We start from the raw sequence: 72,089 nt of genomic DNA on the forward strand, positions 1-72,089 counted from the left end.
AAATTATGCAGAAAGATAACAGATGATGATTTGGAAATCCCAAGAAAATGTGTTGCTTAACACAGAATGCACAATCGTTTCCATTTGGGAGGATGTTTTTGACCAATTGCATGTCTGTGACATGATGTCATTTTGACTAACTTGAAAAGACACAGAGTCAGTGGAGTTAAACATCATCTTCAAACTTGGCAGAATCTTCCCAGCCCTCCCCATCTCCACAGCCCATCACTGTCAAGCGGGTGGCACTGGGACCTTAGTTAGGGTGGAAGGGCTGGTTTTTATAGTTGGAACATTACTGACTTGAGGTCCATCTTTGTCTCAAGCCCTCCCTCCCTGGCATTGGCCAACCTTCTACCAAGGAGGCAGATGGAGGCTGGCCCATGTTTCATAACCTACATCCACTTAACTGAGGCTATGAAGAGAGCACTGAGTTTGGGAATCAGAAGACTGGGATTCGAATCTTGGCCCCATCCATTACTCACTACCTATATGACCTTGGGTAATGTAGTGTAGTGGATAGAGTATAGTCCTTAGATCCAGGAGGGTCTGGGTTCAAATCCTACCTCTGACTAGCTGTGTGATCCTGAACAAGTCACTTCACTTCTGTATATTTTAGTCTCCTCATCTTGAAAATGAGGGGAATGGTCTAGGTGGCCTTTAAGGTCCTTTCTGATTTTAAAACCTATCATCCAGTGGGGGAAAAGTAGGTGTAGTATTCATGGGACCCCAAATGTAGAGCTAAAATGTACAATGCCCTCCATTTTACAGATTGGGAAATGGAAGGTCAAAGAAGCAAAATAATGACCGGGGAAATCCAACCTCCTGGTCTTGCTAATTCCTCCCATCCTCATTCCTCCAGTTGGTGCTGATTCCTACTCTCTCCTTCCCTCCCTCCCTCCCTTCAATTGACTTCTCCACAGGCGCTCTCCTTCCCAGAGAGGGCAGGAACCATATCTGCTTCATCTTTGTCTTCCCTCTACCTCACTCTGTCTTGCACATTAGGCCAGTACTCAATGCGATGCTCAGCGATGGTCACCAATGAAGATGAAATCAGGGTACCCTGGAAAGAAAAGCATTCACTTTCTCTGCTTACCCACCCTAGAAAATATAGTATTAAAGCCATTTAATAGCTGTGTGACCCTGAGTAAGTCCCTTAACTTTGTTAGGCCTCCGTTTCCTCTTCTGTAAAATGAAAGGTCTCTCCCAGCTTGAGGTCTTTCCCAGCTCAAAAGCTGTGCTGATTCAGAGAGAAAGAACCCAGAGCCCCTTGCAGAAAAGGACTTTCTGTGTGCCGATACCAGTCTCAATCCCCTTTTCCATGAAAGCTGATTAAGGCTCTTTGTATTAGAAGAAGTTCCAAGGAAATGGTCACTCTCCTTACCAATTTCCTTTATTTATATCATTACTTGAAATGACATTTAACATCTTGATCACTAAGAATAATTAGATTGAATTCAGAGTCTTTCTTTGGAAAGATAAGGGTCCTAGTGAAATAGGAAGGAACCATCAATCCCAGAGCACTTCGGCCAAATGCCTCAAACAGTGTACAAGTCTTGACCATACCAATATGCAAATGCAGCTGCAAGCTTCCACCCAACTTCTCCATTTTACAGAGGAGAAAATGGAAACTTGGTGAGGAGAAGGAACTTATTGAGGGTCATGCACAGAGCACCCAAACTTCTAGAGGTAGGATTCACACTCAGGTCTTCCTGACTTCAAGGTTTAGTTTACCCTCCTATAAAATGGGGATAATTTCACCTCTAGCATCTCCTTCATGATGTTGTTAGGACATTCAAACGAGATCATGTCATTAAAATCATTTGCCAACTTTTGTTTGTTTTTTTTTCTTAAGTGAGGCAGTTGGGGTTAAGTGACTTGCCCAGGGTCACACAGCTAGTAAGTGTTAAGTGTCTGAGGCCAGATTTGAACTCAGGTAGTCCTGATTCCAGGGCCGGTGCTCTATCCACTGTGCCACCTAGCTGCCCCCTAAATAATTTTTTTTTGCAAGGCAATGGGGGTTAAGTGACTTGCCCAGGGTCACACAGCTAGTAAGTGTCAAGTGTCTGAGGCCGGATCTGAACCCAGGTACTCCTGAATCCAGGGCTGGTGCTTTAACCACTGCGCCATCTAGCTGCCTCCATTTGCCAACTTTTAAGTGCTATTGTAATGTGGGGGTGTCATGCTCTGCCAGGGGAGATTGACATAGTTGGAGCTGACTTCCGGGGTGGAGCCAAGATGGCGTAGGAAAGACATTAAATGCACAGAGCCCCTGACAACAATTACCCCCCAAAACAGCCATAAAACAACCCCTGGAGCAGCAAAACCCACAAAAAGATGGGCTGAGATTATTTTCCAGTCAAAGACAGCTTATAGGGGGGCTGTACTCAGCTATAAGTAGAGTCTAAACCCACAATCGCGCCAACACAGTCCCCAGGCAGGCTGCACCAGAGAAACTTACCCCCAAGCCTCCAAATCGGCTGAAGCACCAGCGTCTTCTGGAACTAAGCTTATGGTTGGGTGAGAGGGCTAAACATTTGGCTGGGGGGTGGGGATACAGGGTTGTCTATGGGACCTATGGAGGAATTTGGCTATCCTACCCCAGCAGGAAGAAATCTTGCTCGGCAGGAAGCCCAGGTGAGGGAGGGGTGCAGGTTTGTGAGAAACACACAAAGTTCTGCTGGCTGGTTAATTAGCAAGTTGACTTGAGGTTATCTTTGGACCAGAGAACAGGCCAGGCCAAAGAAAAACCTAACCTCCCTCAAACCAAAACACCTGGGACCCTCTGAAGCTTGGGACAGTGTAGCTTGGAAGTAGGAGTCCACTGTAAGAGGGAGTTAAAAGTCAATAAAAGATGGCAAGATGAGCAAGCAAAGAAAGTTGAGAACTATAGAAAGTTTCTTCAGCAACAAGGAAGATCAAGGTGCACCCTCAGAAGAGGATAACAACCTCAAGGCCCCTACATCCAAATCTTCCAAGAAAAATATGAATTGGTCTCAGGCCATGGAAGCTCTCAAAAGGGACTTTGAAGAGAAAGGAGGAGAGATAGAAGGAAGATTTAGAGAGGTGGAGGAAAGAATGGAAAGAGAAATAAGAGCAGTGCAGGAGAGTCATGAGAAAAAAGTCAAAAGCTTGAAAAGCCAAATGGAAAAGGAGATACAAAAGCTCTTTGAAGAAAATAACTGCCTAAAAATTAGGATTGAACAAATGGACGCTAGTGACTTTATGAGAAACCAAGATACAGTTGGAGTTGTAAGGATCATAGGAGTTCACCAAGTCCAGAAATAGCAGAATTAGTGCCCAAGAGAATGAAGGAAATAAGAGGGCAGAGCACCAAAATTCCCTCAATGGGCCTAAAAGAACTGACACATGATTAGTGAGCCAGGAAAAATGATGGGAAAGCCTGAGGTTAGAGAAGGGCAGATGTCCCCTTTACAAAAGGAGAAAGAGACCAGGGTCTGCAAAACATGAGTCAGTCAGCTTGACTTCAAATGCTGGGATGATTTTTGGAGAGAGCATTAAGGAGGTAACTGAAAAACACGTAGAGATGGAGTCAGTGATTAGAAAGAGACAGGAGGACTTCCTAAAGAAAGGGTCATTTCCTTTTTGGACAGGATGACTAAACTAGTAAATGAGAGTAATGTGTGGAAATGGTATATGTTGATGTTCAGTTTTTGATAAAGTATCTACTAGTATTCTTGTGAAGAAGATGGAGAGAGTGAGATTAGACAATACAACCATCAAATGGATTCAGGACTTGTAGATGACTGGACTTAAAGAAGAGTTGTTAGTGGTTCAGTGTAACTGTGGCACACAGGAATCTAACATTTTAATCAACAATTGGATAAAGACATAGATGGGATACTCATATAATTTTCAGTTAACATCAAGCTTGGAAGAACAAGCACAATGGATGATAGAGTCAGGATCCAAAAAGATCTTAGCAGGCTGAAGTGCTAGGCTAAATCTAATAAGATGGAATTTAAGGGGAGGCAAAGGGAACAAGCCTTTATCAAGCATCTACAATGTATAGGGCACTGTGCTGAATGCTTTACAAATATTATTTTATTTGATCTTCACAACAACCTTGAGAGGTAGGTGCTACTATTATCTCATTTTGCAGTTAAGGAAACTGAGGCAGACAGCAGTTACATGACTTGTCCAGGGTCACATGGCTAGTAAGTATCTGGGGCTGGATTTGAACTCAGAGCTTCCTAACTCCAAGCCCAGCACTTCAAGTCACTGTGCCACCTAGGGAAAAGTATAAAGCCTTGCACTTATATACCAAAAAAACGTAAATATAACATGAAGGAGGGATGCTTAGATAGTAGCTGTTCTGAAAATGATCTGAGGGTTTTAGTGGAATCCAAGCTCAATATGAGTCGGCAGTTTGTGATGTGGCAGCCAAAAAAGCTAATGCCATCTTGGGCTGTATTAAAAGGAATAGGATGGGGGCAGCTAGGTGGCACAGTGGATAGAGCACCGGCCCTGGATTCAGGAGGACCTGAGTTCAAATTAGGCTTCGGACACTTGACACTTACTAGCTGTGTGACTTTGGGCAAGTCGCTTAACCCTCATTGCCCAACCAAAAAACAAAAGGAATAAGGAGGTTACAGTGTCCCTGCCCTCTAATCTGGTCAGACCTATGTTCAGTTCTGGGGATCACATTTTCAGAAGGACATTGGTAAGTAAGTAATAAGTAAGTAAGTAGGTAAGTAAGTAATATTTAAGAGGAGCAGTGAGGGGCCTTGGGTTTGTGGTAGAAGACGAAGGAAGTAGGCCTGTTTTGTTTGGAGAAAAGAATACTCAAGGTAAGACATGAGAGCTGTGCCTTCATGGTCAATGAATTCAACGTGTTCTCTTTGACCACTGAAGGCAGAACGAGGAAAGGTGGTACATGCAAAGAGACACTTCTGGGCTCCATGGAAGAAAGGATTTCCTAACAGCTAGAGATGTCCAAATGTCAAAGGGGTTAACTGGAGAGGTGGAAGTCTTCAAATTGGTTTTGGTCACTGACAAGTTCTTCTGGACCTTTCTCATTGTAGCTGCTTTCCCTGGGGTCCCAACCCTAGTCTTCTTGAGCTAGTTTATTTCCTTCTTAGTCCTGTAGCCCTTGGCCTGCTCCCTGGACCTCTCTTTAGGGCCCTTCTTGATTTCCTGGCCCCTGGTCAGATTTCTTTTGCCAGCTGGCCATTGCACAGCCTGATGCCTCTCTGGACAACACTTTCCAGTGCCAGAGAAATACCTGGAGGAAGTTGCAGGGAGATCCTAGGCACTGCAATAAGATCTGAGTTTGGAAGTCTTTGGTTATAAGAAAATCTTTCTCCTAAAAGCAAATAGAATTCTTTCTATCCTTATCTCCTTGAAAATAGATGGGTGAGGGGCAGCTAGGTGGCACAGTGGATAAAGCACCGGCCCTGGATTCAGGAGGAACTGAGTTCAAATCCAGTCTCAGACACTTGACACTTATTAGCTGTATGACCCTGGGCAAGTCACTTAACCCTTATTGCCCCACAAAAAAATAGATGGGTGATATCCAGGTCTAGCAGAATGTAATATCCCTGATGGCACGGCCTGTCTGCCTGTCTCGCCCTGGGTTTCCTATCTCCAGCACAATGCCTGGCATACCATTTCTGCTGATTAATCCTATTTTGCTGATTAAATGATGGAGTGATTGACAGCAATGCCATACAGAACTTTGAAGCAAACACTCAAAGTAGAATTTATACTTAATGCATATCTTTGAACCTTCATTTGGAAGCTGAATGCTCTTTGGGTTGGTGGCAGGGATGCATGAAATTAAATTTGGGAGAAGATCAGCCTTAAGAAATGTCATTTCTGCGTGCAGCAGGTAGTTAAAAGCAGGGTAGAAATTAGAGCTAGCAATTTCCCCACAGCAATGAGTAAGCCACTAGTGAACATGTTGTCTTGATGCTTCATCTGAAGTATATTAGGGGAAATTCAGAAAACAGCAAGTCAGAAGCCAGTGATGAGTCAGCCAGTCAACAAGTATCTATTAAGTGCCTACTATGTGCAAACTAGTGTGCTCAGTGCTGGGAATACAAAGAAAGACAAAACATAGTCCCTGCTCTTAAGGAACTCATTGTCCAAAGGGGGAGACAACATGCAAATAACTCCATGAAAAGGAGCTATAGACAGGGTAGATTGGAGATAGTTGGCAGACGATGTGCATTAAGATTAAGGAGGACCCGGAAATGTTTCTTACAGAAAATGGGACTTAAGCTGAGATTTGAAAGAAATCAGGCAAGTCAAAAGGCAGAAGTGAAGAGGGAGAGAGTTTCAGGAATGGAGTACAGAAAGTAAAATGCCCTGAGGCCCTAGGTTATAAGCCTGGGTGATCCAGTTCAAAGCCCCCAAAGCTATCCATCCATCCATCCATCCCCTTTGTGCATCCGCTTTGGCCCAGCATTACTGCTACTGGGGCTCTATCTCAAAGAGAATTAAGAAAAAGGAAAAGGACCTATGTGTACAAAAATACTCATAGAAGCACTTTTTGTGGGGGGCAAAGAATTGGAAATTGAGGGGATACTCATCAATTGAAGAATGACTGAATACATTGTGGTATATGATTGTGATGGAATACTTTTGTGCTGTAAGAAATGATGAGCAAGATGGGTTCAGCAAAACCTGGGAAGACTTTACAAAGTGAAGTAAGCAGAACCAGGAGAACATTGTTCACAGTAACACTGATGGGGCAGCTAGTTGGTACAGTGGATAAAGCACTGGCCCTGGATTCAGGAGGACCTGAGTTCAAATCTGGCCTCAGACACTTGACACTTACTAGCTGTGTGACCCTGGGCAAGTCACTTAACCCTCATTGCCCCCACCAATAAACCAAAACAAAACATCGTAACATCGACATTGTAATAATAATCAACCGTGAAAGACTTAGCTACTCTGATCAATACAGTGATCTACAATAATTCCAGAGGACTCATGATTTTTAAAAAGATGCAGCCAATTCTAGATAGAAAATTGATGAACTGTGAGCACAGATTGAAGCAATTTTTTCACTTTCTTTAATTTTGTTGCCTTTTTTGCAACAAAGGTAATGTGGAAATATATTTTGCATGACTTCACATGTATAATGATTATCATATTTCCTACCTTCTTAATGTATGGGGGAAGGGCTGAAGGAATGGAAAGGATTTGGAACTGAAAATAAACATTAAAGAAAAATATGGTCAATTAAAAAAAAATAAATCAGAAGTTGAGCGAGGTCGCCATTTTCTCCAGTGATGAAGTTCCCACCTCATCTGTTCCTGCTTATCTTTTGTGAGTCTTGCATGTATCCTTCCCCAAACTACCCTACAACATGTTCATGCCCTTCCTCATGTTATTTTCTTGATATCACAAGGGTATTGGCAGAGCACATGGGATGTCCATCAGTTCTCCCTCACTTGGTCTACATGACTGGCCATAGCAAGCTGGACAGGCTTCAAGGACAGGCCTGTGGATGGAAACATAATGGAAAGGCTGGGGGGAAATGAATTTTGCAGTCACAGCAACTCCCGATTTAATTTATTTTTTTATTTAGAATTTTCCCTATGTTACATGTAAAAAACCCCCCAATTTTTTCACATTGAATTTTAAGACTTTTTATTCCAAATTTTCTTCCTGCCTCCCTCCTCAACCCTCCCTAAGAAATCAAGGAATTCAATATGTCATACATGTGCAGTCATGCAAAACATCTTCACATCAGTCAGGTTGTGAAAGAAAATAGACAAAATAACTTTTGAAAGAGGAACTGACAAATAACATTATACTTCAATCTGTATTCAGATACCATCAGTTCTTTTTCTCTTGATGGTTTGCATGCCACAGCAACTCTTGAAGACCATTTCCTAAGTTATTTGAAAATGTGATTCCCTGGGGCAGCTGGGTGGCACAGTGGATAAAGCATCGGCCCTGGATTCAGGAGTACCTGAGTTCAAATCCGGCCTCAGACACTTGACACTTACTAGCTGTGTGACCCTGGGCAAGTCATTTAATCCCCATTGCCCCGCAAAAAAGAAAATGTGATTCCCATTGGGAGAGAGGATACTCATAATGAAAGTCTGCATCCTGGAAGTTGTTTTTTTGTTTTGTTTTTGTTGGTTTTGTGAGGCAGTTGGGGTTAAGTGACTTGCCCAGGGCCACACAGCTAGTACATGTCAAGTGTCTGAGGCTGGATTTGAACTCAGATCCTCCTGACTCCAGGGCCAGTGCTCTATCTATTGCACCACCTAGCTGCCCCTGCATCCTGGAAATTGAACTAGTTTTGACTCAAACAGAAGATGGGGGCAGTTGGGAGTAGCCCATAATATACTTTATGAGCAACTGGAAAATTCAATTGCTACAAATTTTAGATTAGGGAATATTTTTATTATCACCTGACTTTGAAGTATTGCAGAACAAAATTCTTTTGCCTTGTAAGAGTTTCATTCACTTGGAAGTTTGCTGCTAATTGGGATGCATAGAGGAAAGTGATTCGTGGAAGAGATTGCTCTGTCACTTTACAAATGAATTTCATTCTGTATAGGGCAGTTCAGCCCCAAGCACAAGCACCAGGGAGTGTGTAGGGAAGTGATATGACTCTGAATTAGAATTTTCAGAGCAAGCAAGGGCCCTTGGAGGCCGATTTTCATTTTACAGCTCACGAAGCTAAAGCTAGGTCCCCTGAAAGCCCAGCCCAATCATTCCCCTTTCCATCATGCCCTACAGCTGCCTCTGCACAAACCGCTTGCTGCAAGGGGAAAAAGTTCCATCAGAAAGTTTTCCCCCATCTCAGGGGAAATAGGGGCCTATCAGGTGCTGTCACTGGTTTGAGTACAAGCAGGCTGGGAGGCAAGAAAGTGGTGAGCAGATGCTGCATGCAAGTGAGCTCAAAGGGAGCAAAGGTAGTGTGCTAGGGATTGGCTCATATCACCCATTTTCACTGTGAGTCTGAGTTGGCATGTCTGCTACCATCTAGCACATAAGGATGAACCAAAATCAACCTAGAGTGCTATGTACAAAGAGCTAAAGTACTCTCAACCAATCTAATCTCCTCCAATCCAACAAGTATCCTCTAAATGCCCACAACACAGGGAATATAATATAATATAATATAATATAATATAATATAATATAATATAATATAATATAATATAATATAATATAATATAATATAAAGACAAGGAATATATAGCCCCTGCCCTCAAGGGTCTTATGTTCTTCTGGGAGAATATAATGCTACATAGATAACCTGAGATAGAAGGAAGCCTAAATAACCAGGGCCGGGGCAGGCAGGAGGAGTCAGTTCAAGATAATTATGATGTACTGGGCACTGCACAAAGACAAACATGGAACAGTCTCTGTCCTCAAGGGGCCTACATTCTACTGGAAGATGTGGTAGGTAGAGAAGTAAGCATGGAGTATATGGTGATTAAGACATGTAATCTCAGGAGGAAGGGAGCACTCATTAGAGAGGACATAAGGATAGGTCTCTGTAGGAGACTGCATCTGAGATATCCTCAGAATGAAAAGATAGATCCCAGGAAGTAAAGGTGAAACCAGAAGCCAAGGCAGGCCCGAGGGACACCTTGTACATAGGGGCAGGAAATAGAATGGCACAGACAGGTCAATTTGGAACAGAAAATGCACAAAGGAGCATCTCATGAACTAATCCAGGAAAGGCAGGTGGGAACCAGTTTATAGTGCATTGTCAATAGCAAGCCAAGGATTTTCTATTCTATCCTACAGGCAACTGGGAGTCATTGAAAGGGTTTGAGAGAGAGAGAGAGAGAGAGAGAGAGAGAGAGAGAGAGAGAGAGTGTGTGTGTGTGTGTGTGTGTGTGTATGGCAGATAGAGACAAACGTGTGTGGGGGTTATTGAATGGAGAGAAGAGGTTAGATGAGAGAACCTGACTGCAAGTGGGGAATGAGAGAAACCCAATTGTCATGGAGGGTTCTGAGGCTGGGAACCCGTGTGACTAAGGTAAGAGTGTGCACACAGGAGTGTATGTGTTTGTGTGTGTTGTGTGTATGTGTGTAGCGTAGACAGATATACAGACTTGACCTAAAACAATACATTTGATTGGTTGATTGGTGTTCCCTCACTATCAATCTCCTTTTTCATTTCTCATCCATCCCTCTTCAGCTGCAAACCATTTCAATATTCCCTCTTTAGCTGCTTCTCGTCCAGGTTTGTTCCTGCTTGACAATCGTTCACTTTGACAGAGAAAACCCCAAAGCAACATCAGAGTTGAGTAGTCCCTCCTTCTCTTCCATCTGTTACCATTACCTCAAGCAGTGGAACCATCATTTTTCTCTCTGTCGGCTTTATCTGCAGACAGCATAATATCCCCTTTGTCTTGTACCTCGCAGGTTTTGTAAGATTGAATTCATGCTGGGCTATAATAATAGGATTTAGGAGCTAACATTTATATAGTGCCTACTATGTGTCAAGCACTGTGCTAAGTACTTTATAATTATTCTCTCGTTTGATCCTCACAAGAACCCTAGGAGGGAGGTGCTGTTATTATCCCCATTTCACAGATGGAGCAATTGAGGCAGGGTCACAAAGCTGGGAAGTGTCTGAGGCCTGATTGGAACTCAGGTCTCCCCGACTCCAGGCCCAGTGCTCTGTGCACTGTGATGGCCCCCTCCCAGCTGCCTACAGGCTTTAACCCGCCTTACTCCATTTATTTATTTATTTTTTGTGGTGAGGCAATTGGGGTCAAGTGACTTGCCTAAGGTCACACGGCTAGTGTCAGGTGTTTGAAGTCGGATTTGAACTCAGGTCCTCCTGAATCCAGGGCCGGTGCTTTATCCACTGTGCCACCTAGCTGCACCTCTATTCATTGTTAGATGGAGAAATGTGCCATGATAGTATCTTTGACTTCAGCCATGTGCCCTTGCTCCCAGCCCTTGTGCTTTTTCTTTTCAAACCTGGGCTAATCATAGAGCAGCCTCTGTGGCGACATCACTTCCTCAGATGGTATCTCTTTCCTTTCCTCTGTGGGATTAGTGTATCATCAAAATGTCGTTATCCAAAGCCTTTCATATAATCCTTGTTGACCTGTATCCCTTTGCAGTAACTCAGGGGTCCTTTCCTGGACTTCTTGGAACACACTTCCCAAATGTCTCAGGAACCCATTTAACTCCATTCAGAATTTCCCTCTGTGGCCCTTGGGAATTCCAACATACCACAATTGATCACATTTTCCCCAGGTTTCCACCTTCATTCTTCCTTTTGGGGCAAATTGGAGTCCAGTAGTAGCAGTTCCTCTTCCTGCTTCCTTGACTTTTGGAGAGAGGAAATTGTCAGCACAATAAGGTGGAATGAACTTCTACAGAAGTCTTTTTTTTAAAATTTAGAGTATTTTATTATTTTCCAGTTACATGCAAAAATAGCCTTCAGCATTTGTTTACATAAGATTTCCAATTCCAAACCTCTCTCCCTCCCACAGACAGCAGGCAATCCGATATAGGTTTTATACACACACACACACACACACACACACACACACACACATACATACATATATATACATATACATAACAACATTAAACATATTTCTGCATCAGTCATGCCATAAGAGAAGAATCAGAACAATAAGGAAAAACCTCAAAAAAGAAAAACAACAGCACCAAAAACAAAAGAAATAGCATGGTTCAATCAGCATCCATGCTCCATAGTTCTTTTTTTTTCTCTGGAATTGGAGGGCCCCCTCCATCACAAGTCCCTCAGAACTCTCCTGCACCACTGTATTGGTGAGAAGAATCTAGTCCATCACAGTTATCAACACACAATGCTGATGATACTGTGTACAATGTTCCTCTGGTTCTGCTCATCTCACTCATCATCAGTTCATGCAAGTCCTTCCAGGTTTCTCTAAACTTCTCCTGCTCATCGTTTCTCATGGCACAATAGAATTCCATTACATTCATATACCACAACTTGTTCAGGCATTCCCCAACTGATGGGCAACCCCTCAATTTCCAATTCCTTGCCACCACAAAAAGAGCAGCTATAAATATTTTTGTACATGTGGGTCCCTTTCCCCTTTCCATGATTTCTTTGGGAAAAAGACCCAAAAGTGGTATTGCTGGGTCAAAGGATATGGACAGCTTTATCGCCCTTTGGGCATAATTCCAAATTGCTCTCCAGAATGGTTGGATCAGTTCACAGCTCCACCAACAATGAATTAGTGTTCCAATTTTCCCACAGCTTCTCCAACATTTATTATTTTCCTTTTTGGTCATTTTAGCCAATCTGATAGATGTCAGGTGGTACCTCAGAGTTGTTTTTATTTGTATCTCTCTAATCAATAGTGATTTAGAGCATTTTTCATATGGGAATAGATAGCTTTGATTTCTTCATCAGAAAACTGCCTGTTCATATCCTTTGACCATTTCTAAATTGGGGAATGACTTGGGTTCTTATAAATTTGATTTAGTTCCCTATATAGTTTAGAAATGAGGCCTTTATCAGAAGTACTGGTCATAAAAATTGTTTCTCAGCTTTCTCCCTCCCTTCTAATTTTGGATACATTGCTTCTGTTTGTACAAAACCTTTTTAATTTACTGTAATCAAAATCATCCATTTTGCATTTCATAATATTCTCTATCTCTTGTTTGATCATAAACTGTTCTCCTTTCCAAAGATCTGAAAGGTAGACTATTCCTTCCTCTCCTAATTTACCTATGGTATCACTTCTTATGTCTAAATCATGTACCTATTTTGACCTTATTTTAGTATAAGGTGTAAGATGTTGGTCTACACCTAATTTCTGCCATACTATCTTCCACTTTTCCCAGCAATTTTTGTCAAATACTGAGTTCCTATCCCAGAAGCTGGAGTCTTTGGGTTTATCAAACACTACATTACTAATGTCTTTTACTACTGTGTCTCCTGTGCCTAGCCTATTCCATGGATCCTCCACTCTATTTCTTAGCCAATACCAGATAGTTTTGATGACTGCCACTTTATAGTAAAGCTCCAGATTTGGTACAGCTAACCCACCTTCCTGTGCATTTTTTTTTCATTATTTCCATTGATATTCTTGACTTTTTGTTTTTCCAGATGTATTTTGTTATTATCTTTTCTAGCTCTATAACATAATTTTAGATAGTCTGATTGGTATGTCTCTGAATGAGTAAATTAATTTAGGTAGAATTGTCATTTTTACTATATTAGCTCTGTCTATCCATGAGTAATTGATATCTTTCCAATTATTTAGATCTGATTTGATTTATGTGAAAAGTGTTTGGTAATTGTGTTCATAGAGTTCCTGGGTTTGTCTTGGCAAGTAGACTCCCAAGTATTTTATATTATCTACCATTACTTTAAATGGAATTTCTCTTTCTATCTCTTGCTGCTGGACTTTGTTGGTCATGTATAGAAATGCTGATGATTTATGAGGATTTATTTTATATCCTGCAACTTTGCTAAAGTTGTTAATTGTTTCAAGTAATTTTTGAGTTGCTTCTCTAGGATTCTCTAAGTATACCATCATATCATCTGCAAAGAGTGATAGTTTTGTTTCCTCCTTGCCTATTCTAATTCTTTTAATTCCCTTTTCTTCTCTGATTGCTAACACTAACATTTTTAGTAAAATATTAAATAATAGAGGTGATAATGGACATCCCTGTTTCACCCCTGATCTTATTGGGAAGGCCTCTAACTTATCTCCATTACATATAATGCTTGCTGATGGTTTTAGGTAGATACTGCTTATTATTTTAAGGAAAGCTCCACCTATTCCTAAGCTCTCTAGTGTTTTTTATTAGGAATGGGTGCTGTATTTTGTCAAAAGTTTTCTCTGCAACTATTGAGATAATCATATGATTTGGGTTAGTTTTCTTATTGATGGGGTTGATTATGTGGATAGTTTTCCTAATGTTGAAGCAGCCCTGCATTCCTGGTATAAATCCCACCTGGTCATAGTGTATTATCCTGGTGATCACTTGCTGTAATCTCCTTGCTAATATCTTATTTAAGATTTTAACAGCAATATTCATTGGGGGGGCAGCTAGGTGACGCAGTGGATAGAGCACTGGCCCTGAATTCGGGAGGACCTGAGTTCAATTCCAACCTCAGACACTTAACACTTACTAGCTCTGTGACCTTAGGCAAGTCACTTCACCCCAACTGCCTCACCAAAAAAAAAATATTCATTAGGGAAATTGGTCTAAAATTTTCTTTTTCTGTTTTTGCTCTGTCTGGTTTTGGTATCACCACCATATTTGGGTCATAAAACAAATTTGGTAGAACTCCTTCACCTATTTTTCAAAATAATTTGTATAATATTAGAATTAATTGTTCTTTAAATGTTTGGTAAAATTCACTTGTAAACCCATATGGCCCTGGGGATTTTTTCTTAGGGAGTTCATTAATGGCTTGTTCAATTTCTTTTTCTAATATGGGCTTATTTAAGGATTTTATTTCCTCTTCAGTTAACCTGGGCAGTTTGGTTTTTTGTAAATATTTATCCATTTCATTTAGATTCTCAAATTTATTGGCATACAGTTGAGCAAAATAATTCCTAATTGTTGATTTAATTTCCACTTCATTGGTGGTAACATCACCCCTTTCATTTTTGATACTGGTAATTTGGTTTTCTTCTATCTTTTTTAAAATCAAATTAATCAGGGGCAGCTAGATGGAGCAGTGGATAGAGCACCAGCCCTGGAGTCAGGAGTACCTGAGTTCAAATCTGGCCTCAGACACTTAACACTTACTAGCTGTGTGACCCTGGGCAAGTCACTTAACCCCAATTTGCCTCACTAAAAAAAAAATCAAATTAATCAGTATTTTATCTATTTTATTGTTGGTTTTTTAAATAAAACCAGCTCTTAGTTTTATTGATTAATTCTATAGTTTTCTTGCTTTCAATTTTATTAATTTCTCCTTTAATTTTCAGGATCAGTAGTTTAGTATCTAATTGGGGATTTCCAATTTGTTCTTTTTCTAGCTTTTTAAGGTGCATGCCCAATTCATTAATCTCCTCTTTCTCTTTTTTATTCATGTAAGCAGTTAGAGCGATAAATTTTCCCCTAAGCAGTGCTTTGGCTGCATCCCATAGATTTTGGTATGTTGTCTCATTATTGTCATTCTCTTGGATAAAGTTATTGATTGTTTCTATGATTTGTTGTTTGACCCATTCATTCTTTAGAATGAAATTATTTAGTTTCCAATAGTTTTTCAGTCTACTTTTCCATCATGATCTGAGAAGGATGCATTTACTATTTCTGCCTTTCTACATTTGACTATGATGTTTTTGTGCCCTAATGCATGGTTAATTTTTGAAAATGTGCCATGTACTGCTGAGAAAAAGGTATATTCCTTTCTTTCCCCATTAAATTTTTTCCAGGCATCTATCATATCTAACTTTTCTAGTATTCTATTCACCTCTTTCACTTCTTTCTTATTTATTTTTCAGCTAGATTTATCTAATTCTGAGAGGGGAAGATTCAGATCCCCCACTAGTATAGTATTACTGTCTAATTCCTCTTTTAACTCATTTAACTTCTCCTCTAAGAACTTGGATGCTATACCACTCGGCGCATACATATTTAATATTGATATTACTTCATTATCTATAGTACCTTTTAGCAAGATGTAGTTTCCTTCCTTATTTCTTTTAATGATATCTATTTTTGCCTGTGCTTTGTCTGAGATAAGGATTGCTACCCCTGCTTTTTTTTTTACCTTAGCTGAAGCATAATATATTCTGCTCCAGCCTTTTAGCTTTACTCTGTGTATATCTCTCTGCTTCAAATGTGTTTCTTATACACAGCATACTGTAGGATTCTGGTTTTTAATCCACTCTGCAATTGGCTTCTGTTTTATAGCAGAGTTCATTCCATTCACATTCACAGTTATTATTACCAACTGTCTATTCCCCTCCATTCTATTTACCCCCTTTGTACTTTTTCTCCCTTCTTTCACCCTATTCCTCTTCACCAACATTTTGCTTCTTACCCCTGCCTCCCCCAATCTGCCCTCCCTTTTTATCACCCCCCCTCCCTTTTCTTTACCCTTTTCTCCCTTGCTTTTCCCCTCCCTTCTATCAGTCCCCCCTTCCCCTTCCCCTTTTACTTCCCTTAAGAATGAGCTAAGTTTCTTTATCCAAATGAATGTATATGTTATTCCCTCTTTGAATCAAATTTAATGGGAGTAGGGTTGAAACAATGTTCAGCCCTCCCTTCTTTCCCTCTATTGTAATGTTTTTTTCACCTCTTCATATGATGTAATTCACCCCATTCCACTTCCCCTTTCCTTGTCTCCCCATAAACTCCCTTTTTAACTCCTTAATTTTCTTTGTATCATCACATCAAAGACAATTTATATTTATATCCTCTGTGTCTGCCCAAATACATTTACAGTTCTCAAGAGTTATAAGTATTATCTTCCCATGTAGGAATGTAAACAGTTTAACCTAATCAAGTGACTTTTTTCCCCTTGTTTACCTTTTTACCCTTCTCTTGAGTCTTCTTTGTTAAGATCAAATTTTCTATTCAGTTCTGGTCTTTTCATCAGAAAACCTTGAAAGTCCCCAATGTCACTGAATGTCCATCTTTTCCCCTGAAAGAGAATACACATTTCTGCTGGGCAATAGATTCTTGGCTGCAATCCAAGCTCCTTTGCCTTCCAGAATATAATATTCCAAGTCTTGTGATCCTTTAATGTTGAAGCTGCCAGGTCCTGAGCAATCCTGACCATGGCTCCATGATATTTAAATTGCTTCTTTCTGGCTGCTTGGAGTATTTTCTCCTTCACCTGATAATTCTGGAATTTGGCTACAATATTTCTTGGAGTTTTCCTTTTGGGGTCTCTTTCAGGAGGTGATCGGTCAATGACTATTTTATCCTCTGATTCTATAATATCAGGGCAGTTTTCCTTAATAATTTCTGGGAATATGGTGTCTAGACTCTTTTTCTGATCATGGCTTTCAGGCAGTCCAGTGATTCTCATATTGTCTCTCCTAAATCTGTTTTCCAGATCAGTTGTCTTTCCAATGAGGTATTTCACATTTTCTTCTATTTTTTCATTCTTTTGATTCTGCTTGACTGATTCCTGGTATCTCATGGATTCCTTATCTTCCAACTGTCCAATTTTAATTTTTAAGGCATTGTTTTCTTCAATGAGATTGTGCACCTTTTTTCCATTTGGCCAAATGAATTTTTTTAAGGCTTTTTTTTCATCAGTGAGATTATGCACCTTTTTTCCATTTGGCTAAATGAATTTTTTAAGGAATTGTTTTCTTCAGTCAATCTTTGTGCTTCCTTTTCAAAGCTGCTGATTTTCTTTTTTCATAATTTTCTTGTTTTGCTTTCATTTCTCTCCCCATTTTTCTCCTACCTCTCTCAATTGACTTTGGAAATCCTTTTTGAGCTCTCTTCCTATTTTTTCTTCTACCTCTCTCAATTGATTTTTAAAATCCTTTTTGAGCTCTTCCAAGAAGACTTTTTTATTCTTGAGACCAATTCAACTTCCCTCTTGAGACTTCACATGTAGGCAATTTGAGAGCATTGTCCTCATCTGAGTTTGTGTTTTCCTCTTCCCTGTTGATATGGAAGCTCTCAATGGTGAGAACTCTTTTTTGTTTCTTACTCGTACTGCAGCTCATTTATTTATTTTTGTTGAGGTCTACTCTGGGGGCACCAGGGTCCCTGTTTTGAGCTTCTTGTGCTGGGGTATAGGGGCTGTGTCACTGGCTTTTTACACTGAGGCCTCTATGGCTTGTGGATTTCCCCCACCCTGGACTTCCTATCTGAGCGTGCTTGTCCTGTGCATGGCCCTACAGCTGGCAACCTGCCCTCTCATCTGATGCAAGTGGGTTTTGCCACTGTCCTGCTGCACCACCAGCTTGTTGAGCCAGGATCCACGGGCCTCAGTTGCTCAGCTTTGGCTCACAGCTTCCTGCTGACTTGCCCATCCCCCTCGGCACTGCACTGCCACCCTGCACTGTGCCTCCCTTTTGCCACGAGTCAGACCGACCTTTCCTGAAGTTTTCTAAATTATCTCTGGTTGGAAGACTGTCTCTCTGTCTCTTTGCAGGTTCTGTAGTTTTAGAATCCATCCAGAAGCTTGATTTAATGTTCTTTTTGAGGGAACAGAAGGAGAGCTCAGGCAGCTTGCTGATTCCTCTCCACCATCTTGGCTCCGCCTGTCCCTCATCAGTCTTGCTTAGAGGCTGTGCCACTTTTAAAAATCATTCATTGCTTCTGGTTGGCTGAACAGTCAGCAGTAGCCTCCCACAAGGATTTAGCCCTTCTCGTCATCCCTCTTTTTAGCCTCAAATGTTCTTTGTTTCTCTGCTCAAGACCATGAATTTACATGTTGGCCTCTGCCTTTGGACTTGCTTTTAAATAACCCTCCACTGCAGTCTTGTCACAAGGAACACTCAGCACTCACCTCCCTGGTGCTGTCATGATATACTTGTCTTCTTTTGTTACAATTTCAACCAAGCTTTTGCTTGTTAACCCTCCTTGGCATGCTGGTAGATCAACATTTGAGTCCATAAGCATTTTTTCCCAACATTTTCTCGTGGCCTCTCTGCTAGGTACCCCTTTCAATATTGTTTTGATTTCAGTCATAATTGTCCTTTCTCATAGTATCTGGTTTCCTAGTCTTATCGAGATGTTTTTCTTCTTCCCTCTCCATTTTTAGTTGAAAACCCTCAGCAAGGTTTCCAATCTTCATGGGATGCCAGGAGCCAAACCATGGCTACATCTATCAACACTGCTCTTTTTTAAAGGGTTACCTCAAAATGAGATCAATATGATTTAAAATAATTTTCAAAAATGTTATTTAATAAACAGATGCAATATTAATCTCTAAAATAAACCATTCCACACTACAAACCAAGTTCCTCCATGAGTTATAATTGAAACTTGAAATAAAATTTGTCCAGACAGTCATTTGGTATAATTACCCCTTCTGAAATCTTGTTCCAAAACAATCTATGTTATCAACATGCAAATATTTATATCTGTCTATAGATATGTTTTTAGATTGACATATGTTCCCTATTTATTAAAAGTAAAGCATTTTCAGTGAATAGGAAAGATTTGGACACAATCCCTAAGAAAGTAATCTGAAAAGAAATTAATGCATGGTTATTTACAGAGGGAAAGAGGGTTTTTTTAACCTTTTTTCCACTTATTTAGAATTTTATTTTTTCCCAGATTACATGTAAAAACAATTTTTCGTGTCAATTTTTAAAACTTTGTGTTCCAAATTCTCTTACTCCCTCCCTCCCCATCCCCTCATAAGAATGCAAGAAATTCAATATAAGTTATACATGTGTAGTCATGCAAAACATTTCCACATTAGTCAGATTGTAAAAGAAAACAGACAAAAAAACTTAAGAAAAAGGAACTTAAAAAATTATGCTTCACTCTGTATTCTAACACCATCAGTTCTTTGGAGATGAATTGCATTTTTCTGAAGTCATTCAGAGTTATCTTGGATCCATTGTCCTGCTGAAATCAGCCAAACTATTCACAGCTGATCATCTTACAATATTTCTGTTACTTTGTATATAGTACATTTCACTTTGCATCAGCTCATGTCTTTCTTTTTTTAATCATAAAAGTATTTTATTATTTTCCAGTTACATGTAAAGATAGTTTTCAACATTTGTTTTCATAAGATTTTTAGTTCCAAATTTTCCTCCCTCCCTCCTTTCCTTCCCCCCTCCCCAAGAGAGAAAGCAATCTGTTATTGGTTATATACGTACAATCACATTTAACATATTTCTGCATTAGTTATATTGTGAAAGAAGACTCAGAACACAAGGGGAAAACCTCAAAAAAGAAAAAAAAAGGCAAAAGTAGAAACTATCTGGTTCAATCTGCATTCAGAATCCATAGTTCTTTTTTCTGGATGTGGTGAACATTTTCCATCATGAGTTCTTTAGAATTGTCTTGGATCATTGCATTGTTGAGAAAAGCTAAGTCTATCACAGTTGGTCATCACACAATGTTGTTGTTACTGTTGTACAATCTTCTCCTGGTTCTGCTCACTTCACTCAGCATCAGTCCACTTAAGTCTTTCCAGGTTTTTCTGAAATCTACTTGCTCATCATTTCTTTCTTTTTTTTCTTTTTCTTTTTTTTTTTTTTTTTTGCAAATCAGACCAAGGCCATTTACTCATTTCTTGCATTTAAAATATTCTTCAGGGGCGGCTAGGTGGCACAGTGGATAAAGCCCCGGATTCAGGAGTACCTGAGTTCAAATCCGGCCTCAGACACTTGACACTTACTAGCTGTGTGACCCTGGGCAAGTCACTTAACCCCCGTTGCCCTTAAATAAATAAACAAACAAACAAACAAATAAATAAATAAATAAATAAAATATTCTTCAATAACATCTTTGGCCTGAGTTTCCTTGCCATAGTCTTTAACAACAATGCAACTGCAGCCAACCACTTTGTGGGGCTTTCCCTCTTTGTCAATTTTACAGAGGCCTACCCATTCACCCAGCTTCTTGTTGTCATTAACCTTGATCAAATTAATTTGGTGCTCAACACACGGGGCTTCAACCAGTTTTACATACATAGGTTCATCACAGTTGGAAGCAAGAACACAAAGATGGGTTTGGCGTTTGTCCAAGGCTTTGGCAGTTTCACGAATTCCATGAGCTAGGCCATTGTGGATGAGTGCAATCTTCAGCGCTTCTTGTAGAGTGGTATTAAGGTTCATTACACCTCTAGCAATAAAGCCTTCCTCGGCCATGGCAATGGTTCACAGGTGAAACTAAATCTTGAAAACACCCAGAATCCTCCACCTCCTACTCGATTCAGTGGTGATAGGGAAAGAGCCTGCTCATCATTTCTTATAGCACAATAGTATTCCATTACATTCATATACCATACCTTATTCAGCTATTCCCTAATTGATGGGAATTCCCTCAATTTCCAATTCTTTGCCACCACAAAGAGAGCTGCTGTAAATATTTTTGTACGTGTGGGTCCTTTTCCCTTTTTATGATCTCTTTGGGATACAGACTTAGCAGTGGCATTACTGGGTCAAAGGGTATGCACAGTCCCATAGCCTGGGTCATAGTTCCAAACTGCTCTCCAGAATGGTTGGCTCAGTTCACAACTCCACCAATAATGTATTAGTGTTCCAATTTTCCCACAGCTTCTCCAATGTTTATTATTTTCCTTTTTTTGTCATATTAGCCAATCTGATAGGTGTCAGGTGGCACTTCAGAGTTGTTTTGATTTGCATTTCTCTAATTAATAGTGATTTAGAGCATTTTTTCATATGGTAATAGAGAGCTTTGATTTCTTCATCTGAAAACTGCCTGTTCATATCATTTGACCATTTCTCAATTGGGGAATGACTTGCATTCTTATAAATTTGATTTAGTTCCCTATATATTTCAGAAATGAGGCCTTTATCAGAAACACTGTCTGTAAAAATTGTTTCCCAGCTTTCTGCTTCCTTTCTAATTTTGGCTGCGTTACTTCTATTTGTACAAAGCTCTTTAATTTAATGTAATCAAAGTCATCAATTTTGCATTTCATAATATTCTCCATCTCTTTTAGTCATAAATTGTTCTCCTCTCCATAGATCTGAGAGATAAACTATTCTTTCCTCTCCTAATTTACCTATGTTATCACCCTTCATGTCTAAAACATGTACCCATTTTGACTTTATTTTGGTATACAGTGTAAGATATTGTTCTACGCCTAGTTTCTGCCATTCATGTAATTCTTTCCAGGTTTTTCTGATAGCATCCTGCTCATCATTCCTTATAGCACAATGGTGTTCCATCATAATCTCATCCCACGATTTGTTCAGCCATCCCCCAGTTGATGGACATTTCCTCAATTTCAAATTCAACTTTTTGTTTTTTATCTCTTTTTGGATACCGACCTAGTAGTGGTATCATTATGTCAAAGAGTATGCAAGGTCCTATAGGCCTTTGGCCATAAAGTTGCTGTACAGAATGTTTGAATCAGTTTACAACTGTACCAAGAGTGCATTAATGTCTCATTTCCCCCATATCCCCTACAACATTTGTCATTTTCTTCTGCTGTCCTATTATCCAATCTAATATGTATGAGGTAGTACCCCAGGAGAAAGAGTTTTGGTAGATGAAGGAAGACCTTGTTCAAAACTTGAAAATTCCTCTAATAGTCAGCATTGCAATTTCTGGCAAACTTTATAACAAAGGATATTCTATGTGTATAATCTCTTATCCATAAAACTAACTAAGAGTCTTGCCTGCCTAATCTGAATTGTTCAGTAATATTTTTTTGCAACTAAACTCCAGATCAACATATTAGTGGTACATACATGCCATAAGAGAGATTCTCACTCATGTCTTCCAGGTACATGAACACTGATTAACCAAGTTTATCTGCACCTTATTTCTATTCACTTATATGAGTTGTTTTTTTAATTTGAATTCTTGCCTTTTAAATGAAACCTATGAAAATGTGCAGACAACAAAAGTAACAAATATTTAACAGGATGAAGAGAAATGTCATTTAAGCATAAACCACTCTGTCATTCAATTTATTTTCCTCACTACGTGGTCTTCTGTTGTGAGAAGTCTTCTATCCTATTAGATTGGAGGCTTATAGATCATGTGGAAATTTCACATTGGTATAGGAGAGGAATGTCTGGTCTATGCAGTCACTAATACAAGAAGAAAAATCTTTTTCTATGGGGCAGCTGCCATACTTTCAGATATGTTTCTGACTTTAACATAATTGCCAAATCCTCTGAAGAAAAGGAGGTCAAGAATGAGAAATATCCACCAAAGCCAGTATTGTCCGTTGATGTATCCAGTAAAAAAAAAAATCAGAAAAGTGAACAATGAGGATCCATTTGATTGATTAAAAGCCCAATCCACAGATGACATCATACCTTCCAGCAATGGTATTTATTTATTTGTTTGTTTGTTTGTTTATTTTGGTTGGGCAATGAGGGTTAAGTGACTTGCCAAAGGTCACACAGCTAGTAAGTGTCAAGTGTCTGAGGTGGGCTTTGAACTCAGGTCCTCCTGACTCCAAGGCCAGTGCTCTATCCACTGTGCCACCTAGCTGCCTCCCAGCAATGGTATTAATCATACAGGAGGATAACCAGAATCCAATCCAGCTGAAAATAAATGCCATGAAGAATGCCAGCATGAAGATACCATTACTGGCCACTCTAAGCTGACTTGTGTCACCTGGAAGAAACTCTTCTTCTCCCAGAGATGCTACTGCAGCCGCTCTGGCCTCCTCTGCTTCATCATCCACAGGAAAAGAATTGGCTACTCTGTAGAGTGGTGGCACAGGATAAAATCTGCTGTGAGGTTCTGGGTTGTTTTTTTGTTTTGTTTTTTTTAGTGAGGCAATTGGGGTTAAGTGACTTGCCCCAGGGTCACACAGCTAGTAATTGTTAAGTGTCTGAGGCCGAATTTGAACTCAGGTCCTCCTGACTCCAGGGCCGGTGCTCTATCCACTGCACCACCTAGCCGCCCGAGGTTCTGTTTTTGAAGTCGCTGCAATGCTACTGTTAGGTGGAGGAGAAGCCTCTGGTTCCAGTATAGGTCCAGAAGGAGAAGTTTGTGTCATCTGTGTTGAAGGTGATGGTGACTCAACAGCAGTGGGTTCTGAATGATCATTTTCCTTTTGAAGCACTTGGTAGCCTCGAGTAGTCATCAGTTTGTGAAGATCTGTCCCTGTTCTTGTGCTCGAACCTCCTGGACTAGGAAAGGGTTGGGAGGTGGGACGGGGCATCCGAGATCTGGGGGCTCTCACTGCTGCCTGCTGGAGCAGACTCACTTCTTCTTGCCCCAGCCAAGAACTGTGTGCTGTCTGTGGTGAGGATGGGTTACTGCAGTCCTCCTACTATTTGACTTTATTTTTCTTTTTGAAAAAAAAATCTTTTTTTTTGCAACATGGCTAATGTAAAAATACGTTTTGCATGACTTCACGTGTATAATTGACATCGAATTATTTGCCTTCTCAAGGAGGGGGAGGAGTGGGGACAGCTAGGTAGTGCAGTGGAAAAAGCACTGGCCCTGGATTCAGGAGGACTAGGGTTCAAATGTGGCCTCAGACACTTGAGACTTACTAGCTGTGTGACCCTGGGCAAGTCACTTAATCCTCATTGTCCTGCAACCCCTTCCCCCCCAAAAAAAGGAGGGGGAGGAGTAGGAGGGAAGGACAGAATTTAGAACTCAAGATTTTTTAAAAAGACTTAAAATTTTACATATAATTTGAAAATATTTAATGAAATAAAAATACATTAAAAAAGAAAGTCCTTTACAGTCTAGTTCTAACCCACCTGCTCAGACCTCTTATTATAAATCATTTCTCTTCATGTGCTCAGAATTCCTGCTAAACTGGCCTACTTGCTGGTCCTTGAAAGTCATATCTATTCTCCCACCTCTATCCTGAATTACTCTCCCTCTTCACCTTTACTGCTAAGAATAAATCCCTAGTTTCCTGCAAGACTCAGCTCCAGCAGGGGCAGAATTCTACACAAAGCCTTTCCTGATCCCCAGCCTGTGACAACTGGATATCCTGTAGACATCTCAAACTTAACATGGCAGCAGCCAATTCTTCTCTTCTTACCAGCACCACCATCTTCTAGATCACTGAGTCTTCCAACCTTGCTGTCATCCTTGACTCTTTTCTTTGCTCACTCCACAAAGCCAATCAGTTGCCGAATCTGGTCGTTTAATTATTTTTTTTGTGAGGCAATTGGGGTTAAATGACTTGCCCAGGGTCACACAGCTAGTAAGTGTCAAGTGTCTGAGGCCGCATTTAATTCTTTATAACATGTTTTACATGCATCCCCTACTCTCTACTTTCCCAGTCATCATCCTGGCATAAGATTTCACCACTTCTTGCCAAAACTATGTTAATAGCCTCCTAATTAACCTCCCTGTATTGAGTCTCTCCCCACTCCAGTCCATCTTCCACACAGCTGCCAAAGTGGTTTCCCCAAAGCATAGATCTGACCATGTCACCCCTCTACTCAATAACTCCAGTGGCTTCCTAATACCCCCGTGATCAAATATAAAATCCTTTGTCATCTAAATCTCTTCAGAACCTGGCCCCTTTCTACCTTTGCAATTTTTTCATATTCTACTCCCCTACACATACCCTCTCATCCAACTAGTCTGTTTGTCACCCACAACACTCCATTTTCTATTGCCAAGCATTCTTACTGGCTGTTCCCCATACCTGGAATGCTCTCCCTCCCAACCTCCAGCTCTTAGAATTCCTGGATTCTTCTCAGACTCAGCTCAGGCATTTCCTGTGCCATGCTCTTCCTTCTACTTTGGGTATATCTTCTATGTCCTGATTTATAGAAGACATCTCCATCCTGCCTACATTCCCATCCCTGCCCCAGAAAGGGGGGGGCTCCTTGAGAGCAGAGACTGTTTTAATCCCAATGCTTAAGACAGTGCCTGGAAAATACAAAGTTCTTAATATGTTTGTTGACTGATTGATTATTAGTACCCCATTCTCAAACATATTTCCATTGTATATATTTCTATGGGTGCCTGTTTCACCCAGCAGAATGTCAGCTCCTTGAGGGCAGGGACTGTTTTCTTTTTCACTTTGTATCCCCTGTGCCTGAATCAGGGCCAGCCATGGAGAAGGTGCTAAGTAAGTTGTTGTTGCCTGAGAAGCATGTTCTCCCATCCAGGACAATGCTGCACCTTTGGGTGCTGCTACCCCATAGATCTCCCAGTGCAGTGAAAGGATAGCTGGATTGGGAGTCTGAGATTGTGCTTTTCCCCTTATTGCTTGAGTGACCCTGGACAAGTCATTGCAACTCTCTAGGCCCCAGTTTCCTTCTCTTTAAAGTGAAGCTGTTGGACTGGGAGGGTGCACCCTAAAGCCCTTCCAAGTCTAAATCTATGGTACTAAAGTATTAGGATTAAATGTGAAAACAGATTTAGTTCTATTCCCAATTCTAACACCAGTTTGACATGTGACCTTGGAGAAGTCACTTCCCCTCACTTTGTCTCCATTTCCTCATATTTAATGTGGGGTTAATAACCCTTGTCCTATCTGTCTCCCGGGTTTTCAAAAGCAAAAGAAATAAGAGTTGTGGACATTCCTAGGGAGGAAAACAAATATATTGTGCTCTACAGATGCAAGGCATTTTTATTAGTGTCTGGTTTCAGACCATCAATTCAAAGATACAGATCTCAAGGCAGTGGCTGAGGTGCAACTCCACTTTTAATAACGAAAGATAACAAAGGCTGATTTCATAGCCGCTTTTGTGGAAATTGGTCCAGAACAAACATCTTTTAATGTTTTGTGTAACCTTGCTCTCACTTTCCAATGACTCTCCTGCTTCCTTTAGTCCCCCTCTCCCCCACCCCCCAAACAAGATCTGCCAAGGTAATGAAACAGCAAAGTCCAGCAAAATCAATCCACAGGCTGAGCATCCAGAGGAAGTCAAACAAGATAGCAAAGGGCCTTGAATGCCTACCCTCGGAGTATCTAGTGAAGGAAACAGGGGCGGGGGGGGGGGGGGATGAGACACACAGTCTTCAAGGATTTGAGGCGCTGTGCTGTGGAAGACAGATTAGATTTGTCCTGTCAGGCTCCAGACAGTGGAGCCTGGAACAGTTGTGGGGGGAGTTGCAAAGAGGTCAATTTAGAAGGCAAACCCTCCTAACTGTGAGAGCTGTCATCAAGTGCAAAGGGAGTGAGTGAATTCCACAGCAGTGGAGAGTTTGGATGACAATATGTTGCTCAGGCTATACTGAGGATTCCTTTTTGGTAATATTTTTGGCCTATATAGCTCTCTTCCAATCTCCAGTTCTGGGCTTCTGGGGACATGGTGGCCACATCCAGTGCCCTAACTTCATCCTGCACCTGTAGTGCTGTTTCTTAAGAGCTGGAGGCAGGGTTCCCTCTGCTCTGAAGTTGTCCCTGGTCCCTGGTCCCTGGTCCCTTGTGGTTTTCAGTGTGATTTTCTGTTCCATTGTGATCCTGTATATATTGTGCAGGTTCGGTTTCTTCTCCCCGAATCAGTTCATACAAGTTTTCCTACATTTCTCTGAATGTCTCCTAGTTGGGCTTCTCACATTCACATAACACACTTTGTTCAGTTTTTCCTGTCTAAGGGCACTCAATTTCTTTTCAGTTCTTAATACTAGCCGTGAAAAGCGCTGTTACAAATATGTTCAGACAGGACATCCATTTTTCATCCCCAGTAGAGTTATGGGGAATTTGACTGAGACTAGAATTGAGTTGGAAGCTTTTTAAGACCTGTAACTCAAACATGGTGAATTGAAGAGACTTGTAGAGGGGAGGAGCGTGAGGTTGATTGTCTATGCAAGAGAAAATGTGCCTGTCAGCTCAGAGAGTCAGATAGGAATGCTTCTAGTTCTAACTCAGTTGTGCAGGGTACCTACCCCCTGAGTGGATCAAGAAGTCCTTTATTTTGTGCCACTTACAGTTAAATAAATACAGCTTGGTAATAAGGCTCTGTCAACCCCAGTAGAGTAGGGTGGGCAGAGCGGGGTGGGGGGGGGGCGTATCTCAGAAGAAAGGAAATTCAGTCAAGGCTTTGCCTGAGCTCAGAGATTCAAACGACAGTGTGGTAGAGGCTGGAAAATGGGAAAAGAGTCCAGCCAGCTGGTCACCATTGTGGGTCCATGTCCACCACTTACTAGCTGTTTTACAGTGGATAGGTCACTTAACCTCTTTAAACCTCAGTCCTCTCCTCTGTAAAATGGAGATACTAACCTTTGCCCTCTAGATCTATCAGGCATGTGTGGGGAAAGTAGCTTGAAAGCTGGAAATGAGGCAAGAAAGGGAGCTCCCAGTATTGTTGGTTAGCAAATTGGACCATTCTCTGGAGTGAGACTTCCTGAATTGGGAAACCCAGTGTTTTTTTTTTTTAATTTTAAAAAATTTTTGTGAGGCAATTGGGGTTAAGTGACTTGCCCAGGGTCACACAACTAGTAAGTGTCAAGTGTCAGAGGCCAGATTTGAACTCAGGTCCTCCTGACTCCAGGGCCAGTGCTCTATCCACTGCACCGCCTAGCTGCCCCCTGCTTTAAAAAACAGATATTTTTATCTCCTAGATTTTCCTTGTGTCTTTCCTTCTCCCCTCTCCCAAGGAATCAGGCATCATCACAAAGATTTCTTAAAACTAGAAGGAAAAAGAGGAAGAAGATAAAAATTCAGCAAAACCAATCAAGATATCACTCCCAATCCAACACTATCTGCAATATTCCTCACTAGGGAGCTCACTTCTGCTATTGTAATTTTGAAACATTGAGTTTCATTGTTTTGTTCTTTCTATTTCCTTTGCTGTATTGTTTTCTTGACTCTGCTGACTTCCCTCTGCATCAGTTCATATGGATCTTTCCAGGTTTTTCTGTACACATCACACACATCATTTCTTACAGCACAGTGATATTCCACAACATTCCTGGACCACAATTTATTTAATTATTCCCCAAACAATGGGCCTCTTTTTTGTTTCCTATTCTCTGCTACCACAAGAAGGGCTACTATTAATATTTTGGTGGATGTAGGGTCCTTTTTTTTGTCAGTGACCTCTGGGATATCTGCCTACCAGAGGGTGCAATCTTTGGGTCAAAGGGTATGAACATTTTAGCCACTTTTAATTTGCATTCCTCCTAATTGCTTTCCAGTCATTCCCCTTTTACATAGCATCATAGATTTATAGCTAGAAGAGACCTTGAAGATCATTTAGTTGTACAAAGTAGGACACTAAGCCTGAATAAGATGAAACAATTTGTTCAGAGTCACACAGTTACAAAGAAACTAAGGCAAAATTTCAGCCCTGCACTGTATCCACTGGCCCTCCAGCTGCTTTTTGGATAGTTTTAGTGTTCACAATATTTTCCTGGCACTGAGCCCAAATTTGCCTCTTTGTAGATTCTCCTGCTCACCCCCCTCCTCCTGCCCCTTGCCCCCTCCTGCCCCTCCCCTTTCTCCTCTTCTCCCTCACCCCCCCCAGCAGTGCCCCCCTTCCCCCCCTCATTCTGCCTTCTGACTCTTAGCATAACAGGTGGAGGTAGAGAGGCTCTGATTACCCATTAGGCCCCCCCCCACTCCAAGCATGTGAAGCTCCTCTCAAGAGCTAAGCATTTTCAGCTGCTGAAGTTCTCGGGATTCTTGGCGAGACTGGGCTCTAGGCTCAGACTGGGAGTAAGGCAGGAAGAGAAAAGAGCCTGGGGCTCCTAAGGCCAGCAATCCAAGGGGAGAGAGATGTCACCAGGGTATGAGCAGTGAGGGGGGCCGCCAATCCTGGCATTAGGTGGAGTTCATGATGGAGCTGGCTCCCTATGGGGAGAGTGTGGCTGCTGCTGCTTCGGGAAGGGCCCTGCCCACTGTGGCTCTTCCGGGGTCCTAGCCTGGGCAGATCCCAGAGAACAAGACCAGGAGTGACAGAACCCCGGGCCACCGCACCCTTGGGGCACTTGTCTGGCACAGGTGGCCAGGCTTCCCTGGGACCTCTAGTCAGGCCCTTTGGAACATAGGGCCCCAACAAGAAAGTGCTGGGTGGCAAAAGGCTTGGAACTCCAGCCCAGGCGCAGTCCTGTGAGTACCTTTCTGGATCTCTGGGAAGAGAGGAGGGGAAGTGGTCAGGTGGGCCAGTGGTCAGAAGCAGTGTGTAGACTAGAGAGCTAGCCTTGGAGTGGGCCTGACCCTGGAGGGAGGGATCACTCTCTTTGGGGGTGCTGGGCCTGCTGTCCCCCAGCAAAGGCCTCACTGCATCCCCACAATGCAGGTTTTTCACACACAGGCTCAGTTCTGGAGATGGAAGGGAACATAGACCCCTTCTTATCCAACATCCCCATTTTACATTTGAAGAAACTGAGACTCAGGGAGGTGAAAAGGGGGCAGCTAGCAGCTAGGTGGCACTGCATTGGATAAAGCACTGGCCCTGAATTCAGGAGGACCTGAGTTCAAATTCAGCCTCAGACACTTGACACTAGCTGTGTGACCCTGGACAAGTAAATCACTTTGCTTTGCCTTGTAGGTACAATGTAAATGTTAGCTGCTGTTATTATCATTATCATTATCATTATCATAGTGGATTGCCTAGGGTTCCACAACTAATAAGGATCTGGGGTAGGATGTGGCCCCGGGCTCTTCCTAACACCAAACCCAGTGCTGTGTCCATCACTTCTCTCTCTCTCTCTCTCTCTCTCTCTCTCTCTCTCTCTCTCTCTCTCTCTCTCTCTCTCTCTCTCTCTCTCTCTCTCTCTCTCTCTCTCTCTCTCTCTCTCTCCAAAACCCTCCAGACCTTGGTGCTCCTGGGAGGCCATCTCTCAGTCAAGGTGGGCAGTAGGAGGCAGTGGGCTGAGCAGAGCTGTGCTCACCCAAGGGCGGTGCTAGAGCTCTCTCTCTTTGCTTTATCCAATCACCTCACAAAGCTCTGATGGTTATGAAAGTGTTTGGGATCAGCTTCCTGCCTTGCTGCTCCTGTAGTGAGACAGAGAAGAGGCAGGAAGATGTGGGTTCCATTAGCTATATATGACCCTGGGCAAGTCACTTTATTTCTCTGACCCTCAGTTTCTGCATCTGGAAAACTGGGCTAACAGTAGCACTTCTTTCCTGGAGCTGATAGGTGACTCAAGGGGATATGGAGTGCTTGACAAACATAAAGCACTATATCAATGTGAGCTGTTATGGTTTCTATCAGTTGAGAGCTAGTGTGGGTAGTGGATAGAGGGCCAGCCTGGGCACCAGGAAGTGTGGGTTCAAGGCCTGCTTCTGTGACACCCCCTCCTGGCTGGGTGACCCTGGGCCATTCTCTAGGACTCTGAATTGGAGAGCAGCTCTATGTGCTGTAGGGAGGGCAGTGTTACCCCCTCAGAGCAAAATCTTCTTGCTGCTTTTTTCTTTCTACTTAAAAAGGGACAGGGTAATTCTTTGTGCCCAAAGAATCCCACTGGAAGAAAGAACCACCCCCTCCCTGTGGTGGAGGCAGGAGTTGAGGCTGGGGCCTGGGGGGTAAGGGTGAGAACAGTACCTCCAGCCCTGGTTGGTGGAGAAGTATGCCCCTCACACTTGTCCCTTAACTGAGTGCTGATGGGCAGCATCTGGTGCTGTGTCTAATGGGAGTCCGTGACAAACACAGCTTCAGAACTGCCGCAGTCTACCCGCATTAGGGATGCAGGCTGGCTAGTGGAGCCTGGGAGGTGTCTGTCAGTGCCTGACATGAGCCCCGTGGTGTTTTCCACCTTCTTGTTTTGAACAAGTTGGACAGGCGCTTTAATGGATTTTTTAAAATGGAGACCTTCAGGGAAACTTGTTAATTTAGTGGTTCAACAGAGCGTGGCTTAGTGGCCATAGTGCTGGGCAGGGAGCCAAGAATCCTGGGTTCTAGGCCCGGATGAGCTATTTAATTGACCATGTGACCTGCTTTAAGAGAATGGAACAGGTTTGTGCCTCGGTTTCCCCATCTGTATAAAGGGGGTAAATAGTACCTGTGATCCCTGTCTCTCAGAGTTGTCAAACTGTTAGGCCATCATAGAGATAGATGTATGGACTTAAGGAAAAGTGAAGAGCCACACAAACAAATCCTTAAAATAAGAAAGCTCATATCCAGAAGAGCAGGAGACACACACTTGAGTTCTATTTGCCACCATGTGGGAGCATGGAGGATGCTTTTGTTCCCACGACTCTAACACTTACACCCACCTCTCTCTGATTTATCTTTTCCCTGTGTATGCACGTATGTGGGTTTAAATCAACAGACATCTATTTTCATTGTGTAAATCTTAAGAAATGTTGGTAATTTTTTTAATTCCACTTCCTAGAAATCAAAGACAAGCAATGCCAAGGCTTCCAATGCCTCTACTTTCCTCTTTTTTTCGTTGTTGGCTTGGCCCTTTAACTAGCTCATTCCTCCTGGCCCTGTCTGATCCGTTTCAATCCCCCTTCCCTTGTTCAAGGCTTCTCAAGCCAAGGCGGTCCTGACTTGTGATAGGGGTGGGAGACCGGCATGCTGGTTCTTTCCCTAGGTCAGAGACTTTGATGGCATCAAAGGACAGAGTCAACTTTGGGGGGGAGGTGTGAGTGGAATGTGGGTCTCTCTTGGCTCAGCCCCAACACAGGACATTGTGATTCTAATACACAGCCTTTCTCGCCTTCCTTCCCTCCCAGACATGCAGGCCAATTCTTTACTTTCAGTCTGGTACTTAATTCACAATGTAGAGCAGAAGTTACTTATCCAAAGGAAGAGATCCCTGAATAACCGTCCCAGAGATGTATAGGCAAGCGTAGTCAGGTATGGGTTCTTTCTGGCCAAGCCCTGTCTCACCCCACTATTCCCTCAGCCCTGTTGGTCGTAGAGGACAAGACTAGGAACCTTGTGGGGGGGGAGGGGCAGAACAGGGATGGAGGAAGGCAGGGAGACAAGAAGGTGCAAAGAAGATGAAGTGTTTTCCTCCCTTTGGCTTTAAATTCTTTCCATCTTGCATAGCCAATTAGTCCACCAGTTTCTCAAGCAAGGCAAGGATGAGTCTGGCTCTCCAGCTTTTTTGCCATCTCCCCTGTGCAAGATTAGGATGAGACATCCTGATTCTTCTCCTTTCCCCATTTTATTAACTTCTTCTCTCCAAAGGTCTGGGGGTTTTGTTTTGAGTAGACACCAGCCTCCAAATGAGTCCACAATGGGAAGGGATACTCTACAGGCAATGGGATTTTTAGGTTGAAGTAAGAGTACCATGGAGGGAAGAGGACAAGAAAAGCCAGAGGTTCACTGTCCTATGCCACACTGGAATGTAATGCCCAGGTTTGGACACCAGGTTTGACCAACCTCCAGAGGAATGATGGCAAGATGGTGAGCCTGGACAGCAGCCCACAGAAAATGTGAATACTTCCAGAGAACAGGAGAGAACTTGGGAAGGAAGGAGCTTGGGAGAGCTATTCTCAAGTGTCTGGAGGGTTGTCATGTGGCAGAGGGCTTAGCCTTGTTCCACAATGGCCCCAGAGGGTGGGATAAGGAACCACAGAGACAAGGTGGGAGTTGAAAAGAGGGATCAGGAAACAAAAATCCTCCCTAGCAATGAGAGCTATCCTAAAGGAGAGAGTCATGGCATAATGGACCTAGAAGTAAAAGGGGAATTGGAAAGCATCTAACTTGACCCCTTCATTTTACATTAAACTCAGACCTAGAGAAGAGAAGCAACTTGACTAAAGTCACACTGGCATTCTTGTTCACTCATTTTCAGGTGTGTCCAACTCTTGGTAACCCCATTTGGGGCTTTCTTGGCAGAGATACTGAAGTTGTTTGCTATTTCCTTATCCCGCTTGTTTGACAGATGAGGAAACTGAGGCAAACAGGATAAAGTGCCAGATTTGAAATCAGGCCTTCCTGACTCTCAGTGGATCTTATTCCACCTCACTGGAGGTCTTCAAGTGCAAGCCGGATGAGCACTTGTCAATCTTGTCCCAGGGCTTCTTATTTCAGACTCCAAAGATCATCCTAACTCGGAGACTCCTCTACTTCCATGCCCCAACCCATGTTCCCTTACCAGGTGGGGCTCCGGGCTATTCAGTTAGGAGATAATATGTATTCCCCCTCTCTGCTTCCCCTCTTGCCCTCTTTGTTTGGGTCTCTTGGGGTTTTCTGATTCGTTTCTTGGAAGCATTTTAACAAGACAAGCAGGGAGCAGAAGAAAGTGTGTATGGTGGGATCAAATCCCATCAGACCCAGCAGTGCACATGACCCAGTCACTTACCACTCACCTGGAATCATCTCTCTCCTCTGTAGCTAGCCTGCACGGTCCCGGCAGAGTGCACAGTCTGCTTTTCCACTTCTGTGGGGGATATTTCCAGAAAGAAGAAGAAGCTGACTGCCCACGTGGGCAAGAAAGAGAAATGAGAAAATGCCCAATTCATGCCCAGGACTTCCTCCTCCCCTCCCTCCCCCAGAAGATGAAATGGAAGACCTGAGGTTTTTCCCACCTACAAGTTCATTATTTAGTCACTGCGTTACATGTGGTACCAGTTCAGTTGTTTCTAGTTTTCCTTGCTATTTGTTCAGATGACAATCTATCTGTAATTGGGGAAAGCAGGTGGCTCCCATTTCCCTCCAGATAAATGAATCTCAGGATTGTTCCTGGTGCCTGCTTTGGTGCCCTACCCTGGCAGTACATTATGAGGGATATGTGGGGGTTGGGAGGTATGTGAGCACACGTGTGCATGTGGAGGGGGAGGTGACTTTCTGCTGGGACTCTGGGCCCTGCAGGAAGGCAGCAAACCTTGGGAGAGGGGGTTAGGAGGGTAAGGGGCAGCACTCAGAGGTGGGCATGGACAATGGCATGGAGCCAAGAGACAACCGGCCCAGTGCTGCTTTGCTGCAAAGGAGTATAATACTGAATTGGGAGAGTAGCTGCTTCTCAAGGCAGCCTAGAGAGCCTCTTCAGTGATCCCAGCTGCATCCCTGCAGAGGAGAAAGAGCAAAAGAGCCCGCGTGCACAAGCGTGGCCTAATGGGAGTGTTAGAGTCAGGAGAAACCTGGGTTTGGATCCCACCGTAGCTGCTTGCCAGCTATGTGGACCTAGACAAGTCACTTGACATATCTGGGCCTCAGTTTCATCATCTGTAAAATGAAGAAATCAGATTGGATAACCTCAAAGTCCCTTCCTGTTTGAACTCTATGATACTATGAGAAACATCTTGAACTAGTGGCTAGAGTGCTGGACCTGGCGTGGGGAAGGGTTGGCTTTGAAGTCTGCCTCTGATACTCCTAAACTCTGTGTCCCTGGGCAAGTTCTCTAACTTTTCTCAGCCTCGTTTTTCTCATCCGTTCAAGGTAGATAACACTTAATGGTACCTACCTCTTTGGGTCACTTTGAGGGTCTAATGGGAAACTGAGATATAGCATCAGTTGGGAGTAACTCAGGGACATGGGACTTGGATCCCATGAATCCCCACCCAAGTGGTGGGGAGAGGAGCCAACTTTTCAAGTTCCTTATCTGTAGGGTGGTCAGACCTTTCTGTTAAAGTGTTGTAGTGCCCAGAAAATGTTTGATGTGGACTAATGTCCCCTGGATCAGAGTTTAAACAAATGCAAGAAGCATTTATTAAGTGCCTATTAGGTACACACACTGGACCAGATGCCTTTGAGGATCTTACATTCAGCTAGAGACTGTAATATGTACCCATAAAAGCAACGTTCAGAGCAGAGAAAACACATTCATTGAGGATACAACCCAGATTCAGCTGGGCTCAGCTTCCTGTCGTTAATCATGCCGTTTCAGAGAGGAGCTGTGTTCATGACCTGGGCCGTTCATAACTATGGTACTAGGAAGGTACATGAATGGGCACATTTTCTTTGAGTGTTATTGCTTTTTTTTTTTAATTTTTTTTTTAGCGAGGCAATTGGGGTTAAGTGACTTGCCCAGGGTCACACAGCTAGTAAGTGTTAAGTGTCTGAGGCCAGATTTGAACTCAGGTACTCCTGACTCCAGGGCCGGTGCTCTATCCACTGCGCCACCTAGCCGCCCCTATTGCTTTTTGCTTCTCTTTTTGTAGATTGTTCTTCTCTTCTGTGTATCTGGCTTCCCAATCTATTGTTCTCTCTTTTATTTCTTTGGAGAGGCTCGCCATTGCAGATTGAAAATTTTCTATTCTCATTATTTTTGCTGGACAGAATGTAAATTCTTCTCTGATAATTCCCTTTTCAACCACTCGGGAATTCCATGTTGTGGTTCCATGCTCTCCTCAAATTTCACAGGATCCTCCATCTTATCAAGCATGAGATTGTTCCCCTTTTATTTGCAGGATTTATTCATAGATGCCTAAACTTGTTTACTAGCTCTGGAGGCCATGTTTCCTTCTCTAACTGTTTTTCCTGCTGATTTATCTGTTTATATTGAAGGGCTGAGATTTCTTCCTGAAATCTTTAGTACTCTCAGCCTTCCCCCCCACCTCCTTATTTTCCTTATCAATCACTTAATAACTTCCTCCCTTTTGACTGTGGTTTCTTTGGGGGCTGGATCTCAAAGCCTGCCAGCCTCTTCCCACACTGGGGAATTCACAGATTACCAGCCTAGGTCTCTGCCCCAACTGACTTCTGGGTGGTCAGAAATGTCCCCAGCTGGGTACTGAGCTCTCTGCCTCAGGTTTAGAGGACTTTACTATCCTGTTTCCAGCATTCAGATGTTCAGAGCTTTGCAGCATTGGTACCCGGGCATGCTTCTGCTTCCAAAGGGCTGTGGCCAAGCTGACTGTTGAGGCCCAGGCAAACTTGTACAGCCTGGATCAGAATCTCTATAGCACTGGAAAGAGGAAGTGCAATATTGGGTTTGTTTGTTTCTCTTTGGTTTTGTTTTGGTTTTGGGGGGTTTGGGGTTTTTTTTGGTACTGGGTTTTGATGAAAACTTGTGCTGGGTCCTTGGGTCTGCTAGTGCAGCCTCACTGTCCATAATCTGGGAGGGCTCAGGGGCCTGGGGCATTGGGCCTCTTACCTTCTTTGAGATTCTGGATGTCCACAAAAACAGTTGAAGTTGCTTTATCTTTGCTGCATAATATCACTTTTGGAAAAGTCTAAGGAGAGAAAATGTCTAGTCTTCCATCTTTTTATGCACATGACCCAGAAGTCCTCAGTTACATTTAAATCCGGTTCAGGTTGTACTCAGGAGTGTTGCCTGACTCCAGTTGTGTGTCTGCCACTTCTGGTCAGCAGTTTCCAGAGGAGGGGCTGGGTGGTGGTGGTGTGTGGTGCATTGTTTTATGCCAAGGAAGCCACAATCCAACCTCGAAGGATATGTGGGTAGGAAGGTGGCGAGCATTTGATCAAATTGTGGGTCTATAATTCCCCCTCTTACCCATCCTCCCCCAACCAGCCCTTGGCCTCATCTGTGCAAGCTTCCACCCTTCCAGCCTCTGGACTTGGCCATTGGCTCTCAGGGCAGTTATAACCGGTTATAACCCAGTCATAACCATGCACCATTGCTGAACAGCCCCAAAGTTTGGAGGCAGCTGCTCAGAGATTAGCTGGGCAGAGGGAGGCTTTCAGTCTGCCCTGAGCTCACTCTAGCTTCAGTCTCATTTCTTTCCCCTGCAGTGATCACTGTTCAGTCAACATGAATCCTGAGAGAAGAGGATTTTGGAGAGGATGTGGGGAGAGGATGGTGTGGTACCTCTGGAGGCAGGCAAGGACTGGACGGGGCTGCTAAAATGGGACAGCATTAAGGTGTGGAGGAAGTAACAACAATAATAATTCCTTAGTTTCTTTTTCTTTTTTATTTTTTTGTAGGGCAATGAGGGTTAAGTGACTTGCCCAGGGTCACACAGCTAGTGTCGAATGTTTGAGGTCAGATTTGAAGTCAGGTCCTCCTGAATCCAGAGCCAGTGCTTTATCCACTGTGCCACCTAGCTGGCCTGTAATTCCTTAGTTTTCAAAGCACTGCCACATTCATTCTCTCATTTAATCCCCAAAATAGACCTATGATGCCTTGAGGCAAGACTTCCCAAGATTGTGATCCCATTTCACAGATGAAAAATTGAGACCCAGGGAGGCAAATTGACTTGCTCAAAGCTTCACAGTAGCCAGTAGTAAGTGGCAGGGTCACAATTTGAACCCACATCTACTGATCATAAGCCAATGTTCTCTACACTACCTCAGCATTAGAGACATCAAATACTCGCCCATTTTCCACATTTTTTCCAGTTTGAATGAGCTCAGTTCTGAAGTGTTATAATAGTGACTCTGACCACCTGACTGAGAACTATGTGACTGGTCCCCTTTGAGAACAAGTGGTAAGACTGAAAGGTTTGATAATGATGTGCTGTGTGTGCATCCAAGCACACAGAGGAGACTCAAAGCTAGGAAGTGGGGTCCTTAGAGGAAAAACAAAGAAAAGCAAATAAAAGTTGGTCATCACTCAGCAGTAGACTGAATTTTAATGAAATACATATTCATTAAGTTCTCTGCTCATTTGCAGACAGTGGGGCGCAGGTGGAGGGAACAGAGACACCCCTAATAAATGAGATGTAGGGGGAGCTTGGAGTTCTGCTTAAGCTGGAGCCAAATTAGTGGTGGTTCCAAAGAACCCTTGGAGGCTGGATTGGGGGGCCTGAGATCAGTTTGGTAAAAGCAGTGTCCTGATAATAGTCATTTACACAGACAAATCCCCCGAAGACACAAAATTATTCTGGCTGCTTTGGGAAGAGACAGAGTTATTGCTGCATAATAATAAATTAAGAAATAATTTCTAAATTCACTTTCATTTCTCTATCTACTACACATTCACCCACCATACTCTCTTCTCTTTTGTTTTCCTCCCCCACTCTCTCTCTCTCTCTCTCTCTCTCTCTCTCTCTCTCTCTCTCTCTCTCTCTCGCTCGCTCTCGCTCTCGCTCCCTTGCTCTCTCGTCTAAGTAAAACACCAGACATGGACCAGACCTAAGGATCAGTATTTAGATGTTCTCCATCTTTTCTCTATTTTTTAATTGTTAATTTTTTTCTCGTATGTTTGGTCAGTTTGGCAGCTTCTCATAGGCTTTATGTTGGCCTTAGAATTGGGAAAACCCAGGTTTAATTTTCATAGTGACATAATTTTGACCAGTTGGCTCAAAGATGATGATATACCTCACTTTGGATGTTCCCAGTGATCATCCTGTTTTTCCCTTTGAAGCTGGGAAACATGGGATTATCCCATGCATCTGCTATAGTATAGCTTTGAAACTGACTTGGAATTTATGGCTGTGGGCTCAAGAATTCTCAGCAGGGTGGCCATGGGAGGCTGGACTGAGGACATTTGCCCAGTGGAAATCATTCCAATGGATTTAGAAGTAAGAATCATTAGTAGCACTTTGGACCAACTCACCTTTCAGGGCCCTACTTGTCTTAGCAAGTCAGCTACGGCTTTGATTCCCCCAAACCCACAGATACTCCCATTTAGCTTTTGCATGGAGTAGGGAACAGGTCTGACTGAAAGAGGGGCAGCAGTACAAGTTCTTTCTTATTTCCTTCCTCTTCAATCCTAAAGCTATGATCCCTTACCCATTGGATCTATGAGAGTGCGTTTAGTGTGGATGTTGTGGAAGGTATGTCTTGTGTGGCTTGTGCTTTGGCATTTTTACCTGCTCATTCTTTCATGCAGCATACTATGGACATCCATTTCTTTTTTTTTTTTTAGTGAGGCAATTGGGCTTAAGTGACTTGCCCAGGGTCACACAGCTAGTAAGTGTCAAGTGTCTGAGGCCGGATTTGAACTCAGGTCCTCCTGACTCCAGGGCCGGTGCTCTATCCACTGTGCCACCTGGCTGCCCCGACATCCATTTCTTATCTAGGTCAGAAGTGTCAAACAAGCGGCCCATCTCCAGAGTCAGAGTCCCAAATCAAACACAAATGGAATTGGGAAACATTTAACAAAATAAATAAAACTCTAGTAAAACAGAGATAACATTCATTGCATTTGGAAATGAAATCAAGAGCCTGCTTGCCAATTTGGGGGGGGGAGCAGGGCAATGAGGGTTAAGTGACTTGCCCAGGGTCACACAGCTAGTAAGTGTCAAGTGTTTGAGGCCGGACTTGAACTCAGGTACTCCTGAATCAAGGGCAGGTGTTCTATCCACTGCGCCACCTAGCTGCCCCTGCAGAGATTCTTATGTCTAATTTCATGACCTTTGTTTGTGTTTGACTTTGGTACCACTGCTGCCTGGTGGACACACTTGGCCCAGGAGAGTTCTAATTGTAGTGTGCATTTCTGTGACATCCTCTGAAGTTGGAGGAGGAAAGACAACCTTTAATGCACTCACTCAAAGACATGAGACTTGGTGACTCATAAATTGGACAGGTGACAATAATTAACCTCTCAAGCTGCTGTGTTCAGTATTGTGATGGAATATTTAGTGCATGGCATTGATCTAATATAACATGTTAGGTGCAAATTAAATTTTCATAAAGCCCCTTAACAAATTATTTTGTGCTAATTTTTGTGGACAAGATGGAATGACGGACTTGAAGAGAATATGTAGGTCTGGAAGTTTACAAATGTACATGGTTGACTCATTGGGCCAAAGGATGATCATGAGGATTAATCATGATTGATGTCTGTTAACCTAGAAGCTGGTCTCTACTAGAGTGTTTGGGGTCCCCGAGCATCTTGGACTTGGCCACTAAGAATCAAAGAAATGCACACCCAGTGACTTTATTAGAATACAGGTAGCTATTATGTAGAAACCAAACTAGAAAGGATAGCAACACGGATGACCCAAGAGTCCACTTCCAAAATTACAAACAGGCTTTTAGAATGTGGAACCAAAATTAAACAGATGAGATAATAGGGACACATCCAAAGGCTTATTAATTACACTCCACACAAGTACAAGATGGGGTAAGTACAGTTAGCCAGCATTGACAAAAGATTCCCATTGCTTTTTCAGTGGTCTTCAATGCTGTGACATATATAGCTGCCCCAATAGCTAATAGTGTCTTTGCAGTCTTAAATACTGTGTAGGACTAGGGATATAATGTCTCACAGTGCTCTGGAGAGACACCCCCCCTCCAAAAGCATGGAATTATTCGAAGAACTCCTGAATTTGACCCCTACAATCACATCTAGCTTAGTGTATAAATCACAAGTGTGCAAAGCAAAATGTTCTCTTGGCCTTATTTTCCTCCTCTGTAAAATTTAGGGTTTTGAAGACTGGATGCAAGAAGATCATCCACTTTTAAGAGTCTCTTTTGTATTTCAGTGAACATTTAATGTCTGCTGGTTTGTGATGAGAGTTTGCAATTGCATTAGGTCATATCTATATACCTTATGGAAACCCATCAATAGTCAATTACCTCCTCTGTCAGGCATAGAATACAAGGCCAAAAATGAAAGAAACCCCTGCCTCCAAGAAGCTTAGTGTGTTTTGGGGGTGGGGGGGGAAGGAAAGGATTTGGCCCTTATTAATCAAATTCATGCCACAGTGAGGCATTTGATAGCATGATTTTTTTTCTTCAGTTAGTTCTGGATAATTTCAGCCTCCCTCTGAAGTATGACATGAATTTAAATTGCTCATCAAATTTTCAGATGATGCCAAGCTAGGGAGAGAGAGCGCAATTGGGCAACCGAATCTGGATCTCCACAGCTGGTAGGCCTTCTGAAGTTAAGGTGAAATCGAAAACGATTAAATGGTATTAAGTTCTGCAGTGTAGTTACCTGCAAAAATAACTTTTTTATGGAAAAGAGATCTAGTGTTTTTGTGAATTGTCACTGGGAATATGGTTATCACACCATTTTGGGCTGTATCAAAAGCTCCAAAGGGGAGGGGGCAGCCAGGTGGAGCAATGGATAAAGCACCAGCCCCGGATTCAGGAGGACCTGAGTTCAAATCTGACCTCAGACACTTGACACTTACTAGCTGTGTGACCCTGGACAAGTCACTTAGCTCTCATTGCCCTGCAAATGAATGAATGAATGAATGAATGATTTTTTAAAAGCTCCAAAGGGCTTCCAGGAATAAAGAAGTGATCTCTTCTTCTCCAATCTTCAAATCACTTTCTGGAGTATGGCTTTGAGTTCAGTGTTGAGGTTAGGAAAACCCCCAGGAAGTCTAGTGAGAGATCAGGGTTTGATCAATCTAATCCACATGATGGGACCCTGGGAATGATATGGAGAAGAGGAGATTCAGACTTTGGGGGAGGCATGATTTTTGTCCTTTAAAAAAAAAAGTATTGTAAGTCTGTGTTAATATACCACATGGATCGGATCCAACCTTTTCTATTTCTGATAAGAACTAGAAGACATCAGAAGTTACAGAGGACTAGATTTTTATCCAAAGAGCTAGAGTTTGTCCTTCTGCCTTGGAGTAGAGTGGGAGAATAAGGTTAAGTTTGAGCACATTTGGGAGGAATTGTAGAGAGACCAGTTGGACATGACTTTGGAAACGTATCTTTGTTTGGGACTCTGATTCTATCTTAGGAAGGGTTTTGATTTCTTTTCCACTGAGTGAAGAGTGATTAAGGCTAGGTTGGTTGGCTAAAAGTACCATGGAGTCGACTGTTGTAGGAGAAGCCTATAAAAGAGGCCTTTAATTCTAGATCTCCCCTCACTCTTTTTTGTAGACCAGAACAGAGAATGGGGCAGACTTGGATCCTGGGGTGAGGGGTGGGGCTCCCTAGGAGCTGCTATAAAAACTGCCTACCAATAGAACAGATACTCCCAACCACTGGGCCCCAGGAGAGAGTGTGACCATAAGCCTAGTTAATGAGAATTCCATAATCCTAGCTTCCCTGATAGAAAGGAGAGATTCATGAGAAGGGCTATCTCAGAGTTCAGCCATCTATCAGAAGAAGGGGGCTCCTTTGAGCAGTCCCCTTGTCCACAAACTCAGTGTTCGAAATTTCTAGGACCTGCCCTTCTAAGAGAGAGAAGGGAAGTTTCTGGGCCATGCCAACCTCTTGGAGAGAGAATAGGATTGCACACAGGGCTCTCCAAGATGGAGAACCAACAGGGGAGTCTAAGTCAGGAGAAAAAAGACTTGAACTTTGCTCTCCGTATGTCATTTGGGCGGTGCCAGTCCAATGGAAAGAGGCTTGCTTCTCTAGCATCCAAAAGTTTGTTTTCCTCGTGACAGTGGGATATTTACAGGGGTCTCTAGGGAAAAGTGGGACTCACAAGAGAGAAGAAAACAGAATCAAAGGATTTTGAGCTTCTGTAAGTCCTTTCTGTTTTCTGCATTTTCCACTGAGGCAGAATAGAGATTGTCCCATCATATACACGTTACTTTGGTTGTCTGTACGGAACTGTTGGACTCTCTTGCCAACACATGTGGAGATCTAACCTTGAGCTATATTTGCACAAAGTTCTAGGATTTCCCAGAGGCAGTTCTGAGTATTGTCAGTGCAAGCCAGAGTCATAATTATAGGTAGATGATTCTAAGTTTAAGCCCAATCTGTGGAAATCTGGAGCTTAGGGGCATAGGCTATAATAGGGCACATATCAGACTGGGTTTAGCTTTCCTCTACTTTAGCATAAATTTTATGATATAAAATCTATGAAGTGATGACTTTTTGCCAAGGTCTCTGTGATTTCCTTCCCAGAAGCCAGGTCTTGCCAGTTGGTGAGTTGCATATTGTGAATTGGAGTTCTCATTGTTCCCAACCATGGTCCATCCAAGCACATCTGGTTGGGTTGACTTCCTAGATATTTACAATTTTAGGCGAGAGCCCTCCTCCCAAGATTCATTGTTATATGACAGTGGCATGACACTGGGTTCCTGATTTCTGCCCTAGTGAAAAGCAGACTCTGCCAGCTCCTGCCAAGCGCAGAGATGGACTGTATGTCTTTTAGCCCAGGACCACTTTGCTATGTTGGGAAAAAGTCATCACTGAGTTAGTCATAGGGTGATGCATTTTTGGCTACTACAGCTCCTGAGTTGTGGTGACAGAAGGGATATCCACAGCAAATAAAATACAGATTGTTGACATATTGAAGTAGAATTCAAAAGAATAAATTTGTCAGATCATAGCTAGCCTGAGCTTGTAACCTAATAAGATTCCAATCCATGGCTCACTTTCCTGCTTTGGCTTTTATTCTCTGCATAGCTGATTATTTATTTCTCTGGATCTCAAGGGATATTGATGACTACATTATCTACCCATAATGCATCTCACTTGGATTATCCCAAGGAAAATTGGTGCTTTACTTTTTATGCATTTATATATAACTGGGACAGTAGTTTTTGTTGAGACTTCTAGTTCTCATGCTTAGGTGAAATGAGAAAGGAGCTTGCCAGGGAGTGGAGGAACTGGGGTTTCAACAGCCAGTTGAAAGAGGCAGCTGGTGTCAAAGAGGATAGAGCACAGGGTCTGGAATCAAGAAGCCCTAAATTCAAATCTGGCCTCAGACTCTTAGTAGCTGTGTGACCCTGGGTGAGTCATTTAACCTGTCTTTGCCTCAGTTTCCTCAACTATAAAATGGGAGTCATAATAGCACGTACTTCCCAGGGTGGTTGTGAGAGTCCAATGGAGTAATATTCATAAAGCACTTAGCACAGCGTTTGGCACATAGATGCTTAATAAATGCTTATTCTCTTCCTTGTAATTGTGTGTCTGTTTTTTCCTTCCCATTGGAGTTTGGGGTTAGGGGAAACAGTTGTATTCTGACTCATATCTAAGGCTCTCCCCAAAATAGAATCTGGATGCAGAGGAACTCAATTAGCAGCTACCCATTTGCATTTCTGTCTTCGACAACAGTGGTCTCCAGATGTTTTTGATCATGTGCCCCGTCCAGAAAATATTTTGAAAATCCCCCTCAATATGTCCATATTTACTTATTTATAAATTCTATACATTCAGTCAATAAACATTTATTGGACACCTGCTATATGCCAGGCACTCACTGGGAATACAAAAGGAAGACAAGAGACAGTCCCTGCTTTCAAGGAGCTCACAATCAAATGGGGAAGACAAAATGCAAACAGTGATGTCAAACAAGCTGTATGTTTGTAGAGGGATTGCATGGGGGTGGGAAGAGATCCAGTCACAATTCATCCACTTGGACAGCACTAGTCACTCCCCCGACTGTGTTGTCCTGGGTTTTTTATGTAAAACATTACCACAGTAGTCATTTTATTAAAGAAAACTTTAATAAAAGAAACAATATTTTAAAAAAAGAAAAAAGGATGAAAAATAGCATGCTTCGATCTGTTCAATATCAGTTCTTTCTTTGGAGGTGGATAGTATGCTTCATCATTAGTCCTTTGGGATTGTCTTGGATCGTTGTATTGCTAAGAATAGTTAAGTCATTCACAGTTCTTCATCAAACAATGTTGCTGTCACTGTGCACAATGTTCTACTGGTTCTGCTCACTTCATTATACATCAGTTCATATAAGTCTTTCTGAAATCATCCTGCTTGTCATTTCTTATAGCACAATAATATCCCATTACTATCATATGCCGTGGTTTGTTCAGCCATTCCCCAATTGATGGGCATTCCTTAGATTTCCAATTCTTAGCTGCCACACAAAGAGCTGTTAAAGGGGGGCAGCTAGGTAGTGCAGTGGATAAAGCACTGGCCCTGGATTCGGGAGGATCTGAGTTCAAATCCAGCCTTAGACACTTCACACTTACTAGCTGTGTGACCCTGGGCAAGTCACTTAACCCTCATTGCCCCCCACATAAAAAAGTATATATAAAAGGGGCAGCTAGGTGGCGCAGTGGATAGAGTACCAGCCCTGAATTCAGGAGGACCTGAGTTCAAATTCAGCCTCAGACACTTGTCACTAGCTGTATGACCCTGGGCAAGTCACTTAACTCCAATTGCCTCACCAAAAAACAAAAAACAAAACAAAAAAGAGTATTTATATATGTAAAAACCAAAGAGCTGTTAAATATTTTTGTATAAATAGGTCTTTTTCTCTTTGGGTGATGTCTTTTGGATATAAACCTAGAAGTTGTATTGCTGGATCAAAGGATATACATAGTTTTATAGCCCTTTGGGCATTTGTGTTGCCCTGTTGAGGAACATTTGCTTTAGCGACCAGGGGAGCTGAGGGACAAAGGGGAGACAATGGGTTGGGGTGAGGATTTTTCCAGTGGTAATTGGACACCTGCTATTGGTTCAAGATTAAAACCGCCTTGAGGGGCCAACACCCAGCTCAAAAGGGAGGAAGGTTTTGTTGTTGTTGTTTGTCCTTTGTTATTGAAGAGAACCATGACACCAGCAGGTGATGTCATGACTTGTACTGAATTGGATTTAAGTGAGGAAAAGCTGTGCAAAGTCACCAGCCTCACTTTCTTCTCCAGAGCCATCTGAGTCCAGTGGCAAGATATACATCAGGAAGACTGGAGAGGGCCCCAGATGTTTAAGGCAATTGGGGTTAAGTGACTTGCTCAGGGTCACACAGCTAGTGAGATGAAATCCACTACACCACCTAGCTGCCCAGAAGGGAGGAAGCAGGAGCTTATTCATTGGAGGGAAAGTTGGGGGATTGAGGTAGTGGTGGAGATAAGCCCCATGATTTGCTATTGCTCAGAGGCTGGGTTATAACCCATCTTTCAAGCTTCTGAATTGTTGATCACACATTCCTTCAGGTTAGGCCATGGTCCTGTTGGAGATTATTAGTCTAGAGGAAGAGAACCACAATGACAAAAAGACCTCAAGAACATGATATGAGAGAATAAGTTGAATGAACTGGGGATGCTTAGCCTAAAAAAAGGAAGACTTGTGAGGCAGGGGGACAGGACATGAGAGCTGTTTTCTAGTATTTGAAAGGTTATCCTATGGAAGAGGGCTTAAAGACTTTTTCAACTTGGCTGAGGTAAACAACTAGAAGCCAAGTTGTAGTTGATGGGGCAGTAGTGTACAGAGTAAACTTAGGTTTGATGTCAGCCAAGATTTCCTAATAGAACTATCCCAAAGTGAAATGGACTTCCTTGTGAGGTAGGCCATTTCCTGCCCCATGGAGCCCCTTAAGCAAAGACTGGATGGTCCACTAATAGATAGCATCTGCTGCAGAGAGCACTCTTGTTCAAGTGTAAATTGGGGGGGAGGGGTTGGGAGGATTGGATGGCCTCTGAAAATCATCTCCACACCGAGATACAGTGACTCTGTGAACCTTTGCCTTTTGTTCTTAAATCCATTAGAAAGTTGTATATTTCAGTGCACATTGCTGAGCACTTTGATTTCCAACTTAAACCCTCCATTTCTACTGTTCTAAATGACAGATGGAGTCACGACTCAGCTGTTTGCTTGCCCAGTTATCTAATCACAGCTGTTTGATGACAGATTTTGGACAATGCTGTTGGTGATAGGGGTCCTATGCTCACCTTGCAAGGACAACTCAGAGAGGGGACAAAGAGATTTCTGGTGATTGTAGATCCTTAGTTGAAATGCCAGGATTTGGGATGGACTAATGATGAGGATTATGCCTTCTTCAGGCTAGAAGTATCCTGCGGTCCCCGCAATGCATGTTTTTTCTTTTTAAAATGTTTTATTGGGGCATTTTGGTTTTAGACCACAGTGATTTCCAAATGTTGTCCTTGTGCTTGGTCACAAAATGAGCCTGCCCTTGTAATGAAGAAAAAAGAGTAAAGCAGAACTAAAGGACATGGCAAATACATCAGGAACATCCCTGTCTCTACTCCTCCCCACCCCCCAAGGAAAGGAGGAAAATGCTGCTTTTCCTCATTTCTCCTCCAGGGCCAAGGTCATTCATTACAATTAGAGTCTTTGGCCTTGGGCTTTTCATGCTGTTGGATGAACTGTTTTCCTGATCCTCTTTGCCTCGCTCTGCAGCCTTCCACCTTCCTCTGATTTCCTTATATTTGTTGTTTTTTAAAGTATAATAATAACCAATATGGTAGCATGAAATGAAATCATTTTGGTGCATAACAGGCACTAAATGCTTCCCTTCTTCCTTCCTTCCATGCATTCACATGCCTTAGTTAGCCCAGCAATTGCCCAACTGAAGGGCACACAGTTGATTACTCACTCTTTGCTACCATAAAGAGTGCTACTCTGCATATCGTCTGCCTTTGGCATCTTTGGGATATAGGCATGAGCTACCTTGATTTGGGCTCCTGGTACATGCCATAGACAGATGCTTGGGGATGCTCAGCACCCCTTTGAGCCACACTTGGTTCTTTCTGCCAATGTCTTGTCCTAGTTGTTCATTCTTTTGGGGCTCCACAGTCTTTGGCTGCATGGGGAGCTTTCATCTTTTTCTGGAAGGTGTCAGGCCTTCTACAAGTCTGGATTCTAATCTCATTTTGATGATAATTTCCCCTTCCAGCACTCTCCATTACATTTCAGCCCTGCTACTGGAATTCCAATCATTTACACTAGCAACATGAAGCCCTTGTCACTAGCAGCATCCATCAGGACTTTTAAACTTCTAACAGTTTGGGATTGTTTGCAATAATGTGGCCTTGCCATTGAAATGGATGAGCTTCTTCCCACACAAACCAATCAGTAATGAGTCCTTTTGATGAGGCAAGGCTTTGAGAAATGAGCTGAAAGTGGTCACCTGGAGATGCTCTCAAAGATGATGTTCTTTCTTTCTTTCTTTCTTTCTTTCTTTCTTTCTTTCTTTCTTTCTTTCTTCCTTCCTTCCTTCCTTCCTTCCTTCCTTCCTTCCTTCCTTCCTTCCTTCCTTCCTTCCTTCCTTCCTTCCTTCCTTCCTTCCTTCCTTCCTTCCTTCCTTCCTTCCTTCCTTCCTTCCTTCCTTCCTTCCTTCCTTCCTTCCTTCCTTCCTTCCTTCCTTTCTTTTTTGCAGGGCAGTGAGGGTTAAGTGACTTGCTCAGGGTCATACAGCTACTACATGTCAAGTGTCTGAGGCTGGATTTGAACTCAGGTCCTTCTGAATCCAAGGTCAGTGCTCTATCCACTATGCCACCTAGCTGCCCCCAGATGATGCTATTTCTTGTGATGATGGCTCATAATCTCAGGGAGGCCAAGGGCAGCCTTCTAGCACCCACAGTACAGAGATCTCATGACAGTGCTGCCAAATGAGTTGCTCCTCTAAGATCTGGGAACCTTGGATCTTGGGGAATAGTTTTGGCCATGGGCTTATGCTAGAAAGGTATAGGGAGGATCAGAGGCAGAACTCAGCTTGTCCTGGAGGACTGAATGTGGCCACAGCCTTTGTACAACTCACTTTGGGTTTTTTTGTTTGTTTTTGTTTTTGTTTGTTTTGGGGGGGTTTGTGAGGCAATTGGGGTTAAGTGACTTGCCCAGGGTCACACAGCTAGTGTCAAATGTCTGAGGCTGGATTTGAACTCAGGTCCTCCTGACTCCAGGGCCGGTGCTTTATCCACTGGGCCACCTAGCTGCGCCATGCACAAGTCACTTTGGCAGCGAGGATCCCAGTGTTTGGAAGGGAATGTGGAGGCCATCTGGTCCTAACCACACCAAACACAATCCCCCTCCATGATACTCCCAGTTACTTGTCAAGGGAGCCTGTCCCACATGGGGACAGGTCTAGTTGGTAGAACGAGTTGTGTCATGTTCTTTACACTTGTGTCTCTACAGGCAGCTACGTGGGCCAGTAGATAGGATGCTGGGCCTGGAGTTAGGAAGATCTGAGTTCAAATCCATTCTTATCACTTACTAGAACGCTAGCTGTGTGACACTGGACGAGCCCCTTAATCTCTCTTTGCCTCAGTTAGAAAATGAGCATAATAATAAGAGCACCCCATTCCCAGGCTGGTTGTGAGGATCAGATGAAGTATTTGTAAATAAGTGCTTAGTGCAGTGCCTGGCCCCGGTGGGACTTTATATTGCTTATTTCATACTTCCTTCCTCTTTGTGACTTCTGATCAGGGAACCCTGTTCCTATCCTCAGAAGCCCAGCAAGAAGGACAGACATAATCCTTTTGCTTTGTGAAAGCCTTCAGAATACTTCAGATCATTGGCTCCTAGACTGAGAATTCCTGGGGCCCTCCAAAGTCATCTAGTCCATCCCTTTATTGTACCCAAGATGTCTGCCTGCAGAGCCAGCCCCAGCATGGACGATGTCTGCTGCTCATGTCTCTGGGCTCATTAATGCCCTACTCCTAGTTTGCTCTGGGAATTTTCTGTGTAGAGCTCATACATTATTTGAGACTGTTTCTACAAGTATGAGTAATAAGATCCTCAGCTCCCAAACACTCAAGGTAAAAAAATTGTTTCCATATAATTAAGCTTCTATTCTGCTTTCTGACCTAGTTTTTCTTCCTTGACAAGATTCTAGAAGGGCCTGAGCAAAGCCCGTTGGGGCAGCTAGGTGGTACAGTATATAAAGTCCTGTGCCTAGAGGCAGGAAGACCTGAGTTCAAGTCTGGTCTTAGATACTTACCAGCTCTGTGACCCTGGCAGGTCAACATGCTGTCTGCCTCCATTTTCTGACTAGAGGAAGAGGAAAACTAATGATAGCAGCTACCCCCGGGGTTGTCATGGGGATCAAGTGAACTAATATTTGTAAACTGGCACGTTTTGTCACTGTTACTGGCACATAGTAGGAGCTTCCTCCCTTCCTTCAGGTGCCTGCAGATGGTAAGTGGATGAGGTAGGATTCCAGCCCTGGTCCTCTGATTCCAAACCCAGTCCTCTTTCCACTTGAAGACCAGCTTCACACGAATGGTCACGAGGAGATAAAAGAACAAAAGAGCAGGCTGAGAGGTCCAGAAATGTGACACCACTGGAATGCAACATTGAGAATGGCAGCCCAGAAGCACTAGGGCATGTCAGTGGGGTCCAGTGCTCCCTGTGGAGTCAGGAGATCTGGGTTCAAATTCTACCTCAGTTACTTAGCAGCTGGGTGACCCTCAACAAGGCCTTTCAGCTTTCTGAGCCTTGCTTTCTCCCTCTAAAATGAAGGGATTGGATGAGATAAGCTTGAAGGTGCTGTCCAGCTCTAACTTGTAATCCACTGATTCTCTCTGAGCCTGAATCTCCTCATACAAAACTGAGGTGCTTTTAATATTCTTTCACCCTATAGTTCTGTGGGCTGCTGTTGCCTCATGAATAGAGCATATTTTTGTGTCCAGCTGTCAGCTTTGAAGTGTGTGTAGTGGTAGGCCCATCAAATAATATGGAGAACCCTCCTCAAAACAAACTTGGGGCATGTGACATCTGCCTTCACACAGGGAGATAGGCTGCAAAGCCTTGTTTCAGAGGGCATGCAATATGTACATCCTCTGGCTAGATGGAGAAAATCACCTCTTCAGACTAGTGACTGAAATACCCAGAAAAAGCAAGCTGTGTGGATGCACCAGTTGCAGGTGGCTCTGATATTGGATTGTTCTCACTTCCCAAGAGCTCCCTGCAAGCACCAATCAACAGCTCTGGCCTTACTCAGAATGCCACAGGGAACCTGGCCTCTGCATGTAGGGTCATGGAGAGAACCCACCACTGGGCTGCGAATCAAGGCAAAGCTGAGAGTTGGTCCAAATTGTACAAAGCCATTGGATGAGCTAGCAGGAGTCCTCAGGTGTTGCCTTCCAAGGTGTTATTTGTGGAAAACAAGTTTCTTTTTGGAGTTGCTTAGGCCCAAAAGGTAGAGTGACTGGTAAGGGAGACATATGTAGTCAGTCTCATTTCCATTCTAAATAGTTGGAACCAGGGGGCAGCTAGGTAGTGCAGTAGATCAAGCACCAGCCCTGGATTCAGGAGGACCTGAGTTCAAATCTGGCCTCAGACACTTGACTCTGTTGAGGCTAAAATTCTAGCTAAACTATCTAAAATATCTAATGAGTGGTCGCCAATAAATTATAAGCTTTAGCAAGAGTTAGGCTTTTAAGCATTTATTAAGGAGAATAAGAATTTGGTAAAGAGAGAGAGAAAGGCCTACATTCATCTATCTGTTAAAAGGAGAGCACATTTCTAGCTCCCTTTTCCACCAGAGTCCACAGGAAAGAGCCCAAGTCAGAGCACCAGGCTCCCCCTTCCTCCTCCCACAAGCAAATGTCACTTCCTGGTGCCAAAGAAAAGACGCATGGTCTTGCCCTCAAAGACCTTCACCTCATGGGCGGAGCTCTTCTACAGTAAGTCTCCAGCAGGTGGCGTCATTCCAATTGTTACAACACTTATTAGCTATGTGACCCTTGACAAGTTACTTAACCTTCATTGCCACACACACACAAAAAAAGCAACAATGCAATGTTATTTGTTTTTGGACTTCTGGGGGGCAGAGCCAAGATGGCGGAGGAAAGACATTAAATGCACAGAGTTCCTGACACAATTACCCCCAAAACAGCAATAAATAGTTGGAACTAACGGTCAAAGCAGAATTATTCACTGGGCACTATTAAATATCTACCCATCTTTGACTGATGTATTGGGGGTGAAATGTTATAATTTCTGAGTGTTCTCCAGCTCATTTTTTTTCTGTTAATTCTGCAGGGGGTTTTCTCCCCTGCCTAGGAATTCAAGATTATCATCATTTTGCTCTACCGGCTTTATTTAAAGTCATCTCCAAAACTTTATTTTTAATTCATCCTTTATCCAGTCAGTGTGACGCATAAGAAAATAAGCAAGAAACATTTCATTGGCACTGTTTTTTGTTGGGTTCATTAATAATGCATGTGCCATGATGTTTGGCCACAGAAATCCTGTCTTGGTAATTAACGGTGCAGTATTTCAAGTTCATCCAATGACGATTCTGGGAGCAAAACTAACAGTGCAGGTAGAACTGGCTAATATCTAGGTAAAATATGTGCAAAGAACAAATGGTGTAGTGACTGAGAACTATCCCAGGAGCCTTACCCAAAGGGTGGTCATTGGAGCTTTGCCCCAGGTGTACCAATATTCCGAAAGCAATGATGGCACTGTCCTGAGCTGTGTTTGCTAGGCCCCCAGGCAGCTGCCTGCCTGATACCTACCCAGCTGCCACCAATCCGTTAGCAACATAGAAACCTTACAATGTCCTGGGGACATGTTTCTGTTCATGTCTCTGCTCCCGCTACAGAACCCCACGCCCCAGGCATGAGCAATCTTAATAATGTCTCTGGCTCTCCTGATTTTTTCATGTGTCCTGATCAATAAGTTAAATGCATTTCATTTCAGCAAACATTTATTAAATACCGACTATGTCCCAAACCCACAACACCCAGTATTCCTTGGACATCTCCCATCCAGGTTCTAATAACGTGCAGTTGATTTCACGGTGGTCTGGCCCTGGAAAGTTCAGTGCAGTGGGTAGAGGCTAGCTTGGAAGCAAGGCCGACCTCTGACCAAAGCTAGTTGTGTGACCCTGGGAACCATAATGCTCTCTGAAGAAGAGCTTCTGATGGGCCTTGGTAGACAGGCCAGGCCAGTCCCATCCCATCCTGAGGGCTGTACGGTCCTCACCCTAGAGAAGCTCAGGCTGTGTTGTGGAATGCATGTGTGCCAGGATAGGAAAATTATAAAGAGGAGACTCACCCTGTGGAATGTGCCCTGTCCAGTCAATAGTCAACAAACCCAGAGGAAGCATCTTCTCCAGATTAAGAAAACCCTATTCTTTCCATCTGTCCTCATAAGCCATGGACTGAAGTCCCATCATCTTCTTGATTGCTCTTCTCTGGGCGCTCTCCAGTTGACAGATGTCTTTCTTAAATTGTGGCATTCGGAACTATCAGTACTTGTGGTGTCCCTGCCACAAGTCTCTCCCTACTCCAGTCCCAACTGTTAAAGTGTTCTTCCATGGTTCCCAGCTGGATAATGCTGCTTGCCGCCATATCTGACAATAGTTGTATGGCTTTGGGCAAGTCCCTTCTCTCAACCTTAGATTCTTCATGTATGAAATGGGGGTGATACAAGAGCCTCACAGGGTTGTTACCAGACTTCAATGAGATCATGTCTGTAAAGTGTTTCATGCACTATGGACATAACAGTTGCTGATGCATCCCAAAGGGATCTGAAGGAGTTGGAAGATCATTGGAATGCAGGGGGCTTCTGGGAAGTGGCAGGTCCTTAACGACCTGCTAAGAAACAGTATGGGGAGGGCAGCTAGATGGCACAGTGGATAAAGCACTGGCCCCAGATTCAGGAGGACCTGAGTTCAAATTCGGCCTCAGACACTTGATATTTACTAGCTTACATTTTACAAACCCTTATTGCCCAGCCCCCCCCCACCAAAAAAAACAAAAAAAACAGTATCCAGGGAGAACCCACATCAGATTGGGAACTTTTCTGGACTGCCACCCCTTCCCCTGTACCCTAATGGCCAGAGCAGGAAAAGACAGACTCCAAGTAGAGTTTTGGCACTGTGGTGGCAGAGAGATTTGGGCAAATGGGGGAGATTTCCTGGCACTGTTATCTGACCCTCACTTAGGCTGCTGCCTATTCTAACTCTGGTGGAGGTCAGTCTGGCCTAGCCACCTTCCTCCGGCTCCCTCACTGCCTTTCTCCCTGCCAAATAAGAGCATTGCAGAGAACAGGACAAAAGCCACTGCTCTTGGAAGCAGGTGGGCACCAGCTGGAGTCTGGCAGGGTAAGAAAACAAGCACCCAGTTTGGGGACCATCACACCGAGTAAGCCTTTATAGTCATGCTAATTTCATTCTTTTTCCCCAAAGTCGCAAAGATTCCATTTCAACTTGCCCCACAAAGAGAATTTCCCGTCCCTGTGGAAGTGGGAGAGCTGGCCAGCACCTGCCAGGCCTTCAGCCAGAGTCATAACACCAACTGCCTCTGTTAGGAGTTGGGCATAAAAGCAGTAATGTACTCATTAAATGTAGCTGAAAATCATATCATTAGCACATATATTTCATGCATGAATTACTCTCTCCAGAAGAAAAGAAGGCTTTTTTTCTGAGCATCTGATCTTTCTGCAGAATTCTTTTGGTGCTCATTAGCAAGATCCATACCCATTTCTGTTCAGCATCTGGCTTCAGGTCCCTCTGATATAGTTAAGGTTTCTGCTTTTCATCAGGATTCTGCCCTATTATGCAAGCTAAATAATTTGCATCTGTTGAACCTTGAAATTATCCCATATTTGGAAAGTTTTCCAGGGAAAGTTGAGCACACATTAACAAAGTCCAACCAACTTTGGCAGTCACATGACAGCCATGGAGGAACATGGGACATATGTCTTCTTGAGTCAAGAGAGTGTTGGGGAAGGCAAACTTCTGTGCCCACCCTCCTCCAGAGCCCAAGAGAAGAAAGGGGGGGCTGGCGTAGAACCAATACTTAACTACCAGTAATTCAATTCCACAAGGATTTCCTGAGGGCCTATTTTATGCCAAACATTCTGCTAAAATGCTATAAGATGAGCAGCCCATGTGTGAAGGGAGCTTACCGTTTCAATAGGGAGATGAGACAGAGCCACTGGGAGATATGAGACACAGTCCAAACACTGGGTGAATGGACTGACTCCCAAATGAATGGTTAGGAACAGGAAGTATCTTTGGTGGGTGGGGGCTCATGCACAGTATCTAATAAGATTCCCTTCCGCTGTGCCCCAGATGGGCGACCACTTAACCCCACCAACATGATAAGTGTGAGAGGCATTTGGTAAACATCTACACATGATCCACTTGGGTAGATGAGAGATTAGGCTTTGAGAGTTTGGGGAGGCAGAGAATGGCACTGAGGGGACAGACAAAAATGCAGCAGTCCTTATGGTCAAAGAGCTCCCATTCTATTGGGGGTGAAGGTAGAGGGGGGAAGCATATGAGTGGATAAGAAATCTGGCCAGGGCTGATGGACTAATGGTCAATTTCCAGACAGGAATCATGGATTTCTTGTGCTCAAGAGAATGTGAAGGGGCATAGGATTGTGACTTTAGAGCTGGGAGCAATCTCAGATCATCAAGCCCCATGATTTCATTTTATAGAAGAAGAAATTTACATCTAGGGGAAGTGACTTGCCCAAGGTCACACAAAAAGTGGCAGCCAAAGGCATGGAAAGGCACATCTACAACTGAGCCTCCATTTGTCTTTGGTGGACCTAGGCTTGGTGCAGGCAGCTAGGTGGCATAGTGGACAGAGTGCTGGGCCTGGAGTTAGGAAGACCCGAGTTCAAATCCAGCCTCTGACTTACTTAGCTATGTAACCCTGGGCAAGTCACTTAACCTTGTTGGCCTCAGTTCCTCATCTGTAAAATGAGCTGGAGAAGGACATGGCCAACCACTCCAGTATCTTTGCCAAGAAAAATCCAAATGGGGTCACAGAGAGTCAGACATGACTGAAAAAAACAACTTGAAAAGAACCAATTTTTCCTTCCTCCCTCTCTCCCTTTCTCCCTTCCTTCGTTCCTCCCTTCTTCCCTTCTTTTCCTCCCTCCCTCCCTCCCTCCCTCCCTTTCTTCCTCCCTTTTTCCCTCCTTCCTTCCCCTTTCTTCTTCAAGGAAGTTATGTTCCAGTGGAGAGTGGGGACAACACAGCTAAGTACAAAATACATGCAAAATATATGCAAATTAGTGGAATGGGGGACACGAATGACCTCATATAGGAGGGGCCACATGAACTGAACCTTAAAGGAAAATAGGGACACTCTGGGGCAAAGGGGAGGAGAGCTTCCATCAGAAGCAAGTGAGCTGGTGATGAGTAGATGACTCTCGTGTATGGGAATAGCCAAGAGACCAGTTTGGTTGAAATGCAGAAAGGATTTATGGGTAATAAGCTTGGAAAGGTTGTCAGCAGCCAGATTGTGAAGGGCTGTCAATGCACCAGCACTCAATGACTGCATGTGCCCGTAGGAAGCCTGTAGCCATATTTAACAGTCTTCAGCCAGAAACAGCCTTGAAAAAAAAAAAGCCATTAGAAAGGATAATTCAGAAGCTAATCAAATGTTGGGAAGCAGTGACTCATTCTTATTGGCCTATGAAAAATAAAGAGTAGTACTTTTTTTGACTCTCCCACACTGATTTATTGTTAGAGATGGAAGCCAATCTACCCCAAAATGAGTCAGTAGAGCTTTTTCATAATGACTTGTGGCCTACAGGAGGCAGGGGTGCTATTCAACTTTCTTAATTGACTTTCCAAGCTGGTTTCAGGATTCACTGAATCCAAATCTTCCTGGCCTAGGAAGGTGGGAGGCAGCACATCCATATCCCACCCCCAAGACTGCTGGTGTACCCGAGGGCCATTGTATTGCTCTGCCTGAGATACCATCAGTGAAAGGAGGGGACCAAGGCAGCTGCCCCAAATGGTCAAAGAGCTTTGTCCCTGACCCCATCCACTCAGCACCATTGCTGTGATCCTCCCCAGACTTCATCATTTTCTTCTCTTTCCTTGGTCTTTCCTTTAGTATTCGGTTCATTCTCTGGTGTCTGGCACAAAGGTATCTGTTTCTCATTGATAACTTCTGTTTTTTCTTTGAGAGAAAGTTGTCGTCCCCATTGCATCTGGAGTTACCTGAAAACTCCTTAGCTGAGTGGTTATCAGAGAGGGGGCCAGTATCCAGCCTAGTACCATGGGCACCCACAGTCTGGGCATGGCTGCTCCTTCTGTAGCTATTTAGCAAGGAGAGTATGGGACAGGAGGGGAGGAAATGGGAAGGAAAGTGGCAAAGAAGCAGTTATTTATGGAGGAAGGGATGACAACCTTATGAGAAAATGGGAGATAATTTTGCTTGGATTGTAGCCTGCCTTTCCTGTTTGGGTATTGAAATAAAACATGCACCAAAGAGTTTCTTCCAGCCCATTACTTGGGGGGGGGCAGTAATGTCAGTCCTGCCTGAGAAAGGGTACCAATCATTGCAGCAAGGAGGAGTGGCCCTTTAGAAGGGAATGGGCTCATGGAAAGATCCTGGACTCTTTCTCTATTGATTCTCCAAACTAAGGGTGGGACCTTGTTCCCAGCGTGAGGGCTTTTCAGCCTTCCAGGTTCTGGGTAAAATTCAGAAGAGAAATCCATTTGGAATGCAGAAAAGAGGCCAGTCTCAACTCATCAAATTGCAACATTTCCCTACTTAAAGATTGAACCCACATACTCTGTGACTCGATGACCCTGACCTCCTGGCTCTTCCTCAGACAAGACACTTCATCTCTCTACCCTGGGCTGTTTCTCCTATGCTTGGTACTCTCTCCTTCCTTGTCTTCCCTTTGTAGCTGCCATCAAGTCCTAGATAAAATCTTACCTTCTCTAAGAAACTTTCCCCCATCCCTGTTAATGCTAATGCCTTCCCTCTAGTGATTAGCACCAATGTATCCTGTATAGATTTTGTTTGGACAAAGCTGTGAGCTCCTTGAGAGCAGACACCATCTTTTGCCTTTCTTTGTCTCTCCAAAGCTTGGCACAGTGCCTGACACATAGTAGGTGTTTAATAAAGGCTTACTGAATGATTGACTGTTGCGTGAAGAGGCAGTGTAGCCAAACTGGATTCTAGTCCTCCCTCTAGCATGTATGGGTGACTTGAAGTTTCTAACTGTCCAGAAACCTCTCCAAGACTTTGAGGCTAGAGCAGGATGGACATGTTAGTCCCTCACCTAAGTTCCCTTTAACAAAGAAATCACAGGTCAGGAGGAAGCAAACAAAACATTAAATGCATAAATACCACAAACACAGTCTCCAAACTCATCCCTAAAATTTATGATGGTGAAGGCAATATCAGCGATCAAAACTAGTGGGGTGCAGTGGGGAAAACCTTGGACTGCTTTGAGGATTGGACTGGGAATGGGAGAGCATAGAGCTGGTCTCAAGTTCAAATAGAAGCAAATCTCTGCAAGAAGCAGACTGACTTAGAAAGTCACAGACGCACATTGTGTTGCATATTATTTGTATTTATTTTGTTCAGCATTTCTTAATTATAATCAGAAATATGCAAACTTTCTCCCCAATCCATGGTGCTTAATTCCCCTCACTCCCCATATTCAGCTTCTGGGATAAGCAAAGGGATTAGGTTCATAGCTTAGCTCAGTTTCTATAGAGCACAGTCCCAGTTTCCAGATTGAAAATTCCACTTGGACTCAAGACCCTGGCTTCTCAGGGCTTTTCTTCTGGGCTGGTTGACTGCACCATCTTGCCTGTGATACTGGTTCCAAGGTCGTCATGGATCGAGCTCTTGAACTGGTAGGTGTAGCCAAGGACCAACAACACCAAACAGAAACGGGCTCCTCACAGGCCTATTTCTTGGAGCTGAAGGAAGTCACTGAACTCTTGCCAGTTCACTTCATGGCACTCATGCTCCGGGTGAACTGTGATCTTCACCCCCTGGATGTAGCAGGAAAGAGAGTAGGAAAGAGTGTGACTGTCTAAGTCTAGCCAGTTTTAAAGATGCCACCTGTTCTGATTCCACAGCAGATCAAAGGAAGCTACACCTACCTAGATGGTAGGGTACAAAGAACGTCTCCATATGAGGTGATCTGGGCATGCTTCCAAGACCCTGTTACCCAGATAAGATTGAATATTATCTGATAATCTCTCCCTCAACTCCTTCCTCCATGTTTATATTCTCTTTTTCTCACATACCCCAATTATGAGAAATATTATTCCTCCTGTCTATACTTAGTGTCTTCTTTCTTTTACCTTCCCTTCTCTTTCACCTCATCAAACTCTATTAGAATGTTAACACTATACCATCATGTCATTTTTAATTGTTCAGATGAATTTATCTTTTTAGGTTTCTTTGTACTCTTGTATTTCCAACTGCCTACTTGGCTCTAGTCTTTTCATCACAAATCTTGAGAGACTCCTATTCCATTAGAGGACTGTTTTTCCCTATAGGAATATAGTTAGCTTTGCCTAGTCATTTATTTTGGTTGTAAGCTTATATCTTTCTACTTTTTAAAATTGTAGTCCAAGATTTTCTCTTGTTTATAATAAATGCTGCCAGGTCTTGTGTGATCCTGACTATGGCTCCTTGGTACTTGAATAGCTTCATTCTGGATGCTTATAGTATTTTCTCTTAGATATGGGAACTCTGGGTTTTGACTATGGCATTCCTGGGACTTTTCTGCTTTTTTATTGTCTATGTGGGGATCAGTAAATTATTTCTCTGGGTTTTGACTATGGCATTCCTGGGACTTTTCTGCTTTTTTATTGTCTATGTGGGGATCAGTAGATTATTTCTGTATTCATTTTCCCCTGTGGTTCCAATAGATGCTAGTGATTTCTTAAACTATCATGGCCAGGGGGCAGCTAGGTGGTACAGGGGATAGAGCACCAGCCCTGGATTCAGGAGGACCTGAGTTCAAATCTGGACTCAGACACTTAACGCTTACTAGCTGTGTGACCCTGGGCAAGTCACTTAACCCCAATTACCTCACCAAAACAAACTATATATATATATATATATATATATATATATATATATATCATGGCCAGGATTCTTAAAAGCATGATTTTCAGGAAATCTGGTGACCTTTAACTTATTTCTCCTTGACCCATTTTCCAGGTCTGTTATTTCTGATATATGATATTTTACATTTTCTTTTAATTTTTTTCAGTTTTTTTAAACCTATTTATTCTCCCAATTCTTTTCCCTCAATGTTTTTATGTCATTGTTTATTTCTTACTTCATTCCATCTATTCATGCAATCCTCCCCTTTGAGTTGTTGCCTATGGCTATTAAGGAGTGTTTCTCTCCTTCTTTTGGGAGGATTTCCAGATCTATAGTGTTTTGTTTTTTTCAAAATATATGCTGGCTGGGGGCAGCTAAGTGGCACAGTGGATAAAGCACCGGCCTTAGATTCAGGAGTACCCGGGTTCAAATCCGGCCTCAGACACTTGACACTTACTAGCTGTGTGACCCTGGGCAGGTCACTTAACCCCCATTGCCCTGCAAAAAACAAACAAACAAACAAACAACAACAAAAAAAAACCAAACAAACAAAAACCAAAATATGTGCTGGCTGTTGTTTTCTTTGACTTAATTATCTCTCTAGATTTAGTTCCTAAATTGAGGGTTTTGGACAGGGTTAGGCTCTGTCCCCATACGGTGCTTTTGAGTGGTGTGGTCAATTTTGTTTGGTCACACACATTCTGGATCACCTGGGTTATTGCACTTCCCAGCATTAAGCCCACTGGGTCTTTGAGGTTGGGACCTGGATTCTTAGGACCTGCTCTGGCACCTGAGGACTAAGTTCTAGGGGCTACGGAGCCCCTAGGTGCCTGAGTTATTCTAGTGTGGGTCCTATCATGCAGCTGTGGTTGCTACTCCCTGAGGCTTTTACGGTCTTCACCCAGTGGCTTTCTTGGGAGCCCTCCACTTCTGCTATCTATAATCATAGTGGCCTGGAAGCTGCCTGTGTCTCTGCCTCATTGCTGGTCTTAAAGGGAAACTGGGCTTCTTTGCCTGCTCAAGTGCTGGCTCTGCTAGAGGCTTCTTTCCTTGTTGAGCAGGCTCCTGGCTCACTTTTTATACAGGTCTCGTGTGGAAGTAGCCACTTATTGTAGTTCTCATTGGATGTATGGAGCATTATTCAGTCTGGTGCAAATGTCAGGGTTTTGCTGGATTAGGTATGTGGAGCCTGGGCCGTCTGCCTCCTATTTAACCAGCCATTTCGTTTGGAAGAGCTTTGAAGGAAGGGAAAGAATCCAAAAAATTGACATGACAAGGAAAATTGTTCAAGGAATGCAATATACAGGATAAGGGAGTGTAAAATCCAGTCTAGAGAAGAGTCCAGTTGGTCTGAAAGATGTAGGGCATAAAAGGAACAGTAATATGAAAGAAAGCTGCAGAGGGAGGTTGAAGTCAGACCGTGGAAGTCCTTGCATGATAAATTGAGACAGTTGGCAAACATTTATTAAGAACCTACTATGTGCCAGGCACTCTGATAAGTACTGGAAATACAACAAAAGGCGAAACCAACCTGTGACTTTTTAATCACATTCTAATTGGGGAGACAACACCCAAACAACTAGGTAGCCAATAAAAAGCAGGAAGTTGGGAAATGGAGTGTTATATGTGCTATGAACAGCAGGGAGGTCAGTGGAAGGGGATGGTGGAGTATTTGGAGGGGTGGAAGACTAGGCATGAAGGAAAAGGTCTGGTGAGGAAAGGCTTTAAAAGACAAACAGAGAATTTTATATTTGACCATGTAGGTAATAGGGAACTACAATGGGTTTCTGAAGAAGTACCACTAAGACCCGTGCCTCAGAAAGATTATCAAAGATGGTGTGTCGTCTTATGCACCCATTACTTTGGCAAGGACAGTGACAGAGTAATGTGAAAACAGGGCAGAAAGTAGTAAGAATGATCTACTTTTTGACTAGCTACAAACATTAATTTAATGGTTGGTACTTGGAATGTGAGATCCTTGTCAGACAACTAATGAATCAACATACTGAATAATCTCCATATTGATGGGGTCACTATCTATGACACCAGAAAACAAAAGGAAGCTACAGCTAAATGGAAGGGTGGCAGAGCCAAGAGCTCAGAGAGTTTAGTTATCATTCAAAGGCAAGAAGCTTATCTTGGATTGCAGTGCTCAGGATGAATATTTAATTGCAGTGTATATACCAAGTGCCTGAGGCAGAGGGTGAGAGGTATGGAAAGTCTATGAAGAAGTAGATAAGAACCTCTCAATTAAATCAGCATATACTTAAACCTCCAGGGTGAGTGCAATGCAAAAATGGGCATAGGGAAGGATGATATCAAATATATTGGGAAATAAGCACCCAGGATCAAGAAATAGTAGCATCCAAAGGCTTGGGCCCTGAATAGGAGCCTTACATTGAAATAGCATGTACACTACCTTAAGAGTGCGAAGAGGCTGTGGCTGTGGCCGGGACAAAATGGCATAGAAAAAAAAAAACCTATTTATAATTCCCTAGGAAGTAACTGATTACAGATTCATCTGTTTGTACAGTTAGACCATCATCTTACTTATTAAGGAGAAAATAAAAGGCAACACCAAATTAGACAGGATAAAGGTGGGAAAAATATACCTCATACACTTACAATATCTCCAGCTTGTCCTGTGTAAACAAGCTACTGCAACCCACAAATGAAAAAAAAATGGATAAAAGAATAGATATCAACATGGAGTGTCACTATTTCATAAGAAAGTTTAGTGAATTTAAAGGATTAACCACAACAAACTGTCTTAGTTAGTAAATACTTTATCTGTTAGATACAAAAGAGATGGCAGCAAAAGGAAATATTAGTTTAGAATATAAACTAATTTTCAAAATGTTATGTATAAAAGTAATGGAATATGAGCAGGATACTACATTAAACAATAAAAAGCAAAGGGCAAATAAGTTTTCAGAAGGCTTGATGGGAGAGGCCCCCTCCCAATGGCATTTAAAGATGAAATTGAATGGAGAACAAGGGATAAGGACATGGACTGGACCTGTGATTTTATTTGTAAGGGGAACTTATGGGTGAGGAAACTCCCTCTCCATCTACACCTTATAGTATCACCTACATTACCCAGCCAGCATGTGCCAGAGACACCACTCGAATCTCGAGTTTCCTCACTTGGAGACTGACTCTATCCACTATGCAACATTGCCTGTAATTGAGAGCAACAGTGGAACAAAAAATGGAAAGGATTTCTAGATTTGCCAACATTTCTTTAATAAGCTGCGTTCTCTATCAATGGGCACAGAATCACTGTATTAGGACTTGAACAGAACAGGTCCTTATCTCTGCATATGAGAAAGTAGAAAAGACACCCAAAGAAACAGATGGTAAGAATAGCTGGATGAGATGAAATATACATAGATAAAACCCATTTCCGTGCTATAGACAACACTGTTTTGAGGGTGTTGGGAGATTGACTCTCAAGGTAACTGAAAGAGAAGATAATGAAGAATTGGGGTAATGGACATAAATATCTACAGATACACCTATTTATCATCTTTGTAAAATATGAGAATGATATGAATGTATACCAGGCATTCTTGATCAAGATCCAAAAGGAAATCGACTTTTGCAAACCATATTCTATAGCAAAGCAGTGTACTTTTGTAGCTCTACAACTGAATGGATGGTATAGAAAACACACAATTCCATGAGCTTATTTGTTAGTTGATCTATAAAAAAGAATTTGACCTCATAGAACAGAATTTCATTCTAAAGGTTCTCTTCTGTGGGAAAAACCAAGTGAAGGAAGAATACACATTGTGTAGACTGGTATGTGTTTGGATGGATGCACCTTTGAGCTGGTCCATCAGTATGTATATTTTGGACAAACATACATGTACAGTGAACTGGAGCTAGATTATCTTTAAAGATTCATGGGTATTTTTATCAACTTCAAGCTATTTACATATACCAAGACCCATATTTTAAATATCATTATTACTATAAATCATGATGGAGAATCCATGTTGTTGGTCACCTAAAGGGGAACAGAGAGATGTGTGAGAGACATAGACTACAGTATATTGGCCATTTTGAATTACAGACAACACACAGTACCAAAGATCTCATCAATGAGATGCATGGACGGAAAAAGACATATGTTGGGCATGAAGAGAAAAGGTTAAATGATGGGCAACCTGCTTGCTGTATTAATACCTATGTCCAATATCTTTGTCCAAAAAAATCCCAAATAGAGTCATGAAGGTTGGATACAACTGAAACATTTGAACAATAAGAAACATTAAAAGATGTTAGAGAAATGCCCTTAGCACATTTGGGCCCCTTGTTTATGTTAGGACATGGACAAGAATGAGGAAGATAAATGTGGGCAGCTAGGTGATGCAGTGGATTTGGGAGGACCTGAGTTCAAATCTGACCTCAGACACTTAACACTTACTAGCTGTGTGACCCTGGGCAAGTCACTTAACCCTCATTGCCCCACCAAAAAAAAAATCAGTTAAAGTATAGATGTGTTGTGATTTGCCCCACTGGAGAGAGTTCATGCATCATTGAGGTCATGAATCTATGAAGCCAAGGATAGCCTGGAGAAGGGAAAGACATTAAGTAGGGAGGCCCCTTGGAATGCTGTTGTCATAGTCTAGCTGAGATATGATAATATCCTGAACTAGGTCGGTGGAGAAGTGAATAAGGAGAAGGGGATGGTTGTGAGGTATGTTGTCAATATGGAATTGACAAAACTCAGGAACTTTTTGGCTATGGGAACTGAGGAAGAGGGAAAAGTCAGGGATACTTTTTAGGTAGTGATGCTTAGTAGCTGGGAAGATAGTAGGGTCTTCCACAGAAATAGGGGAGATAAGAGAATGAGTAGATATAGGGGAGAAGAAGATGAGTTTAAGTTTAGAGGGGCTAAATCTGAGGTACTGTTTTGCTGTCCAGGTGGATATCACTTGTTTAAGAGGCAATTGTAGAGGCGGCTAGGTGGCTCAGTGGATAAAGCACTGGCCCTGGATTCAGGAGTTCCTGAGTTCAAATCCTGCCTCAGACACTTGACACTTACTGGCTGTGTGACCCTGGGCAAGTCACTTAACCCCCATTGCCCTGCAAAACAAACAAACAAAAAAGAGGCAATTGTAGAAATGGTTCAGGAGAGAGATTAGGACTCACTATATAGACCTGAAATTCACAGATATGCTGCTAATGGACCCCATGAGAACTGATAAGACGAACAAGGAGACTATAGAGAGAAGAGAAGAGGACCTCCAATGGGGTGTTGAGGTATATTCATGCTAAGGGAGCAGGAAATGGATGATGATCTGGGACTAGAGTCTGAACTATGAGAAGCCAAAGGAAGAGAGCATCCAGAAGAGAGGGTGTGCGCTTAATGGTGGCAAAAGCTGTAGAAGGTTTGGGGAGCATGAGGGCTGACTGAGAACAGGCCATCAAATCGAGCATTTAGGAGACCATTGGCAACCTTTGAAAGAGTAGTTACAAGGACAGTAGGGAGGTCAGAGGCTGGATTGCACAGGTTTGAAGATAAAGTAGATGATGGGGGGGGCAACTAGGTGGCACACTGGATAAAGTGCCGGCCCTGGATTCAGCAGGACCTGAGTTCAAATCCTGCCTCAGACACTTGACACTTACTAGCTGTGTGACCCTGGGCAAGTCACTTCACCCTCGTTGCCCAGCAAAAAATTTAAAATCAAAATCAAAAATAAAGTGGATGACAACAAAGAAAAGCCAATATATAGACCATTCTTTTGGGGAGTTTAGCAGTAGAGAAGATAGAAAGATGTAGAATGATAGGTCGAGAGATCAGGATAGATTGAGGGTCAAAAAAAATGTCTTTTTTTAGGATGGTAGAGATATTTTCACCTAGTTGGAAAGGACATTGAAGATAATAATAACAGCTAATATTTGTATAGCATTTTAAGATTTGCAAAGCACTTTACAAATATTATCTTGTTTTATCCTCACAACGACCCTAGGAAGTCAGTGCTCTTATTATCCCCATTTTACAGATGAGAAGACTGAGGCATACTGAGATAAGTGACTTGCTTCAGGTCACACACCTAATAAGTGTCTAGATTTGAACCTAGGTGTTTCTGACTTCAGGTCCACCACTCTGTGGTGGCATCACCTAGATGCCTCTGAAAGGTAATAAAGATGAAAGAAGGAATAGGGTTGATGTGACAAGTTTCCAAAAAAGATGGGAAGAGGAGAGGGCATGGCAAGACGTAGAAAGGTTTCGAGGTATGGAGGGAAGTCATTGAGGAATCTCATCATGGATGGTCTTGTTCTTCTTGGCAAAACAAGAGAAGATGCTATCTGCTCAGCAAAGGAAATAGGACTAATATTGGGTACTTAAGGGAAGGAAAGGCTTGGAACAGTCACTCAAGGTGGGTGCCAGAGATCAGAGAGAAATAAGAAATTGTTCCACAGCACTTAAGTAACAAGGTTTTGTAGTGGGATCACTAAGAATGATCAATATTATTAAATGACATAAGAGATAAAAAGTGCTTTGCAAACCTTAAACTTTCACTTAGAAGGTTAATAATAAAAAATACTTTTTGGCTTTTAATCAGCAGTATTTAACATTTCTGGACAGAAGCCGGATGGTGGGGGGGTACTGAAGGTTGAAGTCTGGCAGGGCATGAATGGCGGAAGAACAGTTGGGTAGGTAAATCTATGGGGTAAGACAGCACCTTATTGAATTAGTTAACTACAGGGGCAATACTGTGAAGAGAGGAAAATGAGGTCAGACCTAGATTGAAGGACTCAGGGAATAGGGTGGGGGAAAGGGGTTCAAGGTCACAATGAACACTAGGTTTGTGGAAGGATTGGAAATACAGGGCAGAAGATTGTGCAGAGAGAGAACTTGAGCATTGCAGATAACGGACATATTAACTGTTTGGAGTAATGGGAAGATCCTGAGAATCAAACAGTCCTAGTGATGGCTGAATTGGAATAGAGAATAGAAGCCATGAGAGGTGAGGAAGCTGATGAGCTTCAGTGAGATATTAGTGGGAATATTTTAAATTCCTCCCTCTCATCCCCCCTTCCCCCTCTTTCAGCAGCATTGAAACCTCGGTGTCCTTGGAGGTATGCCTCCTTCCCCTATGATCTATCCTCTAGGTGATATTTCCTTTCTCTGCCACCCGAGGTCGAACCCTTTGTTCCAGACACAAAAGGTCCTAGTAATGGCTCTGTGGAGCTTTATAAATTATGGTGGGAGCACCGGCCCTGGATTCAGGAGGACCCGAGTTCAAATCCGACCTCAGACACTTGACACTTACTAGCTGTGTGACCCTGGACAAGTCACTTAACCATCATTGCCCCACAAAAACAAAAATAAATAAATAAATGAGTGAGTGAGTGAGTGAATGAGTAAATGAAAGAATGAATGAATAAATGATGGTGGTAAACCCTCAGTCTATAAAAGTCATCTCCCTGAGATCAGTGCCCTGAGGCCAGTGAAAAGAGTTGATACCTTTTGTTACACTTGTTCCAATCCAACTTGTGAATTAAACCCCAAATGTTTTATCTTCATTTGTGTCTTCTAGGCTTTTGGAAATTGAGTCTGTCACTGCAAGGAGAACTTGAACTTCAGCCCAGTGGCATGCAGAGATGGACTGGGAGTGCTTGTCCCCTTGTCAAATTGAGGCAATGGCATCATATTTGCTCAATCAAGTAAGTCTAAACCTTAGCAAGTTTCAACCATTGCTATCCATTTGGGGAACTTCAATTGAAGGAATTTGCATTTGTCAGAGATTTCAATCAGCTTTGGATCACTTACCGATTTTTTGCCCCCTCTACTCCTATTAAATGTCATAATGAGGCATCTTCAATTAGATCTAAGCAAAGTGTCTTTGTATAGTCTCCAAAGATAGTCATTGTTCCTCAGGGTCATAAATTCCACTGGAGAATATTCGGAATATCTAGATCCTTGAGGATGCTTAATAAACCCTCTTCAAGTGAGAGGCACAGGTAAGAAAGATGGCTAATCAAGAGAAGCTCTCAAATGCCTGACTGGGGGTGCCTCAGTTTACACAGTCTTTCCTAAAGTTGAGTGATAGCTTGCTGCCCAGAACTTGCCAGTTATCAGCATGCTGGTTTCAAAGAGATCACTTCTGCCCTACTATTAGTGGGATGTGGGCTCCAAGGGGTGGGGTCTTCGAGTAGCAGTGGCTTCCACATGTTTCCAGTCTACAGATGAGCAATGTAAGGAAATACAAGTTTGGCATTGAGGGTATATGAACTAAGGGGACCTGGGTTCAAATTCTTACTCTGCCACTTACTACTTGTGTTCATTTAGGCATTCAATTAATCAGCAAGAATGTGACAGGTCCCTGTGTGTACTAAGCATTGTTCTGACTTCTGGGTAAAGAAATACAAAAGCTAAACAGTCTCTTAACTCAAGGAGCTTATGCTGGGGCGGGGAGGGTATAGCATAAATGAATGAATTGATTAATTAATAAAAAGTCAGTCAATAAGCTTCTGTTACACCCTTACTATGTGTTGGGCATTATATTTGTTGCTAGTGATACAAAGGCAAAAACAAAAATATTTTTAAAAAACTAGGTACCTACAAGATGTATAAAGAGTGGGTAGAAGGGAAGATGGAAGATTCTAGCAGCTAAGGAGGCCAGGAAAGGCCTCTTGCAGAGCACATTGAGGGGGGGTAAAGTATAGGAAGCCTGTAGGACTTTCTATTTAATCCTGGAGGTAATGGGGAACCAATGCAGGCAGAGAAAGAGTGGTAGGGTGATGTGGTCATGCCTATGCTTTAGGCGAGTGGTGAATGGATTAAAGTCTTGAGCGTATAAGAGAGATGCTATGAGACTAGAAATGATAAGACTTGGCAACAAATTGGATCTGTATGGTGAGTATGAGTGGGAACCTGAGAGACTGGGAGGATGAAAGAGTTTGGAGGAAAAATGAGTCCTGTTTTAGAAATGGTGAGTTGGTGATGCCTAAGGGGTGTCCAAGAGATGTTTGGTGAAGCAGGACAGATTGAAAAGGCTATAAAGTAAGCAAGAGGCAAGGACCTGAAAGCAACAACATGAGAGGATGGTGGCATTTAATAAGGTTTTTAAAGGGCAGGGGAGATCTGGGCATTTGCAGGTAGCAGGGGAAGAGCCAGTGAATAAAGAGACCTTGAAATGTGTGGAGGGGGGTGATCAAAGGGGCAAGATCCCCCAGGAGACAGGGAAGGATGGGATGGAATTAAAACCTGGTCGTTATAATCCAGCCAGTGCTACCAGTGTGGCAGGAAAGGACCAAGCAATTAACCTCCCTCTTGTTCTCTTTGCCATTTCCCCCAGAGTAAACCTTCTTCCTTGGCCACCATTTGACTTGAAGTTCTTTGAGGGAAGGGAATAGCTCATGTTCTTATTTGTGTTCTTAGAAAATAGTAAGCACTTTATAAGTGTGTATTTCATTCATTCATGAGAGACGGTATGTCTAGTACTGGAAAGGGGGGGCTAGTGATGTAGTGTTTTTGACAGAGCTTTGTAAGGATCGTAAGAAGAGGGAAGAAACATGAGAGAAAGTGGGTAGGTGCCCAACTGTATAGGCTTTCCCTGCAGGGAACCAAATCTGAGTGTCTGTGTGGAGCTCCTCTCTTTTTTCCATCATAAAAGTATTTATTATTTTCTAGTTACATGTAAGGATAGTTTTCAACATTTATTTTCATAAGATTTTTAGTTCCAAATTTTTTCTCCCTCCCTTCCCCTCCCCAAGACAGAAAGCAATCCAAAGTAGGTTATATACGTACAATCACATTAAACGCATTTCTGCATTAGTCATGTTGTGAAAGAAGAATCAGAACACAAGGGAAAAACCTCAATAAAGAAAAAAAAAACAACCAAAAAGTAGAAACAGTGTGGTTCAATCTACATTCAGAATCCACAGTTCTTTTTTCTGGATGTGGAGAACATTTTCCATCATGAGTTCTTTGCACTGCTGAGAAGGGCCAAGTCTATCACAGTTGATCATCATACAATATTGCTGTTACTGTGTACAATGTTCTCCTCGTTATTCTCACTTCACTCAGCATCGATCCACTTGAGTCTTTCCAGGTTTTTCTGAAATCTGCCTGCTCATCATTTCTTACAGCACAATAGTATTCCATTAAATTCATATACCACAACTTGTTCAGCCATTCCCCAATTGATAGGCATACCCTCCATTTCCAGTTTGTTGCTCCCACAAAGAGAACTGCTATAAATATTTTTGTACATGTAGGTCCTTTTCCCTTTTCTATGATCTCTTTGAGATACAGACTTAGTAGTGTTATTACTGGGTCAAAGGGTATATGCACAGTTTTATGGCCCTTTGGACATAGTTCCATAATTGCTCTCCAGAATGGTTGGATCAGCTCACAACTCCACCAAAAATGCATTAGTGTTCCAATTTTTCCAGTTTCTCCAACATTTATTACTTTCCTTTTTTGTCATATTGGCCAATCTGATAGGTATGAGGTATTACCTGAGATTTGTTTTAATTTGCATTTTGCTAATCAATAGTGATTTATGGGGGCAGCAAGGTGGCACAGTGGATAGAGCACTGGCCCTGGATTCAGGAGGACCTGAGTTCAATAGCTGTGTGACCCTGGGCAAGTCACTTAACCCCAATTGCCTCACCAAAAAAAAAATAGTGATTTACAGCATTTTTTCATATGGCAATAGATAGCTTTGATTTCTTCATCTGAAAACTGCCTGTACATATCCTTTGATCATTTCTCAATTGGGGAATGATTTTCATTCTTATAAATTTTATTCAGTTCCCTATATATTTTAGAAATGAGGCCTTTATCAGAGAAAACTGGCTGTAAAAATCATTTCCCATCTTTCTGCTTCCCCTCTAATTTTGGCTGCATTGCTTCTGTTTGTTCAAAACCTTTTTAATTTAATGTAATAAAAATCATCTATTTTGCATTTTGTAATATACTCTATCTCTTGTTTGGTCATAAATTGTTCTGCTCTCCATAGGTCTGAGAGGTAAACTATTCCTTCCTCTCCTAATTTACCTATGGTATCACCCTTTGTATCTAAATACTGTACCCATTTTGACCTGTTTTGGTATACAATGTAAGATGTTGGTCTATGCCTAGTTTCTGTCATAACATCTTCCAGTCACTGGCAAGTCACTCGTGCCTTAAAACCAGTTGCTTCAGGCAGGTGGGGCTTGTTAGCCTTGGCAGGCAACCTGCCTAGGGGAAGGAAACCCTGATTTTAAACTTCTGCTGCCTTGTGGCTATACTCATATATGGGAAAGGCTTCAGGAGTTAACCCCGAGGAAAAATCAGGAGTCGGAGTCCCTTAGGCAGTTGGATGTTGGACATCACATCCCTCTGGCAATTCTTGCAGCAGCACTGGTGCCAAACTGTATTGGCTCTGCCTCTCCTTTGGATCCACGAATGTTGCAGAGAAGGAAAACCTGCTGCATGGGCAACAGCTTGTTTTCCATATTGATCTGCCCAGGCCAGCGCCCTGGAGAGGACACCCCAGCTACTCCTCATGGGGTAGATACAACACAGGATGCGGCAGTTACTCAGGAGCTGCAGCTCCCGTATCAGACTGCACAGCCACACTGTGGCCTGTGGCTCTTCAAGGTGCTGATCCATGGTTGTCCACGACTGGTGGAGGCCTACTACTACTACTACTACTACTGCTACTGCTACTGCTACTGCTACTGCTACTGCTACTGCTACTGCTACTGCTACTATCTTCCAGTTTTCCCAGCAGTTTTTGTCAAATCCTGAGTTCCTATCCCAGAAGCTGGAGTCTTTGGGTTTATCAAAAAGTACATTACTAAATTCATTTACTACTGTGTCTCCTGTGCCTAACATATTCCATTAATCCTCCACTCTATTTCTTAGCCAGTACCAAATAGTTTTGATGACTGCTGCTTTATAGTATAGTTTCAGATTTGGTATGGCTAGCCCACCTTCCTATGTACTTTTTTTTTCATTAGTTCCCTTGATATTCTTGACCTTTTTCTTCTTCTAGATGAATTTTGTTATTTTTTCTAGCTCTATAAAATAATTTTTAGGTAGTCTGATTGGTATAGCACTGAATAAGTAAATTAATTTAGGTAGAATTGTCATTTTTATTATATTAGCTCAGCCTATCCATGAGCAATTGATATTTTTCCAATTATTTAGATCTGATTTTATTTGTATGAAAAGTGTTTTATAATTGTGTTCATAGGATTCCTGGGTTTGTCTTGGCAGGTAGATTCCCAAGTACTTTATATTGTCTAAAGTTACTTTATTTTTGTTTGTTTGTTTGTTTTGGTTTTGCAGGGCAATGAGGGCTAAGTGACTTGCCCAGGGTCACACAGCTACTACTAAGTGTCAAGTGTCTGAGGCCGGATTTGAACTCAGGTCCTCCTGAATCTGGGGCCAGTGCTTTTTCCACTATACCACCTAGCTGCCCCTCTACTATTACTTTAAATGGAATTTTTCTTTCTATCTCTTGCTGATGAGCTTTGTAAGTCAT

General features: G+C 42.7%; 1 protein-coding gene and 1 pseudogene across 1 annotated transcript; both read right to left on the reverse strand.

The window, feature by feature from the left end:
• Positions 1-20,345: 20,345 nt before the first annotated feature.
• Positions 20,346-20,726, reverse strand: LOC122733539 (40S ribosomal protein S12-like; the record flags this gene model as incomplete). The annotated part of the gene is made up of 1 exon (XM_043973999.1): positions 20,346-20,726. A coding segment is annotated over exon 1 (381 nt), but the record flags the coding sequence as incomplete, so codon positions are not given.
• Positions 20,727-22,643: 1,917 nt separating this feature from the next.
• LOC122733540 lies at positions 22,644-26,949 on the reverse strand (annotated as a pseudogene).
• Between the last annotated feature and the right edge of the window lie 45,140 nt (positions 26,950-72,089).

This window comes from Dromiciops gliroides, chromosome X (genome assembly GCF_019393635.1).
Source record: "Dromiciops gliroides isolate mDroGli1 chromosome X, mDroGli1.pri, whole genome shotgun sequence".
NCBI lineage: Eukaryota > Metazoa > Chordata > Mammalia > Microbiotheria > Microbiotheriidae > Dromiciops > Dromiciops gliroides.